The following is a 60948-nucleotide window of genomic DNA, read 5'->3' as shown; positions in this document are numbered from 1 at the left end:
TTCCCACTCTCAGCACACACAGAGCACCCACAGCACCCCCAGACAGGGTCCCCCTCCAGCCTCTCCCCATCCCGGCCACCCGAGGGGACAGCTCCGGGGGAGAGCCGGCTCCCTCCCGAGCCGCACCGGGCTGGGGTGCGAGGTTTTTAGGGGCGGTGGCTTGCATGGGAAGAGGCTCCCGGAGCTGTAAGCCTGCCCCGTGCCGGAGGAGGAGCCGGCTCGGGGTGCCCGGGGATGCCGAGAGCCCTGCGGAGGGCAGGACGGAGGAGATGGAGCGGCTGGGGGCGAACGGCAGCTGCAGCAACGGTGGGTGCACCCCGGGGCGCGGGGGGAGACCGGGGGCTGAGCCTGCTGCGGGCTCACCCCGGCTTCAGGGTTCGCATTTGGGGTTGGGTATTTTTATTTTTAAGGGGCAGGAAGAGTTCTGCGTAGGACGGGGGAAAGTCCCTTCATTTACAAGGAGCGCAGAGCCCAGGCTGCGAGCACCGCGCAGCAGCGTGCCAGCCGCCCAGCAGCTGCAGAGGAGCTGCGTTTGAGTCTTTTTCCCTTACAGGGTGTCTAATCCGGGAGGTAACGAACCCCATCCCATGGCCCTGTGCCCTTTAGCACACCAGAGATTTCCACCCAGCTGAGGCAGAATTGCCCCCGTGTTTCCCAAGGAAATTGTTCCACAACGAAGGTGGTTTTTCCATTAGAAAAGCAACTCTGTTAGGGAAACTAATTCTAAGTCTTTAGAAACTAATTTCTAACTTTCCTTTAGAAAAAAAAAAAAAAGTTTGGAGCCAAATCCTGAGCTCTGTGTGCAGGGGACAGGGCTGGGGGCTGCAAAAGATTTGAGGCACTTTGTTGGGTAAGGAAGAGGTGGGACCCCTACTCGGGGAGCACTGTCAGCAGTTCAGCCATGGCACAGCCCCATCTGCCGAGAGGGATCCTTGCTCTGCAATCCCAGCATGTGTGGAGGCAGAAGACGAGTCTTTTAGTAGAAAGAAACTTTTCCTGACACTACCTAGCTGCTTTACTCCAGAAGACCACAGCCACACCACCTTTACTACACTCAGTTAAGACTGCAGGAGGGAGATGTGCTGGGTGTGGTAGGAACATGAGGGTAGGAGGAAGCTCAGCAATTTTCCCACCCACACAGCCACACACCTCAGCTGGGGACAGGTTCAGTGCTTTTGGTGTGGACAGCAGAGAACTGTGCCTGCTTTCAGCCCTCCCAACTCCAGCAGGACTTGGTGTCCTTCACAAGCACGCAGCTACACTGTGAGTAAGTGGAATAAAGCCATGGCAAAATAAAGCAATGCAGAGAAGAAACTTCAGTCCAGGATGAGCCTGTTGTCCTCATATGAGCAATCACATGGCTCTGCTCAGTACACAGAGCCAGGACAAATTTGCAGTTGCAAAATGCTGGCAGTGCTCCATGTTAAACTCAAAGCACTAAGCTGCAGGCAAGCTGGCAGATGCAGGGTTAGGTGACCAGGAAGCACCAAAGCCTTTGGATCAACAAGGCTGGGTGCTGGTAAGCTGAATGCTGCCATTTCCTTGGGAGATTATAGAGGCATCCAAAGTTTGAGCTGGAGGTGTCAAGAAGCTGGGTATGTGCACTTACGGTGACAACATGGCAGTCCCAGGGCTAGCAGAGGCACACTTGAAGGTCACATCAGTAATTCTGTTTTATCTCCCATGGTCTCACAGGGTCTCTGCTCACCCTTTCGTGCCTTTCCCACCACGTTGTGTGCCAGGTGATCAGTGGTGCTGATCCTGCTGGCTCAGTCCATGACAATGGGACTTCAGATACGTCCTGGGTAGCTCGGCTGGAAAGCAATTATGGATTCTACATCGGCTTGGGTCTGGCTGTCTTCTCCAGCTTCCTCATCGGAAGCAGCGTCATCCTCAAGAAGAAGGGGCTGCTACGGCTGGTGGAGAAGGGAGGCACCAGGGCAGGTAAGGCTTTTGTGGGGGCCAGGAAGGGGAGGTCTGGCTGCTCCCAGAACTGCATGCATTGTCTAAAGCCCAGCACCCAGAAGGTGACACCTCTGGGTACACGCACTAGCTTTTTATGAGCAGTGTAAATATGACTTCTGTGAATGTATTTTTGTGCACGGGACCTGGAGACCAGTGCTGTGCTGCAGCTGAGGAGCTACTTCATAAAGCCTCATGTTAGAAGGGCTCGGCTACAAGCAGCATTACCTGCCTTGCACCACAGACAGCAAGATGCACACACTGTGTGTTCAGGTGTGCACCCCTCAGAAGAGCAATACATGCCCACTGCTGCTCTTACACAGAAAAATGTCGGACTAGGACAAAGCAGACAATTGGAAGCTCTTTGAAATGTTTTTTGCACAATGCTGCAAATCACCACCATACCACAGTCTGGAGCAAAACAGCACAGCTTCATGATCCCACTCTTGCTGTTATTGATGCACTAGGAGGCTTTGCCACCAAGTCACTGAGACAAGAATGCATCCCCACGTGCTTTAATTGTATTAGCAGGAGCCATTTATTCATGCAGGACTACACGCCTGCAATTTGTGTAAGCCTTGGTTGTGGTTTTCAGAAGCGATACATCTGAGGTATGTTGCTCAGCACGTTGGCTGATAACTTTCTTCTAGCACCAAGGTCTTGGGGTGAGGTGTGTGTTTGTATGCATATGCATGGATGGGGAATGGTGGAGGAGCACTGCCTACAGCTGAATTGCACCGTGGAGTTGGACACAACCCATAAGCATTGCAAACATTTGCTCTAGCAGCAGCTTAAGTCCTACCTGGCAGGTGACCTACTTACATAACTACAAAATGATGATTAAAATACTACCGCTTCCCAGTCCTGGTCCGGGAGCAGCTCTTAAGTCATTTTTACAAAGGAAGCCAATATCACTGTCTCCACATGGTGACACAAATGCATGAAAAGGTAAATGACCATACATTCAACCCACAGGCAAGCAAAGCCACCAGTAGCACCTAAGCCACAGTCCAGTCTCAAGTCCGCTCCCATCCCCATCCCACACATTAAGCCATCCACATGTAAATGCCAAAATCACATGGGTTTGATTTTCAGCATTGTATTCACACAATGAAATATCAGTGCTGTTTCAGTTCTGCCAAGTTTCCCTCTTCTCCCTCCCCACATCAACTTCTCATGCAACAGCGCCAAGCTAGTAAAATGGAGCAAACCTCTCCCCCTATTTTTCAGAATATTTTACCAGGAATTGATGACAAAAATCATAGCCAACAAAGAATTCTCCAGAAACAAAAAAAAACCAGCAGTTTCTAAGGAATACCAAAACAATGTTTGAACTCCAGCATCTGTGAACTTAAGAAACCAGAGGATGAATTCTAGCAAAAAAAAAAAAAAAAAAAAAAAAAAAAAAAACAACTGCATATCTCAAGCTTTTCTTATCCACGTCTTCATCCTCTTTTTCCCTTTCTTTTCCCTTATCTCAGTCCTAGTACTTCAGCCCTGAGTGCATCCCATTTCTCCAATGGGGGGGGTCAAACAGTGCTGTTACTGACACTCCTGTAAGGCTGGACTTAGCAAGCACATGGGCTCTCTGACCCACTAAAAAGAGTTCACAATGTTAACAGGCTCAGGCTCCTACCATATAACATAACTTGAAGCTTAAGACCACAGCTGAGTTAGTTCCAACACAATATGACCATTTTTTCCTCATTTATACGCACGTTTTCCGTCATTGAATTTCAATGCCAGGAATCATTTGTCATCAGAAATGGTCACAAAGCAACAACTCCACATAAGACAACCTTAGAATTTCTGACAGTTTGGGCTGAAGCCCTACGACACAACACAACGCGCCAAAAAAGCGGAGCTCTTGTAGGACAGGATGCCCGGAGCCTTTACCACAATAATGCAACAACATGAACTACCACAACCTCAGACAACGCAACCAGCCAGCTCTCTCCTTTTATCTTTCACATAGCCATAACCTTGACTTGAGCTTGATTTAGAAAAAACTCATTGCCTTACCTTAGTACCCATGTGCAGGACTCCACAGCGAGCCAGTGGGGTGCAAGGTACAGCACAGCAGCTTCCCTGGGGAACAGCCTTTGGGTGGGGGGCACCCAGTGTGGAGCAGCCCCCTCTGTCCTTCATCCCTCTGCTCCATGATCCCTTCTCTCAGGGAACAGGGTGGGCAGGTCAGTGGGACATCCAAGATGAAGCACAATGAACCCACAGAACTTGAGCTAGGGCCTTCGTTACTGGGTCAGGGCACAGGGTCACCACGATGAACCAGTGAAGATGACCACTGCTGCCAGGGCTGAAGGGCAGCTGCTGCACCCCAAGCTGATAACCTCTGTTACTTTGGAGCAATGGATACCACTCCCTTTGCCACACAGGATTAAACAGCTGCTTTTATTGTATTGGCATCATCCAACCCCAAGCATCACTTTCTGTTCGTCCCTTTACCCAGCATAACTTTCATGCAGGATGGCATGTCTGCAGCTTCTGTCCTTCCAGGACATTTTTTTAGTCACACTTCTTGTAACTTATCCTCTCCAGAGGACCATTTGTCACCTCTTGCTCTGAAGAATGTTATCGTTAATTTCTGCGTATCTGTGTGCTTTGCTTCCCCAGGAGATGGAGGCCACGGCTACCTGAAGGACTGGCTCTGGTGGGCTGGCCTGTTAACCAGTAAGTAGAAGCTGTTTTCCTGGGTTTGCAGCTTTTCCAGGGTGTGTCCCTGTGCACGATGTGTGGAAGGAGTCCAGCATCTGGCAGCACGAGGCCTTATTGCTGATATTCCCCTGGGCCTCTTAAGGCAAGCAGAGGCAGCAGGCCTCACACTGTCTCTGTCACCATCCACCAGCCTTGCAGGAGGGCTGCAGTAGGATTTGTTAGCTCAGCTTTACCTCATCAAAAGCATGAAAAGCCAGATTTTAATAATGCAGCTGATTGGTATGCCTGTGTACCATGCACAGGGCAAACATCTCCTGTGGGTGCCTCAGGTCACCAGGAAAGGTTGTTGCTGCAGTATAGGGGAGATAATGAGGTGTTGGTAGCAGTTCCCTTCTTAAGGAAAATTGGTTTTCCCTTAGAACAAACCTCAAAGCCTTCACACACTGTAGCAGTAGAGCGTTCCTCCAAACCTGAGTCAGAACTGAGCAGAGAGCAGTAGTCTCACAAGAAGGTTCTTCAGAGCAATCTTCCTTAGCTCTCACCCCAGCAGCAGCTCAAGAGGCCCCCCAGGCTACAGCTCTCAATCCAGAGGACAAGGACAGCTCCACCAAAGGGTACCCCTACCCCTTGAGGGGACATTTATAGGTGGAGCAGCCTGTGCCTTCCCAGCTCCCAGGGCTGCCCACCCACTCGCTACAGCCCCTGATGGGCTCTAGCTGTGTGGCTGGGTTTGGGGCCTTAATGAGCTGACTGGGATTAGCTGTGACATGACCCAGCCCTGGCACCATCACCCCAGCCCTTCTGCTTGCATCACTTGCACCAGGGATGTTTTCACCACCATCTGACCCTGTTCAGAAGCTGCAAGAAACACCCTCGTAAAATCCCCTCTCTAGTAGACCTCTTGCTAGTCTGCAAGTCCTCAAGAGAAAGCACAAAAAGTATATTGTAATTCACTGGTGTTTGTTTTTCTTGTGTTTGTTTAGTGGGTGGAGGGGAAGCTGCCAACTTTGCTGCCTATGCCTTTGCTCCTGCGACTATTGTCACGCCTCTGGGAGCCCTGAGCGTGCTCATAAGGTGATTTACGTGTCCATGGCCTGCAGTTGGACATCTTTTATTTGCCTGCTTGTCTTTTAAGACAGGATGACTTGAAATAGTGCTAATATGGTTTATTCTGCCCAAAGGAAAGAATGTCTTGGTGTTTTCAAAAAAATACAGTAACAGTTGCTGTCCTTTGGGGGGATCATTCAGAAAACAATGAATTAAGTAGCATGCCCTTGAGATATTGCATGTGGCTGTGATTAGCAGCTGCACACAATTCCATGCAAAATTGTTGTAACTATCAGTGTTACTTCTTTCATTATCCTAGTTCTTTAGCCAGTAAAAATATACATCTCTCCCTATCTATATATATTTTCTTGTCATGAAGAGAACTAAAAATCTGAAAGTGTCAAAAATATTAAGCTTGATTTTTACTGTTTTTCTATGTTTGCCTTCTATTTACTGGGCTTTTAAGGTGCTCTGATATTGTGTCTTTAAAATTTTGCCTGTTGCCAAAATGGCTCCAAGTACTGAAGGTCATATGGAAGGACTGTTACTGTAAAATGCATGAGCAAATTGAGACTTAGGACTGCTGTGGTATCTTGTCCTAGAGTGTTTCACTTTTATACAAAACAGATAGATATTTTTTTGCAGACATATTGAGAACTACATTATGTTCAAGTTTCTCTGGACTTAATATTTCTGATATCAAGTTAAAATTAACATAGCTCTTTTGTGGTTACTTTTTTTCTCTCTATTGCAATGCTCCTTGAATTCACTTCTTTGGGCTCTAAAGGCTTCACAATGCCCAAAAGTTCACAAGTCAATCTGGAACCCCCGAAAATCTCTCTGAGGATGTGCTAACACATTAAGTATTTTTTCACCTTGCTGATATGTGAGCCATGATCTGCAGAGCTGCATCTCTGCAAGTCCAGATGCAATGTGAATATGTGTTAATATATTACAATCTAACAAAATTGTTACAAATCAGTGTCCTTGTATCATGTCTTTTACATTATTTTAGCTGTAAGGACTTTAAAGCACCATCAGACCTTGTTTTTCTGTTCTGTGCAGTGCCATCCTGTCGTCATATTTGCTTGGAGAGCGGCTCAACCTGCTGGGAAAGCTGGGCTGCATGCTGAGCCTTGTGGGCAGCACCATGATGGTGATACATGCTCCAGAGGATGAGGAGGTCACCACTCTGGATGAAATGTTGTCTAAGCTGAAAGAGCCAGGTATGTAGGAGGTTATTTTCTTTCTCAGGGTTTGACAGTAGGTACTGCTCAGGCACCCATACCTACTACCCAGATTTGAGTTGTTGTTTCTATTCCCCATTCAGGTTTCCTTGCTTATGCTGCAATCCTCTTGGCTGTGTGCTTCCTCCTGATCTTCTACCTCGCACCCCGCTATGGCCAGAGCAACATCCTCATCTACCTCACCATCTGCTCCGTGATCGGTGCCTTCTCTGTGTCCTCAGTCAAGGGCCTGGGTATTGCCATCAAGGGCTTCTTTGCTGACCAGCCTGTGCTGCAGCACCCACTGACATGGATCTTGGTCATCACACTGGTAGCGTCTATCACTACCCAAATTAACTACCTCAATAAGTCTCTAGACATTTTTAACACCTCACTGGTGTTTCCCATCTACTATGTGCTATTCACCACCATCGTCATCACAACTTCCATCATCCTCTTTAAGGAATGGGTCGCTATGACCGTAGTGGACATCATTGGGACAGTTTGTGGCTTCCTCACCATCATTTTGGGAGTTTTCTTACTCCATGCCTTCAAAGACATGGATGTCAGTTTAGGGAATCTGCCACAGATCCTCCAGAATGAGCAGCAGGCACCAGTCACCCGAGATGACAAGAACATCCTGATAGAGGTGGACAACTCCAGCATCGCTCCAGAGGATAAACCTAAAGTATTCATGATTTATACCTAGCACTTTGTATTCAAGTGTTTGAAGGTTGGGTGAAAACTGCTCTGACTGGGTTGATGTCAGTATTCCAGACGCTGTTGAGCAATTTAAAAAAGGAACAGCAAAGGCTAAAACCAGCAGTGTCTTATCCATGGTTTGGCAGAGTCAAGCCAAGGCTTTCAGTGGGTTGTAGACTGGATCTTTGTCATGGGGCATGCTTAATTGTCACCAGCCATTGAAAATGAAAATCTTCTTGAAATCAGATGCTCTAGGGACAAAGCCCCTCTTCGATGCCCCTTCCCATCTCTTATTGTTGGCAGGGCTAATGCTTGCTCTGCACTCCTTCCCCTGGGTGGAGATACCATTGATATGTTTATTTCCAGACCCTGATTAATTCACTGATTAGTGTTTTTCTGTTTGTTTGCTTTTTCCTTTCTAGACACTCGCATGAACTCTAAAATACACACCAGTATCTCAAACAGAGGTGAAAGAAAAGGACTGAAGGATGTACTCCTGCTATTCAGATTCTGCTCATCCATGTTTAATTATTTACTCTGCAAATATAAATTCAGAATAGTGGTAAAATATGGTGAATTTTGGAATAAGTGTTCACTGGCAGGATCCAAGCCATAAAGTGTTTATACAGGCATATGGAAGAGAAATCTTTTTACACTTTTGTTTTTGGTGAGGTGCAGGAGTTTCCCTGCAGCACAGTGTTAATTAGTTTTATGTGTTGTTGTTTGTTCTGATTTTTTTTTCCCTTAGGAACCGTAGTGCCTAGATTGTGTTGATGCTGTTGGTGAAGCTACAGAGCCTGATCTAGACCTCACCTGAGTGAAGGGCAGCCCCTGCTCAGGCTGGAGAGCTTTGACAGGTAAACCCCATGGCAGGAGAACACCTTCTGCAGGATTTTTTTGGGGTCAATGAAAAATATTTTCAGCCTGAAAGATCAAACAGGTGTAAATTTTAAGATTGTTTTTCTTAACAAATGTCTTAACCTTGGAGAACCCACCCAGCTCTTTGAGAGGTGGTATTTACTGTTGCTTTTCAGCTTTCCTATTACCTGTCCTACTATCATTTAAGCTGAAAAGTTGTTTTTGTTTAGAGGGAAGTCTGAGCTGCACATTAAAAGCCAAACAAGCCTAGGTGGGCGATGCTCTGCAGAGCTGTCAAGCTGCAGTTTATCCTAGAGTGGTCCCATCCACCCCCTCCATCTCTATGGATCTGATTTAAATGTTATATGAACTCCTGCTCTCAGGTCATTTTTCGACCTCCCACCCCCTTGTATTTGCATTGGTGGTGGGGATGAAGGGATGGAAGAAATAACATTTTGAGCTTGGAGGAGGAAAAGGGGAAAAAAAACCCTGCATTTAAAAGTTTCTCCCATTTTGCTGCTAGGTCCCATAGAACAGGGAGACTGGAGCCCATTTTCTCACAGCAGATCCTAAATCGGGAGCAGAAAAGCCTAATCCAGGTGTGCGGGGTTTACAGTCTGGAGGATGCTGCTGACCTCGTTTTAGCCAATCTGGATGTTACTAAAGAAACGTGACTTGCGGTTAGAGGTGGGAGGATACAAGCTCTTATTTTAATAACATTTCAGTACTTTTTTTTTTTTTTTTTAAGGTGTAAAGGGAAATAAAGACTTTTTCAAAAACCCTTGAAGGTGGATCTGAGAGATTAATGATTTCGCTGGTTTTACTGGTACAGCCCCAAAGGATGAACAAACTGAAGGAAAGCCGAACAAAGCGTAGAGCAACTAGGGCAGAGTAAGCCAGCAGCGCCCTCCTTCGGTCACAGAAAATAAGCCAAGTAATTCTCTCCAGCCTTAATTTTGGCATCCTAACTGGCGCAATGCTTTATTTTAGAAATAGACTGCAAATAGGACTCATTGCTCTCAGTGCCTAGAAATACATTTTAGGAATATTATTCCTCCAGAAATCCTACCATCTGTGGACAAAAGCCACATTTTAAATGAAGGACTGAACCAATGTTAAAAAAAAAAAACACAGTAACAGAACATTTGTTAATGACAACTGATAAATTTATTAAAAACTAGGCAAAAGGCACAATGAATTGCATTCTTCAAGTATTTGCATAGATGCACAGAGAGCATTATTGTAAACCTTTACTGTGTGGACATAAGAGAAAGTGAGATGTATTTTTGTACATGTTCTTCCAAGTAACATTGCATTTAAAAAAAAATAATCATATTTTAGCATCTTTATTCCTCCTACAGTTCCCCTATTATTGTTCATTCAACTGGCACACACGTGAAAATTTGATAGGACTTAAAAAAAAAAAAAAAAAAAAAACCTTTTAGAGATTTTAGGATATTCCAGTAATAAGTTTTCCATCAGGGTTTGGGCATCTCTAGATGTTCTCCAAGCTTTGTATATATGAGGACGTTTCTTATAAGCTTGACCCCATGCTCACATGGAATGCAGTAAAAATATTCTTACTGATTTTTGGTGGTCATTTGATAAAGATCAGGGGCTGTAGCAGAAATACACTGTTGTCTGCAGTTAAAAAATCCAGTTCTGGTTGAATCTGTACTAACTACAGCAGACACTGTATGCACCCAGCTTACTGCAGACAAGACTGCTGGGTCTCCACCTGTGAGCAGTAAACAACAAATCTGGGGGTTTGAATATAGCTTGTTTACATGTAAAATAACCCAACTATAGAAAAAGACAATATAAAGATTAGAAAGGTAAAGCCTTTCACCTGACAGCCATTATTTCAGAGAGGAGTAATTTAGGCTGGTTTCTTTTTTGGGCATACAGAAAGCAAGAAAAAGTCCAAAATGATCAAGATAAGGAATAATCAACCGGAAATTCAAGATACACCCTGTATGCTGTTTCCTTGTGAAGAAAGAGGTAGTAAAGTTGTGAAAAATGGTGTGGTTTCAGTCATCCTACAGATACACTGCTAAAAATAACTTAATGAGTGCTCAAGGCTTTGTCTGTTGCTGTTGGTTCTTCTCCCTCCTCCCTCGACCCCATCAGCAGAGCTTTGGTAAACAGAACCATCAGAACAACATTTCTTTTTCTTTAAGCCAATAATACAATTTCTCACATGTGCAGCAGCAAGCACACTGTTTGAAGAGTTGTCCATAACAAAATCACACACAACACCATATTATTACAACCATAGCTCCAGAACTCATTGTGTTCTCCTAGAAAATAACTTAAAGGAAAAAGAGGAAAAAAAAAGAAAAAGTAAAAAAGAAAAAATGGCATAACCAAAGGTCTTAATTTAAAACCCTGAGGAAGAAAACTTACAAAACCCCAAACAATTAGGAGAAAAAAACAAATTCAGAAGGGAGGGTCCTCAGAGTTAGAACCATCAGCTGCTTAAAGTGCACATGGACAGCTCTCTCCATCTGAGTCCTTGAGAAAAATCCGTGGAGTAAATAAGCTATGCTAAAAAAGCACCATGTGTCATATTAATATTTCTGCTGTCTTACCACCTGGGCAACATTAAGGTAGATTTCTCACTGGTATGGGAGCAGACAGCCTGTGCTGAATTATTGCTCAGCACAGACCAAAATCCTGAAAAGACACATGCAAAAGTGTCTACTGATTATCTGTGGTACCGCATGGTGGAGAGGAGGTTTCAGCACTGCTTTTGCTGTGCTTCCTTCTGGCCATTTGCTCCATGTCTTGGCTGGAGAGTGTCCCTGTCGTACCTTGGTTGTGTCCCAATGACACGGATGAGAGTGCATGAGCCATGCTGCTGATGCTGTCAGGTCCTACAGCACCAAGACAAGATAAGCAAGTGCTGGAGGACAGACAGGCTGCAAAGCCCTTGCTGAAGATGGTTTTATGGTGAAATAATTAATACACTCTATTAAAGCTAACCAGATTCCACAGTGACTCACAAATGATTTTAACCAGTAATATTCCCATGGTTTGCTCTCTGTTGTGGCCCAGTTTGCCAGCCACTGTAAACTGAATAAATTGAAGAAAGTTATCAACAGCTGCCTCCTGGTCTCCCAAGAGGCAATGGTTTCTGTATAGCACCAACATATGCTTCTGCAGCTGCTTGGATGGGCTGAGAAAGCAAACAGGGCTTGCTCTTACATGAAAACCCATCAGGGCCATCACCTGCACTGCCTGAAAACACTTAAATAACTGTTAAAACCACCTGAAGCCCGCATCACCCCATCCCTGCATTGGATATTGCACAATAATATATAAATACCGTATAAACAAGTCATCCCTATATGGAAAAGGATATTAGCAGATAGGGGTTCAGCTTGGCGTGTACCAGCTCAGTTCCTGGGCACACTCCTGCCAAGCCTGACTGCAGCTTGTTGAGTCACATAGGAAACAGATGAAACCAAGGGAGAGGAACTGAGAAATCATCTGTGGCCCTTGATTGTGGTTTTTTTTGTTGTTGTTTGTTTGTTTTTTTGGGTGACGAAGGCCATTCAGTCCCTTGTGAAGGCTAGAGTCAGCTGGGAACAGACTGGTTCATGGGTGCACACGGAAGCCCGACTGTCCCGCTCTCAAGAAGTTTCCTGCTCCAGCTGTCCCGACACTGGTATTCTGGATGAGACAGAAAATAGGGAAAAGAGAGGGGTGAGCACTGATGAAAGAGAAAAGGCTTTCCTGAGCTTCTGCTACAGGAGGCTGGGGAAGGCTGTCCCCATTCAACACTGCACATTCACCCTAATGGGTCACATAGGAAACTATGCTGCTCTCTGCCCATAGCACGATGATGTTCATGCAGGATTTGTCACTTTAACAGCCAGCCTCAAGTATGGTTCAGGCTGGAGGCTAAACCTATGGTGTGTAGAGTGGAGGTGTTTTGTCTTAAGGGGTCCAGATTGCTAGAGCTGAACTCAGCAGCATAAAGTGCCTTATTAATTTTTCTTGTTAAGGACAATTTTGATAAACGTTCCTCAGAGAAAGCATATCAGAGTGGCTGGAGAGTGTTCCTGACCCTTAGAGGGTCCTCAAGCTTTGTCTGGGCCTTCCTGTGTTGCTGCTCTTCATTTTGCATCACACCTTGACTCCCTCTGCTCAGCCCTACTTGCATGAAAACTTTATCTGAGGAAGTGCCCAGGGATGTGGAGAACTGAATCAGTTGTTCCAGAATGTGGCATGGCTGCTTAAAGTGCCTGCACCGAGCAGTTCTTGGAGCCTGATCCCTTTTAGGATCAGTCACATTTGCTGCAGGATTTAGGATCAGGCATATTGTTTGACACAATAAATGCTTCATACATACTAAGTGAAAACAGAGGCCTCTGCAACAAAGCCATGCAACACAACAGCCTTTCCACTGCCACCCGCTGGGGCTGTGCAGAGGTGTTTGACAGCATGAGAGTGAGGTTACACCCCCAACAGTCAGACCACGTCCTGTCAGTGAGGGCTTGTGGCCTTGTCACCACGCTCAGTGCCCACCTGCCCCGCAGGCTGCAGCTGTCCTGGCGTCCTGGGGCGGGCAGGAGGCAGCGGGAGGGCAGGGCTGTCCCCGGGCCTTCCTCTGGTTCTGTTCGGGACTGGGTTGGCTGGCAAAGCTCTTTGGGGTGGCTGTGGCCTAGAAACGTCCTACACAAGAAAGAAACAGTTTTGAGTTGTCAGCCCAGAGAGACATCCGACCTGAAAGCAGAAAGAATTCTTGTATTCACTTCACAAGGCCTGAGCTTCTGAGCATGGCCACAGGTCCTTCAGACCTCTTGGGTTTTTAATTTTTGAGAAGTCAGAGACAGAAGGCTGGGTATGCTGCTGCCCAGCTTGAGGTCTCTGCTTTGGAGTTAGCACAGTGATAGTACAATCTAATGGCTGCGTGGTGCAAAGCAGGAGAAACCTTATAGACCAGGCAGGAGGCCCCACCACACCTCAGCCCACAGCATCTCTGCATGAGACAAAGGACTGATGGAAAAACCACGATTACCTCCTGGCATGCAAAGACCTCTCTCTCTCCGACACAGGGAGGGTGTACAGGAGCTGCTGCTATTGCTTATAATATTTGTGCAGGGGATTAGTGGTTTTCAATCTGTAGCTTTTCAACTATCAAGTTTCAATGAAGACCAGATGGTTTTAGGCTGCTGGGCAGCTGGCGTCTAACCAAGCACAACCAAACAGGATGACATGGTTACCTTGCTTTGCCTCCTAAATGAAGCTGTGGGCTGAAAGCACATTATGTTATAGCTGCTAAGGGATCCAAAAGTTTTGAGTCTTGAATTTTCCATGCAATTGGGAAAACTATATTCTAGAGCCTTTAAATTATACACATTATTGATGCATCTGAAGTTGGAAGTGAGTTTCACGTGCATACATTCACTACACGATAGTGAACTTCACATAGGATGTACGGGCATGGCCATACAATGACTGTCAACCCTGCGCACATATGTTTGCCCATACACAAACATACTCTCAGACCTCCTACATTCAGTTATTATTTTGTTTGTTCACACAGCTGTCCCTAATAGGATACTCTGAGCATTATATTTTCCATTTGTCTAATGAATTTCAGCATAAAGCATGCCCCTGGGGAGAAGTTAGCCACACGAGAGCTAACTGACTGTTGTTGCTTAGTTTCTGTGCTAAGTCACTAGCTTACAGGTGTTGATTTAATAAACACAGCTGCATTCAAACTTGGAGGGCACCCAAAAACCCTGCAATCTCCTTAGACTATGTATAAACACAATGTTTGGTGGCTGTATCGGCTGATGTCTGGGGATTAACTGCTCTCCAAGAACCTTGCCCTATGACTGCAGGAGGGAGAAAGCAGGCTAAACACCACCAAGAGCTGGGTCCAAAGAGCTCATATTGGGACTGCAAGTAAGCAAATCTGGCAAATGCTGCAAATGTCTAGGAAGGACACAGACACTAGCAAACAGTGAAATTGATGACTTCCTCTCTATATCTTCTAGATCTTGTGGCTCTTCTCCAACCCAGAAATGGCAAGGTTGCTTTTGGAAATCCTAGGACAAATGTCCTGTCTAGTAGGTCTGACATATAAAGAGACTGGATGTGTTGGAGAGGGAACACAATGGAGACTGTGGGGAACTTGTCAACAAGCAGCTGGGAAGGATACCTATTCCTTATTGATTAGAGTCAGCTTCCTGCTTTTGTTTTAGTTTTCTTTCCTGCCGAAGTGCCGGCTGTTCATAGGAACAATGGAGCTAGAAACAAATCCCATTCAATAAAATATTTTGGTTTTGTTTTCCTCTATATCCTTTGGAGAGACTGCCTGAGCCAGCCTCCTGCTTTCCCCTACAACTGAGGCCTTTTCTTCTCTTCTGAGCCTAACAAAATAAAGCTAGTTGGGGAATATTTTGGTAAAATGGATTTAAGTCAGTCTGAGTGATTTGCAATTTTTTCACAAGCATGTGGGATCTTTATTAAGCTTAGAAAAAAAACACCAGCAAGAGAAGTAAATAAGTACCCCATAGCCTTAAAACCCTCAAAGTAACTTGTGGTTAGGATGCTCCCATAAGGCAGGGTCAGTCTGGGTAAAGTCTTACATTTCCTACGCAACGTACTAATGGTCCCATTTTTGTTCCTCATCCAAATAAAAAATAATTTGCTCCATGTATTCTTTGTGAAACAAAATATGTTTCACAATGCTGATACTGACAAAAGGGCTTTCAAAGAATTGTAAACACTTTAAAAGCCAGAGTTTATGGTAACTTAAGACAAAGAAATATCTTTGAACAGCCCAAGGCTCCAAATATGCATTTGCTCTGCAGATTAAAAAATGTTTAGATGACCTTGGTAAAGGGAATACCACCTCGTGATCGAGGTTACCTGACTTCAGCTCCAGCTCAGAGGTATCTGGGGACCTGAACTAGTAATTGTGTGTGCTAACAGCCAGCACAGCCATTGTCAGCTACACAACAAAGCAAGAAGGACCCCGAATTACTGTATCCCACCCACAACATCAGGGTTAAAGGGGCTTCACTCAGAACAAACCTCCCCATCCAACCATATCTGTAGGATGGCAGAATGACCTCATACCTGAGAGCCTGGTGGCTTGGGGGCAGGAGGTGCTGGCCTGCTCGGGGGTGTCCGCCAGGTGACGTCCTTTGCTGGTGCCAGCTGTGCCACCCCAGCAGGTTTCCCCATGCTGTGGTTGTAGCCGTTGGAGAAGGCAGACGGCTGCTGCATATTTATTTGGAGGCAGGGAGGTGGCCGGGGAGGAGGTTTTGATGGGATTTCAGGGATATCAATCACCTGTGCAGAAGAGCCACAAATCCCAGGAGATGATATGTCCACCTCAAATGACCTCTTTACTCTCTACTATTCTTTTGAGGATCTACGTGAGGTCTTTCAGTCACATAGCAGGAAATATCAGCTGCAACACCTGGGTGTTATGTGTCTAGTAGGTGTTGATTAGACAGACTAGGACAATTTGGGATATTGTGAGGTAGAAACAGGAAATGAGAGAACAGACTATCTCAGGCATTAGCACTGTAAATAGCTCTTGCAAATCAATCCAGGTTTGCGATTGCTGCAGTTTTGAAAGGGGGGATGTGACAGGAGAGAATCCATCAGGACAGACAGGTGGCCACAGGCCTGGCCAGGTCCCATCTCTCTCCTTGTAAGAAACAGCTGGAAGTAGATGCTATGCTCAGCTCCCACTGACTTTCAGCCATGGGGCACATCTGTCTATTTTCCTCATTCTTTGAAAAATCCACCCCTTAACTACAGTTTGAAAGGGAACCAAATCCCACTTTGTAGGGCAGCTGCAGCTCCCCTGGGAAGTGGAAGGTGACGTTGCCTCTACCTTTCTCTGCATCTGAGGGGTTTTCAGCTTGAAGGCAGGGTTCGCATGGCCATTTCCAGAGGTGTCACTGACAGTCAGAGAAAGAAAAGAATAAGAGTTATTTCCTGGATTTTTCTCATTTTTCTTTGTTGTATTTTGTTATAATTTAACCAAAGTCAAAGAATGAGAAGCAAATACTGACTATACCAGCAAATCAATACAGTTATACTCCTCACAACCACTGCAATTTCTCTTCTGTGCTGACACTGAAAGGGAGCGGATGGAAGCAGACAAGGCACAGCACTGATCATTTACCTGAACTGCGGGGCCTTCTTTTGAGAACAGATGACAAATTTATTCCAGCATTTCAGATAATACAACAGAAGCATGATTCCAATGAGAAGGAGAATGGGAGCCAGGATTGCCAGAGTTATCACTGCTGCTGAAGAGCCTGGGGGAAAGAAAACACAGTTTGTTAAATGGGAAATCCTCTGCTTCTAATTTAACCCAAGTCTTTCTGAAGTGCCATCACAGTGAGTTGAACCCACTCACCTTCTGGCATGGGAGGGCCACTGTCCATGCTTCCTCCTCTCCCCTGCTTGTTGCAAAATGGGGGAGCCCATCCCGGGTTGCAGTGGCAGTTCTTGTTGTTGTTGCAGACCTGGGGAGGAAAGACTCAGAGACTCAGTGCAGTGTTTAATTTCATTCTGTGGAACAGCTGCCATTTGCTCCCTGTAACCTGAAGGGCCATATAAGAGGGAACAGACTGAGAATGAAAGAATGGGATGGGTCCTGCTCACTGTTGGGCACATCCCGGGGCCTCCCAAGTTTTCTGCTAGAAACGTTAGCAAAAGCTCTAAAGTATTCCCACCACCCTTTTCTTTCCATCCTCTGGGGGAACAGCAGAGCAGAGTTTCGGATAAACTGTTCTAAACATGAGTTTTTACTTTCTCTTAGTAAGCCTGATCTTTTTGGATTCAGCCTCAACTGGGCCCAGAAGATTAGAGCAGAAAATACATCAAACATGGCATGAAGTTGCAAACTAATAACTAGGAAGCAGAAATCCAGAGTGAACCTAAGTGTGGTATCAGAACTGAGCCAAACAACCATGCACAGATGAATGGCAGCCCGTCCTGCTTCAGCCTGAAATGGAGACAAAAAGGAAGACGCCTACCCCATTGCCATGGCACTTCTTGCTACAGCTTTCAGACTCGAAGATGGTGGATGTGTTCTGGCAGCGTCCCTCAAAGCAAACCTGCAGAGAAAGAATCCCAAAAGCTCAGTGTAAGCCCTTTGGGTTGCATACTATATGACTGCCTCATGTTTGTTTGTGATTTGCAGCCTCCCAGACACCCTGGAACACAACTAATACCACAGAGAGAACAAAACTTTCCCAGGCAAACTTTTAATCACTATTCTAAATCTCAGCAAACACACATTGGAGAGAGGAGTGGGAGCTCAAAAGTAAATATATTGGTCATATCCATGTGGCAAGTCTGTGGTGGAGCTCTTGGGTGTCTTGATTTCTAATCATGTATCTCATCTCTAAGACAGCCTCAACAAACTAGCAACCCCCTAATTTTGCATTGGCCCACTCTTCATCTGGCAAAGACTTAAGGAATGGCCTTTGGTTTGCCTTCTTCCACTGCTCAGAAACATCTAAGAAATTAATTTCTAACAAACATAATAATCCCCTAAAAAGACATTAGACATCAGAAATGAATGCCTTAAAACCACAAAGCCTTGAACCTCCCCACACCATTACAGGCAGGACTGTACCTACATGATGGCTCCCGCATTTTGTTCCTGTCAGCACCAAGCCAGGGTCCAGCATCTCCTTGTCTTCATTCTCAGATCTGTGCACATGGGTCCCTCGGCACTTCACCTGTATCCTCTGCTGTGAGATGGTTGTGTCTATGGCCACGGCATTGGGCTGCAGGGGTTTGGAAGCATAGCTCTGGCACTGGATCTTCCCACATTTAGCATCTCTGATTTCAAAGGAAGGGCTAAGTGATTATTTCTGGCTTTTTGAATGTTTTGCAGGCTTCAACTCTATGCATAAGTTCAAGCAGCAGTGTTGAGGAATGGCTGGCTCAATGACAAAAGAGCAAGCACCTCCCGGGGCTAGCCCAAGCATCAGTGTTTGAAGGGTACTGATAGTATCACTTCGCTGTCCCCATGGTAGGCCAGCCTCAGAAAAAAAATCACAGAGAAGACTGAGAAGCTTTTGTCTCGGTACTATGTTAGAAAACTACATTTCCGCTTACAGGATTGAAAATCCCCTGTTCCTGTGCTTCAAAAAAATACCAACTGAATGTTTTAAATACAAAGGACAGGGAAAATGGTAAACTTAGAGTCCTTATGACTGAAGCATTAAGTCCTACCAGGAAGCAACTGGTTTCCCAGGGGTATGAGAGGGACTGAAACCAAAGCATGGCTCAGTTTAGTCTACTGGCCCATAATTTTGTAATATGTGAAAAGATCTTCTCCAGCCAGCAACTGTTCTCTACCTTTTCTCGCACTTCCTGTAGTTGCCGTAGGTGTCCTTCCCACAGTTCCCGTAGGTGTCTCCGGCGGCATTAACGTTCTCAAAACAAATATCTGGTGCTGGCGTTGCTCCTGCATGGGAGAAACTCATGTGGCTGGTCTCTGTGGAGCCTGGCAGCCCACCTCACCCTATGCCAACTACCCAGCTGTCCTTTTTCTGTCATGGTTTGAGCATGGGAAATTTTTGCTGCCTCCTCCAAGCAAGAAAGGCTGGAGAGAAGGTTCCTTAGGCTTTGTCACTGATAACATATATGCAAGGTACTACTGCCTTACACAGAGTGAATAACAGCAGGATACTACATAATATTGCCAGTTCAAAGGAAAAGATGTTTCACTGCAAGTAGTGTCCTTACCAGGCCCCCACAGCTGCAAGCACTGGTCTTCATACGTGAGGCACATGCCACTGTAGCAATATGCCCTTCCTCCTTCGCAAGAAGCCCCATCAATTTGGTAAGAGTTGGGGGGACAAAATGGTGACTGGCCAGTGCAGTATTCTGGGAGGTCACACAGTCCTGACTGTTCCCTGCAGAGAGTTCCCGGAGACATCAGCTAAAGAGGTACAAAGGGAAAAAATGGAATTATGGTTTGACTCCTTGCTGATTTCGTGTTTGCATGATGTCTCTAATGTAGGTAAGAAAAGAAAAAACCTTCATCCTTTCATCCACCTCGTGCTAGGTTTTCTGAGGTCAGCAGTGATCCAAATGACTCTGTAACTTCATTAGCTGTGTGAGCTGTGTAGAATCAAATTGGTGACTGGATCTCTTCCCTAGGCGAGGATGAGATCACGCACAGAAAATAAGGCTGCCAGATCTCAAGGGAATGCTGCTCCATCTCTCTGTACCCAAGGGTGGGATCTGATACACCTAAATGGTTTCTGACAGATGCATGCTTGTGTAATCTGTTCTCCAACATCCCCCTCCCCCATCTGGGAAGTCTGATTCAGTATTTGCCTGTCATCTCTGCTGGTGACATTTTCCTAATGTGTAACTTAGATCTCCCTTGCTATGAGTTTACCATGGATGCAGAGGAAGGCCATACACAATTACATCTAGGAGGTTTATTTAAGTTTCTTTTGAAGGGAGTGAGAGTCTAGATGGATTCCTGCAAAATTATTTTTTCACATGTTCAGAATAGGTCACTACAAGCATGCAGTTCACATGCAAGCATAAAAATGAGCTGAAAAGAAATGTTTGTCTATGCTCATTTTGGAAAGGATTTGGAGACAGACTCTATTTGGCTGTGTTTGCTCACATTTCCCCTCTGTTTCACCTTCATGTACCTACCACTGTTATTCCCTCTCCTCTTTTAGAAAAACCCAGAAAGCTCACCTTGCACTGATGACAGCAGCTGCCATGGGCACATTCGGCACCCAGCTTTAGGGTGCAGTTGTTGGCATTGCAGCAAGGGTTATTGCATTCCTGGAAGACAGCAAGATGCAACAGTTTACAAGGCAGATGTTCAAGACAAGAATAGTGTCAGAGCATTGAAGCGCGAGGGTGAGAAGATGAATTATATTCAGTGTCAGCCTTTCTTCCACAACAGGCTCATGAAACAACATTTGCTGGTTTACACTATTGCATAATCATATCCTCTGTTGGATGGACTGGGTACGATAGGCTATGCTCATTACCTCTGGTGAGTCTGGGCTGCTGGCTTCAGCACCCTTTTGGCTTACTAGTCAAAGTTTGGGTTTGGAGAAGCAAGATCCAATTCTAAGAGAAGCCTCATCGTTATCAAAAATGGAGCAGTAGTTAAAGTGCACTTAAAGATGCATGAAAATGCAACGTGTAGAAAGATATATTTTTTTTAATGAAGCTTTCATCAGCTCTGTTTTATCATGGATTGCACCATCCCTGAGTTCTGGGATGCACTGTACTGTGCGCTGTAAATTTAGTTAGGTATTTTAATATCTATATGATATGATACTTTTCAACCTTGATTACATTGCATATACATTTACATATAGGACAGGTATGCATATCTCCTGCACAAAGAAAAGCTGCTACCATATCACATAACTGTATTTACCAAATACGTAATAAAATCATTGTGTCCCAGCTAAGCCCCAGATGGTTGGATCTGAACAACTGTTACCTCCACCTCTCCACAGTCACACTCCTCCCCCTCTTCCAAGTAGCCGTTTCCACATTTCTTCCCTCCATACAAATTCTTGGTGTCTGGCATGTTGGAGAGGCACATCCCTCCACCAGACTGCAGATACTTCTCCAGCTCTTTCCTGTTGCACTGGTTGAACACCTTGGGGAATGGGTGCCTGAATGCAGAAAAACATCATGACAGTTCGAGGCAAGGGTTCAGAGCACCAAAAATGAGCAGATGCCAATATGTACCTGCATGTGTTCACTGCTCATCTGAACATTTTCCATATTTGGAGGAAATGCATCACATAAAAGAAGGTATTCAGTGGAGACAATTTTGTTAAAAACTGCTGAACCTCAAAGGGGAAGGGCTTGAGGAAACAGGGAATATGGCTTAAAGTGAATGTGTTCAGCTGTCGTTTTTACGTGACTGAAATATGAAAGCTGTTGTCGTTCCTCATCCAAAATGAGCTTTAGAATCCTGGTGGTTTCCAGAGTCATTCTCACTTCCTTTTTCTCTAGAAGCCAGTTACTCTTTCCCTTTCAAATACTGGTTTTCGGTGTCTTACTGAAAGCCATATTCTGGAGACAGCAAGCAACAGATCTGTTTTCATATCTCCTTAGTTGGAAACATAGCTCAATCACTGTGCCTTTTAATAAAATCAGTGATCAGTTCTTTCCTGAAGTAACCCTTTTTCCTCTCTTCTCCACATTATAACATGTTATCTTTTCTGGGAGATTCTTTAGAAACCCTGTCAACTATTTATGCATTTCATGTGCAACACAGCAATGAAACCACCATAAACACCTATGTGCCAAGCTGACACACCATAACATGTTTTGGTCACCCTTCATTTCTTTGTGCTTGCTGGCAATAGCCAGACAGTTCAGGTTTTGGAGAAGGATGCATGTGTGTGCACTAAACTTGCTTTGGAGTGACAGATTGCTTGGTAGGACACAGGGGGAAGCACAAACTCAGAGATGAAGGCCTGAGACAGTCTTTCAGGAAAAAAGATAGGAAAACTTGACTTTATAACAGTGAAGAACATCAAGCAGACCCACCTCATCATTCTGCATTTCTAGTTCTTCCTCCCCTAAGCCCCCTGCATTTCCCAGTGAGACCCAGTAAGCCAGACTCACCCAATTGCAGAAGCCATGATGCAGCCTCCATCCTCCGCACGGGTAGCACAGCAGCCAGCAGAATCGTGATTCATGCCAAAGTTGTGTCCCATCTCATGGGCAATGGTAGCAGCAACACCAATGGCATTTTCAGAGTGGTCCTGTGCAAGGTCAAAGAGGCAAGTCAGCATTTCACCTGTGCCTGTCCCATGCACCTCGGGGTCATTTTTCAATGCTACTTGTAGCAAACATCTGCTGAAGGTATTTCTGCCTGTGAGCAGATGAGCTACAGGCCTTCAGAGGAAATATTTTATTCCTGGGATTTAGGAGGCACCTGTTGCATATATTCACTGCTGGCAAGAAACATCACATTAGGCATTAGCAATAACTTACCATGTTCACTCCTCCTGACTGGAAATAAGAGCACATGGACATCACGGGAGCCAAGCCTACTGTGGTACCTTGGAAGGACACACCCCTAAAATCAACCCAGAAAGAGCATGAAATGGCACTGAGGCAACCTGCAGTCCCAAGATTTGTACACATACTGTGTCTGAATACATTTTCTTTAGTAATATCTTCAGGTACAAAACATTAGACCAGAGGTATAAAGCCTTAGGCCTTAAATTTCTTGGACTGGTCCTTTATTTTATGGACCTGCCAGCCAATCTTATTTTTCGTAATGGTCTAGTGCCGAAAAGTGTCCTACGCTGAGCTTTGCAGCAGGTACAGAAAAGACTATTTCCGAATCCTTAATTGGGTACAAATTGTGAATATTTCATTTACCCTACACCTGCTATTTGCTGGATTGGGATTCAGGGACATGACAGAACTCGGTGACACCCCCGTGGTGCAGCCATGCTCAGCTCCTGCCTGGCAAGCTGCACTGGCTCTGCCAGTGTCTGATGCAAGAGCCCTGTTATTACTGTGCAGGACATCACTGCATCAAGAAGAAATATAGAAATGTTAAAGGGGGGAAAAAAAAAAATAAAAATGGAGGAGAGGTATTGTATCTCTGTGTTTTGCTCCCACAGGCTCCATCTTTGAATTTGCTCATCAATGAATTACTATGGGAGAGGCAAGAAGGTCTAAGACTTGCTGCAGATTTTTCTTCTAATGACTTCTGCATTGCTGGCCATAGCTACTGGCCCTAATGAGATCAGAGGGATGAGTCACAGACCATCAGCTCCCAGCACCATGGCTGCTGTGTCTCAGCACAGTGAGCTAGGAACAAATGCCTTCTGCAAAGGGCTTAGCGCCACTTCACAGGTCTCGCTTATGGCTCAGATTTTCTTGAAATAGCATGTGTAGCTGTGACAGACCATGTGCAGCTGCTTGTGATATGCATACATAAAACTGATGCACACTGATACACGTGCATTGAGATTGCCACATATCCAGAGACCCACACTTTTCCTAAAGTCATTGTGCTCTGGGTACCATCACTGGCGGAGCAGCCACTACATAAATCTGCCTCGCTGAAGCTTAGAACAATATAATCCAAGATATTGATTTCCCACCCACACAACCCACTTTCAGAACCGGGTTATTTCAGAAGAAATACACCTACGTGACTAGTTGGACATTATCGTATTTTCTGTACACCCGCTCCTTGTTACTCCAGGCCAGAAAGGAATTCAGGGTGGAGTAGGGATTCTCAGTTACATCGCATTTATCCCCATAATTCCAGATCTCCAGCCCCACCAAGGCAATCCGGATATTCAGGGACCTGTAAAACTGACAGATACAGGAGGGAAAACAGAGGACAAAATGAGCACCATTAATTTATTTTATTGCCTTTTAAACCTTGTGTATAAACACTGATAAATGCTAATACAGAAAGAAACACGTGATCAGAGATGTTCTCTCTGGAAATGCATTGTAACTTAGCACCATGTCTCTGCAGAATGAAAAGTGCACCACCCGCAAGACTAAATTGGGTTGGACTAGAGATGCTAAACATTCATTTTCTTAATGAATGACAGAGATATCATCTAGGAAAAAAAAAAAGAAAAAAAAAAGAAAAAAGAAAAGAAAAAAGAAACAAAGACTGGAGACTGACATCATGTTAATCTTTAGATATGTCAAAATTCCTCAGAAAGGAAGGAAATAATCTGCTGCCCACATCAAGTACAAACAGGACAAGTCTTCCTGGGCAGGGAGCAGTGGAAGGAGTTTAAGGAGAGATGGGGAGTACGAAGAGGGTAGATCTGAAAAGCAGTGATGTTTGCAGTGATGTTTACTTCAACAGCACTGTGTACCACTGCGAGGATGACCTCTGAAGGCTCCTACTTGGCAAGATTTCTACAATTTGAAGTGAATACCTTAGTCCTTTACCAAAAAGGAGTATTTAGGTGACACAGTTAATACAGAGATGCATTAAAATAAAGAGATGCTCCTGCTGGCTCCATGTTAAGGAAAGGAGACTCCCCCACCCCATCCCCAGTGTCCAACAACAGAACAATTGGGAAAACAGTCTCCACTCCCCAAGTCTCTGGGGAGAACTAGCAAAACATTACTCTCTCTCCCAAGAAGACAGCCTTCCTCTGCCACAATCAATTCTCATAATTGGCAATCTGAGCTTTGTCTTCCTTAGTTCTTGCACACCTGATCTCACCTTATCTACGTAATTAGCAGCCTCCACTAGTTTAAGCCTTGTTGCTTCAATGTTGAAGTGATGTTTCTGAAACTGAATAAAATGGACATGTCAGGCAGCACGAAGAGAACTAGGAAGAGATGAAATGTGTTAAAACATATCACATTATTTTGAGAATTAGAAGATGATGCCCAAATCCTTCCTTCACTGTACATCTCCCTATAAACCCACCTGTACACGCAAATTCAGAATTCATCCCTGGCATCCCACGGCAGGGATGTTTTTCCAGTGGTGGTAGGAACTGAGTGGAGCAACCCAAAGTCATCAAAAAAAATCAACATTTTTTAGGTAGAATATATGGTAACATCCAGGAAGAAGAAATTTGCCTATTTAAGCCACACAGTAATTAATGATTTAATTTTAGTGAAAAGTGTTTGATTCAAGGAATTAGTGTTGCAAAAGGTTGAGATTTTTATTAAGGAGACTGAAAAAGCTAGGACTTTTCTCCTAGCAAGGGAAGCAATAAAATAAGGGCAGTTCACAGCTACACTGCGAGGGTGCTTACCCCAGCTTGTCTAATGAAATGGTCAACAGCATATGGCAGTTCCTGGGTATAATGTGTTTTCTCATACTTTCTCTGGCATCCTGCTGCCTTATAGAGGAGACTGAAATGGCTTCTGCTCTCTGGTTTTGTTCAGAATAAATTATAGCCCAGAGCAGTACGTGGCTTTCACTGCTGGAGTTTCATGTTGTAAATTATAAATAGGATCAGCTCGACTCCTGTCTGTGCTGGAGATTAAATGATCAACGAAACACTGCGCAGTTTGCACTGTCAGTAAGTACATCTGGCATGCAGTCCAGGCTGGGTACGGGGGAGGGATTGCTGGCTTCAATGGGTCTCTTCTAGCCCTATTCTATCACCTGGAGCCTTTGAAACACCTATTTCTATCTCTGCCAAGAGCTCAAAGCAGAGGGTAATCTTGGTTATCTTCTCTAGAGATGAAATACAGACCCACATCATTGCTAGACACCCCCAGGTGACCCAAGGCTGAAGGCAGTCTCTCCCATCCTTAACCATGGGCAGCAAAGGGGCTCCCAAACGCTCATGAAGATATGGGAGCATTCAGCTCTGGATCACTGGTACCTTGGGAGGCAAAAACTGACCCCCAGCCCTTGTCCTTCATCCCAGTCATAACCTGCTAGGCAAGAGTGGCTGATGGTGGCAGCAGAGGGGACAGCAGTGACAGAGACTCAGTTCTCCCCAGCTGCAGGTGGGGGCAGGACATTTGGAATGGCAAAGGGAAGCCTGTCTGCCCCAGCTATGGCACCCGTCTGATGTCTATGGCACCAGCAATGCTGCAAGCAGGATGCTCGCCCTGTGCCCAGTGCTCATCTGGTATAAAACCCATCCCTTTTCTCACCTCCGCATAATCAGCCACAAGCAGCAGCTCCACATACTTCGTAGTCTGCAGAGTATCCCGCCTCACCTACAGCGGCAGCAACAAAGGTTATTTCCCCAATATCCCCCGAGAAACCCTTTGCAAAACATACATACAGGCTATTTTTCATTGTGTTTTTTTTTTTTTTTTTTTTTTCTTCTCCACTGGCCATTCACCCCACCCCACCAGGGACCTCAAGATGCGATTGATTTAGAGCAAACAGCATCACAAGTCAGTTATAGCACACGTTGATGTGCATGTTCTCAGCCCATCCCAGTTTGCTCATGTACCGGCTGCACAAATCCATGCAGGAACAGCCACAGCCTGGATTCGTCACCGTTCTCACAGCACTCATTGAGTTCCCTGCCAGAACCACTGTTTGGCAACCAGCTTGCTACAAAGCTCAGATATTCTCGCCCATTTCCCTTTCCAAGCTGTGCTCCTGCAGAGCAGCAGGATCCGCAGGCTGGGAGCCAGGGGGAAATCTGGAGCATCACATGGGGACCCGGTCAGAGCCCTCCTCACCCTGAGGTGGGGCGTTTTCACCCCGGCTGTGAAGTCCCTGAGCCAGCCCTCAGCTGTGACCGTGCCGTCCTGGTGGCCACAGGCTCCTCTCTGTAGCTTCAGGTCACCCAACCTGTAGATAAAGTGCTGGTCTGGGCTGCCGGGGACAGGCTCCACGATGTAGCTGGAGTTGCTGCTCAGCACGATGAGTCCTCTGTTGGAGCAGGAAGCAGAGAGACAGAAAACTAGTTACTACTGCAGCAAACTGAGCCAAATCCTTCCTCTGCTGCTGCGCTCCCAGCTGCCTTGGGGAGGCATTTATCTCTACCAGGCTGGGCAGCTCATTCAAAAGAAGGATGGGAATAGTTTGAGTTCAGAAGGGGGAATTCCTGAGCTTGCATATATTAAAAGCTGTTAAAATGGGCTCTGACAATCAGATGAAAGGCTGTAGGAGCACGTGCTGCTGCAACAAGGACTAATTTTATTTATTTATTTATTTATTTATTTATTTATTTAAAGTACAGCTTTTTCTTTAGTGGCAGTGGAAATTTTTCAGCTGATCAGAGAAATTTGTCTGCAGCAGAACTGCCTAAAAAAAAAAGTGAAGGTTTTGTTTTGTTTTTTGTCAATGGGAAAAAAAGTTTGTTTTTGCATCCTTTTTTTGCAGATTTTGTCTCCTTTCATTTCCCTGTCTCAAAGTCTCATTGTAGGGAATTAAAAAAAACACAACACCAATGTGGACAAATAACGGGTGCCACCATAACCCAGGTATTTTTCCACTTTCTTCCATCTCCTGAGAAGACCTATAACAATTTCTAATTAAGAATTTGCTTTTTACTTTTTTTTTTTCCCCTCACGTCAAGTGCCATTTTGGCCACAACCAGGGTCTGAACCCCAAAAGCCCCATGCCCCACCTCTTCATGGCCGCTCTCTCCAGCTGCCCGTCCCACCCCGTGCAGCCTCCCTTTGAAAAGAAAACCTGCTTCACACTGAAGAGAGCAAGCGCCTGACAAAAGGGGTCATAAAAGGGGCAATAAATAATGTATGTGACTGCAAAGTGCTTTCCTTGTGGTTCAGGATCATTTTCAAAGCACTTTCCCAGAGGCACATCTTATAAGCCTTTTTTTCCATCCCATGGCTACTTATGGGAGCAAGTGCAGCCACACAGCTTTAAGGAGAGCAGGGAGCTGTTGTTATGCTTTGTCCCACTTTTCCTCCAGTTCTTCCCCAAAAGCCTAAGCCACGAATCAGCTCAGAGCTTCCCCAAGTTGCCAATAATGCTCATAGAGCCCAGCAGCATCTTAAGCTGGGATGGTCACCTTCTCCTCCAGAGCCTCTGGTTACAGCTGCCTTCAGGTTTAGGGCTGTATCCTGCCTTCTCTCCTCTCCACAGGGCAGCCCCCAAGCAGAGGCTCTGTGTGCATATGCAAAAAGCCCTGCAATGGCCCAGTTGGCTTTCTGGTATGAAGCACTCAGGGCATCGAACACCCTCAGAAGATGACCTGAGGGGTGCAGGAGCTGTTACATGCACCCCAGACATCTGTCTCCTCTAGCTAGAAGGGGACAAGACAGGCTGGCAGAAGCAGAGCACACCTGTGACTACTTTTGGATGACTTACTGCAAACCACAGGTGGCCACACTGCCCTGTTTATTTCCCCGGGCTCTTTGGCGTGCTATACATCCACTTAAGATTTCTGGGGTTTGCTTTGGCAAGGGCTGCTTCCTGGCTGGGCCATGTCCCATCAGCACAGCTCCCAATTACTTCTTGAGAGCAGATGACCGCTAATATCAATAAAGCGCACATGGTATTTTGGAAACAAACTCAGAGCTGGTGTAAATGAACACATACGGACCGTCTTTTTCTGCCAGAGACTCCATTATGACCAAAGCCAAGGTATTAAAGGCGGAACACACAACCCCTGCACCACCCAGGGAGAAAAGTGGGGAGTGAGGTGAGGAAGCAGAGCTGACAATGCTGGGGGAAGTTTGGACCTGAACACTGTCCCCAAACACAAAAACTGGCCAGTTGGGAGAGGCTGGGAGAAGGAGCTGGGTTTGGTATTAGCACAGGAGCATTGGGTTGGGACAGGGCGAGTCCTGTCCCTGTCTCTGTGAGGGACACAGCCCTGGGTCACTACTGGGAGACGCCCCTTGCTCCAGACGATGCCTGAGCTGAAGATATTTCCCCTGACGTGCTCCCTTTAGTGCCCAGGACTCTTTGTTGGGTGGGATTTGAGGACAGGCCCACCTGCCCAGACAGACCCTGAGGTGCACGGCACAACACTGACCCCCATACTTACCGCAGGCCCCTGCACGCACTGAGCGCCACACTGGAGTGCTCTCTGCCCCGCACTGTCCCATGGTAAAAGCAGTGCTCCTGCAAGGCAGAGGGCAGCGGGGTTGGCAATTTACTTCAGGGATGGACACACGCTATGTTTAGGCATCACTGAGTCCCGTTTGAGTCCCAGTACTCCACTAATTGCTCTATTTCCGCTGCAAGTGGTGCCTGTCTCCATTACATCCCCAAGGATGCAACTCGGATGGCCTCAGCATGAAGCAGATGTGGAGCTGACTGTAAGGGAGCTGCCTGTCGATGGCAGCTGGCCCCGGGTCAGGCCCCAGAGGACGTGCCTGGGAGGGTGACGCCATGGGCAGTAGGGAAGTCCCCGCCTGGGGGCTCCGGGCAAGACAAAGGCAGCTTCTGGCAGGGACAAGGAGGCTTTGGGGTAGAAACGCCAACATACCCATCCCGGCCCTTCCCCTCGCCCGGGGGCAGCACCAGTAAAGATGATCTCATGGGGATTTTATCTCTTATTTTTACATCGCGACCAATGCGCATCTTTGTGCCGCTGCGGCAGTCAGCCAGCCAAGGGCAGTGTGAGAGCAGTAATTCATGGGGGGCTTAGCTGGAGAGCAGCCAGCTCACTCAGGCTGGTTTTCCCAAAGGCTGCAAACATCCCCAGCATGGGGTGGCAGAATTAAAAGCAAGAGGGTGAGCAGTGGGAGGAATGGACAATTCTCCAGCTCTCGGAGATTAGGGAGCAATGCTGCTGGCTGACCTCGGCAGATAACAGAGCTCAGGCAAAAACAGGAAGGTGTTTTTACCATTGTTTGGTGACGGAGATGCTTTCTCGCTGGAAAACCCCAGGCCAGTAAGCCAGACTGCCCTCCCCTTCAGCTTCCAGCTGTGGGAAGCCTGGCCTGGAAGAAAGGCTCTGGAGGACGATGCTCCCCTGCTGCTCCCTGCATGCCAGGGTCTGCACTCACCGTGTGGCTCAGGGGCACGGTCTGAGCTTGTCCCGTCTGGTTGTAATGAGTCTCGGTGTAGCCTGGTGCAAAGAGGTTTCTGCAGATATCAGGGAAAAAAAGGGGCAGGGGAGGAAGACAGTAAGAGATTTCTTTAGACCTGGATTTATTTTCCTACTTGTACTGGAAAATTTGCCTGACCTCACCACATCCAGCTATATACTGCCCTCCCAGGAGCTCTGCACTTCTCTTGTGGAGCACACCCACTTCCGAAGGGATGTGGCAAACCATCTTCCTAAGTGCTCTTGCAAGCCATTTGTTAAATTAAATTAAAACAATAAAGGAGAGGCTATCCCTCAGTTCAATCAGGTGCTGAACTGCATTTCTAATAGCCTCAAGTGAGCAAGTTTTTATGTGAAGATTTAAAAAAATGAATAAAATATCATCATCCTCCCTTAATGGGTGAAAGTCTCTGTGCAGAGTCTCCTTTCTGCTGCAAAGTTCTGCCCCAGATATACTGGAAGGAGGCTGAGCATACTGAAGGCCAGCTCAGGACACATCTTGGCACAGGAGCACGGGTGCGAGTTCATAGCTCAAATCCAGACTCTCCAGTGCTCAGATCTGAGCGCAATTATAAACTGATCTGCATCTGCATTTCAACCTCTGACCAGCAGCCGATTCACATCTTTGTTCTAGGAAACTGCTGATTCCCCAGTTTGAATTTGATCATGCCATCCTCATATAGACAATATTCTCCCTGTCTTTAGCCCAGGATTAGGCCAAAAGTCTATAAAAGGCGCTCCTGTGCACTGAATAGTAAGTGTTTTGACTTGGTTCCAGAGGAAACAGCCTTCCCCTTTTTTTAAACATCTGCATTTACTAAACAGTGATGTAAAAAAGTACAGTAAGTCAAAATCTGGGCCAAACCAAGAAGGTCACATCCTGTGTCCATCTCAGCCACAGTATAACACAGCTTTAAAACTTTTTTTTTTTTTTTTAAACAATGGTCTCATTTCCAAAAAATTGGATCCTAGAACGTGCCCGGTCAATCCAGCACTCTCGCACAGCAACCTCGTGCTGCTGTCCCCCCAGGAGGTACCACCCGTGCTGCAGCACGAGGATGCTGCGCGCCCCGGGCAGCGTGACACCTGCAGCGCCCAGCTGCAGCTCGGCCCCTCTGCGTCGCTGCTTCAGGCTCCACATGAAGGAAAGGAGCAAAAGGTTTTGGTTTTTTGTATGGTTTCTTCAGGCTGGGTAAACATGACCTGACTGATCAGTCTGTACAAGAAGCAAAATTGAAGATTTCCCCCCCCCCCCTTTTTTTTTTTTTTTTTTTTTTTTTTTAATACGTGGCAATCAGTTCTAATGTACCTTCAAATCCTCTTTTTCAATAATGGAGTGTGTGTTTGTGATATCAACTGATTAAATTAAGCCTGAGCCTCCGGAAAGAAGCACCACCTCTTATCAGAGTGTATGAAAGTGCTTCCCCATCCTGCATCCAAAGGGCAGGACACCTGAACAAGTAACGATGCCTTAGTGTCAACCAAAACCGTGTGCCACTGCTTTACTTTATAGCATTTGATGCCAGGAATACAAGAGCTTTTATCTCCACTTTCAGAGTTCACTGTAGCCCAGGAAAGCTCATTTCGTTTCTTTCTGATGTGCTAATTCCTATCACTAGATCTTGTCAGCGATCCGGAAGGCTCAATTGCTGTTTTCCAGCTATCTCCGATCTGCAAGACGAAGATAAACCCAGAAGTGCCATCCCACAAAAAATAACTCCCTTCAGCTCCCTGACTGCAGTAGCTTGCTCAGCAGGAGGCTGCAAGAAATAAATGTTTAATCAACAGATTGCATTAACTGGAAGGAAATTGCCTTGAGCAATGTGCTCTGGCAGGTATCTGGTCTCTGTAAGAGACTGTCATCTTGAGAGGAGACGTGAAACCGATGCGAATCTGCCTGGTGCTACTGCAGCCAGAATTAGACACCAGCCCATAGATTTCCAGTAGCAGAGGCTTGCACAGCCTACTTTTTCATTCCCAAACAAGCACGCCTGTGTTTTCCTCCTGCTCCCTTATTCTTGGAAAGCATGTGCTATGAATAGCTAGTTTTTTCTCTGCCCCAGCGCCACAAAACTGTCCAGTGCTTTGACTCTTGGTGCCCAGGGCTCATCTGCCCCTCCAGCTCCCACCCAGCCCCACAGCCGAGCCCAGCACACCAGGTTTTTTGGGCACAGGATGATGGCACAATGCACACACTGTGTGCACTTCTCTTCCTACCAGCAGACAGAGAGGTCTGGAAGGGGATGACGCTGCTGAGCGGTCTGCCTGTGCGGTTAGATATCTGTGCAGCTGCTGAGCAGTGCCATCTGATGACTTTCAATTCCCTCTCCACCAGCAGACTCCTGTGCTACATCGTAGGTTTCCCATGCAAGACCCAGCTTCTTATTCTGAGCCAAAACAGCCTTGTTTTGAAGGTCTTCCCTCGCTGTAGCACAGGGGAGCCCTTGGGCTCTTGCAACATTGCTGCGGTGTGAGGTGGTGAGGGTAGGAAAGAGGAAAAACAACAGGACATCTTGCAATACTCTCAAGGGGCTACCGCACTTCACAGCCTGTGAAAGTTCATTTCCAGCCCAGCTCACTTCCTCAGCTAGCATCAAGTTTACCACCAAAACGTAAACAAATAGAAGAGAAACCTTCACAGCTCCAAGTGCACCAGAGTCATCAGCCCATCAGTTCCTCTTCTCCATGTGTTGTTGGATAAACAGGAGAGACCAGCGAGACACCGGTACCCCAAAGCCTTTTATCTGCTTTTATCTGCTCAGTGACCTTCATCTGCCACCATTTCAGGACACTGCCAGGCTCCCAGAGAGCTCAGCCCTGCAAATGCTGTGGGACCTGACTCACGGCTTCCATAGGAGCACAAGGTTTATGTTCTTGATAGAGGAGGAGAGCACAGAAAAACATAGCATGATTTGATCCTTTCTTTCCTGTTATGTTATATAGCCCTGCAGCCATCTCTGAAACAGCTTTAGATGTAGGTGCAAATGCCTGTAAGGTTTGGATGTGAAAACAGCATCATGTAAAGGCTTCAGAGAGCCACACAGCTGACAGACTGCTAGCACACATCTTCAGTAAAAGGCAGCACAGAGTTGGCCATTAGAGGGGTTATCAGCAGAAGGAATTGATGAAATCAGAGTGAAAGTGGTTTGAGGATGGGAGGGTTCTCAGGGTTAAGCCCTGATCACAGCTGCAGCTATGTGGGGCTGTTTGAGTGCTCAGGGTGTCCTCGAGGATCCCACACACCTTCCCAGCAGCAACCAACCTTCGGCAAGATCAGTCGCTCCCCTAGATCCAGCTCAGGCTGCACGCACTGGGTGGAAAAGCCGGCTCTTGGCAGGCCCTGCCCTGCAGAAAGCCTCAGGACCCGGCTTCAATGCAAGCAAGGAAGCCAAATGAAGCACAAGTGGCTCGGTGCCATAACGTACAGATGGCTTGAGCCTGTTTCTGCTGATGGCCGGTGTGGAGCAGCCTTGGCCCTGCTCCAGGCTGTCAATGATATCATTGTTGGAGACAAAGCCCCGCTCTCCACACCGCCGTGTGGAGCTGGCAGGCCGGGGCAGTGCCTCTCCGCCTTGCCACATCGAGACACGGTCGTGCACTTCACACATGAGCCAATAGCATTCAGTGGCAGAAAATGTGGGGGCAAACCCAGGTTTGTGTGGGAGCAGCTGCCCCCAAAGGGAACATCCCAGAGCTCCCCAAAACAGCAGGAGGTTGTTGGGGCTGTTCTACTGCAGCCATGCTTGCTTGAGGGAGTGCACGTCGCCCAGCTGCTCTGGGGAGCCTCACCCATACTCTCCTGGTAAAAGGGGAGCAGTTGTGTCTGCCTGTGAAACATCACTTGCTAGCAGAAGCCTCAGAGGAGCTCAGAGGCCTCCATCACAGGGGGAGCCATGGGAGGTGTGTTTTCCCCAGTCAGAGATCATCATGGGCAATGGCAGCACCCCACCAACACGCTGCTGCACTCACCCATGGGAGCAAGCCCCTTTTTTTAAAATAATTCAGTCCCACCAGCTACTTTGTTTGGGTTCATTGTACAGAGGGAGTGGTCTGCATGGACAGCTGCCACTTTTAAAATAGGAGACAAACATATTTTTTGTTCCACCTCACCACCACCCTCCCCCCCCCCCAAAAAAAAAAAAAAAAAAAAAAAAAAAAAGAGAGACAGTCCACAAGCCTCTTGTGAGAAACATCTACTCCTCATTTTTAAGTCTTGGGACTAAGAAGAGTGAAGCCTGCAGTCTCTGACATTTCTTTCCTTGTCCCTTTCCTCAAATCACAATAAATCTGTCCAGCCTGGCTGCCAGCATCTGGGGGTGGAGGGAATTGGTTCTCCCAAGAAAGTTTTGACATCAGATTTCCATCTACAATTTGTGGTCCCTCTCCACTGCCTTCCAGTAGGATCCAAGTAGGGCAAGAAAGGGAATTTGACTCCTCACTTCCCAGACTGTTAAACGTTCCCTAATGTCAGAATTTATGATGAGAACCTGAGGTGACCCCATCTCAAACACCACCGAAATGGCACCCCTGACAATGCAAGCAGGCAGCCCTGCTCTCTGTATCCACCCCTAGTGGGAAATCAGGGATTTCACCTCTCTGCAAGTCTCCGGCCAAATCCCAGCACTTCATTAAATCACTGAAATCCAAACTTTTTTTTCTTGGTGCTGATGAATCTCATCCAGACAAAGCTTAAAGCTCTTAAGCTCCCTCCCTCAAGAGCCTTTGCTGATGTATCTGAGAACATGTTTATTGTGCAAACTGCAGCAGTTTGGAAGGAAGAAAGTTTCCCAGCTCTTTAGGTGGAACTACACTCCTATTTCTGTGACAGTTATCATGTAAATCACGTTACAGGACCCAAGCAAAATTTGTCACATTACCCTCCAGCTCACCAATGGGAACCATAAAACTTGCCTTGAGAGGAAAAAGGAAATAAAATAAATGGGAAATTAGCTGATAATGAGTCAGGGAGCAAAAGATTTAAAGGGTTCCATTTCCTTCTCTCTTCCTCCCTGCCCCACACAGAAATCACCGAATGTCTCAGGGGAACCAGGAGGCTGAAAGGCAGTTATGGCTTTCCAGGTCCCACCCCTGTTTTTCTGATGACTCCGAGAGACAACAGAGCAGGATAAACTCGATTTCCCTCCTTTATGTAACCCTTAACCCCCCGTGCAGGAAGTCTAATAGACACTGATAGTGTGCAGCTCATCAGTGGAATAATCTCAGATATCCTTCCTGCCTGGGGGTGGGCAGCAACCTCCCCTCTTCCTCATTCAGCTGGGAGAAGAGGCACTGGAAATGAAAAAGAAGGAAACTGTGACACACAAGTGACATGCAAATCTGTCATCGAGCTGCTGAGAGCATCAAATAGGGCAGGAGTGATTGTCAGCTACCTGGATGGGGCCAGAAGGGCTTGGACACGATACTGCTCCTTATCAGATCCAGCTGACACAAAATAGCCATCTGGATTGCTCCCAAGCTCAGGCCAGATAGGTTTTGGACTTTTTGTGCTGTCCTCAGGCCACTGCTGCACGTTTCTGCCAGCCTGTGATCACAGGTGCTGTAGGAATGCAGCAGGCAGAACACAACTGAAGCACCCACCTATGGGATTCACCGCAGGCAGGGACACCCCTGGAGAAGGTGACTTCTAGAGGAGCACCCACTGCCCTTCACAGCAAGCCATCCTTCCCCATGTCTGCTCTTCCCCACAGTAGACAAAAAAGAGGAGGACAGGGAGGAAAGTCTTGTAGATATTTCTCCTGCATTCCAGTGAGAAAAATTCCACACAGGTTTCTGCTGTGCAAATGTCAACTCCCCCTTTGCTAGAAAGGGCTCACACCAGGCAGCTCTGCCACATATTCAGACCATCCCAGCATCCCCTCCACGCTTGGCTCAAAGCTGCTTTTTATTAACAAATGTGAATGCCTTTAAAATAGTCTCTTCTGATCCAAGATTTTCAACTCAGATTCTTCCGTTCCTAAGCCCCAGCCAATTTTAAAACTGTTTTATAGGCATCTCTCCATATATTTGTTGTTTGTGCAGCTTTGAGCTTTCCAATCCTGCAGCTGCACGACATGGTTTTGGGTCACTTAAAACAAGCCTAAGTCATTTGGGGGATATACTTTTGTCGTTACTCAGAGATGTTACATGGTGTTGTGAACTCTACTTGGAACCGCGGTGTGGTTCCGCCTTTGTATTAAATGCCTGAACAGGAAATAATGCAATATTATGTTAACAACTAATGCAATAATTGTATTCTTAGATATATGAAGCCCAAACACAGATGATGTACCGAGTCTTTCAAAATACAGAATTGTGTGCAGTTCTGAAGAAATATATGCAATAATGTTTCACCTCTGGATGAACACCATGTCCTTTTCATATAGGATATGAAATTACAGTCTTCATGTGAACATTTCTTCCACATACTCAAGACAGCTTGTTTCATTCAAAGCTAGTTTATCCCTACAAAACCAATATAGATGATTGTATTTCCCCCTTCCTTTTCCAAAGCAAGCCCGTATTTTCATCACCTTCATCTCTCTTTATGGGCTGGTGAGCATGTGGACATGTAACAAGGTTGCCTAACCCACCAGATTTCCAGAGCTTCTCTAAACTGGATCGATGAAATGACCCAGACCTCTGGGGCTCATTTGAACTCAAAAAGCCATAAGTACCTTCCACTGCCAAGGAAACTCAAAGCAGAGCAGCTAGCCCTTCAGGTGGCTCCAAAGGGACACTTCGCAATGGGGACCCACACCTCCTCTCACATTGCCTGGGTGCCTGACAAACCCCCCCGGGGAAGATGCCCCAATCTGTCACCACTCAGCACCCCAAGCCTCAGCTGTGTTAAGCTGCTGGGCACTGGGAGCTACCCCAGGCTGGACTCCATGTGCAGCAGCAAGGAGCAGCAGTTCTCCTTCCCTTCTCGTACAAGTGTTCTGTGGATGCTGTTGTTATCAGGGCTCCCATGCACTTCATGCTTTTCTGGCTGCCTCATCATTGCTCTCTCAGTTTGAGAGTCTCTAAACTACTTTTGCACCTCTGCGAGTCTGAGAAGCGGTGGCTCTCCAGAGCCTCTCCTAATCACATTCACAGACTTGCACTTTGGGATGGTGCCATCACCTCTCCTGCACGAGGACTTGAGGCCTGGCAAGTCTCCCATGTGAAGTGCTGCTATCAATAAATCACTTGCATTTTCCACAAAAAAAATAAATAAATAAAACCAGAAACTCCAAGCCAGTCGCCCTATTTCAGCAGTCCTTGTAAGGGGAATTACCCTGCAGTGGAACCATGTGTGCAGACTTCAGCCTGCGTGTATACATCTCAATGAATGAAAATACATTTCAGGAAATAAGCACAATAGAAGCCCTCTATTATTATCATGGTGTTTACCAACACCAGCAACGTGTTTGCCTGCGCTGGAAATAGCACAGCTCCGCTCCCGCGAGGCACCTGGAGTTAGGTCACCATGCTGCATACAGACTGGTTCTGCAAGGCTCCTTGCTTCTGCCAGCAGTGAATTCACTTCTGCACAGTTGTTGCTGAATATTTTAGACCTGACAGCCCTTCCACTGGGAAGAAGACCCCCAGCAGGCACATCACCTCCAGGTCCAGCTCAGAGACCATCCCTGGTGAAATTGCTGTCAGCACCAGCTATAGTTCCTGCATTAGACAGGACCAAGTTGGCAGAGCTCATGCTGTCTGGTCTCTTCCATCCCTTCTCTATTTTCCCAGCTGAGACACACCAAGACACAGAATTTACAGCCGGTTCTGTTTAGCCCCACACAGGTGCAGACTGACTGGGAGATGTATCCAGGTTTTGCTGCTCCAAACCCCCCAGCAGTTTCTGTAGTCTATTACAGAAAGCACCTCGTACATGTAGGATGTACGCTCCTCTCATCAGCCATCAGGCTTCATGCTTTACTGCACACAACGCCAAGAAAAATCTGGTTTTCTTCCAAGCCACCCAAATATTATTTAGATTTATGCACTGCCATCAGAACTAATAAGATCTTCTGACACTTCGCCCTTTCAGGAGGAAAGCTGAGCCCTGAGCTCTGTGATTGGCATGTCCATACAATACCTTTAAAATACTGCCAGAGTTACTATTCCAAGGCTATTATTCCCTCTGCTGGTTCTAGCTGACATACAATTGGTAGTGTTTCCACAGATAAATCTTCAGATCAATTCAAAAATAAAACACCAACAGGGCAAGTGGACTGCTTGGCAAAAGCAGCTTATTGCAGCTACATTTCCAGCTGCTTTTTTACCACTGGAAGCTAATCCACACACTGGACAAAGCCAGTGGAGAAAGCCTCAAGGCAGGAATCTTTCTACCTCCCTTTGTCTCCTGCAGTTTCAGCTGAATTCAATACACATCATGCCCAATGCTATCACACAGCATTGCTGGATCATGCCCGAGAAGAGGCTGCATTTCAGTTAATGTAAAAGCATTTTTTCAGTCTATTTTAGCATGAAGGTCACTAATGGAATAGAAACTGTCAGATCATTTCTCCTAGGAACCAGGGAGCAGCATCACTTCTGATCACAGCAAATGAAATCCTCATTACAGTCACACTGACTCTAAAGCAGGGAGCCATTTGGTAAATAGAGAGTTTTGTAGCAGCAACATTTTCTGGTTAAATAAAGAATTATGATGCAAAAACAGCTTTGCAGGCTGCAGGCCAGGTCACTACCTGCTTTTTGCTGACAAAGCTCTGTTGCAGTCAGGGCTGCCTGGCTGATTAACATCAGTGGGTCTCGGACCTGGAATAACCTTGAAATCCCAAAAAGGACTTCCTCATCCTGTCTTTATCAGAACCCTGTTAAGTCAGTGGTGGTTTTCCTGTTGACTTCATTGTAATCCTTATACATTATTTCAGTGAGCACACAGGTCAGAATGCAATGCTCAAGCACACTTACCCATTTTTCTCTAACTCCAAGACAAGCTCCTGGCCTTCTGCCTCGATCTTAACTTCAGCTCGGAATGGATGCTGTGTGCAAAAGAGACAATGCCTGTTACTCAGAAATCATCATCACCGCAAATGTATCCACACACTGCATGTCCAGCTCCAGGGGTGCACTGAGCCCCTCTGCGTGCACACCATGGTCAGGACCACGTCATGGGACACTCCAACTTGCCCCATAGGTCTACACATCAAATAGAGGAGCTAGCTAACCAAAGCTTCATTTGTTGTCACAGCAGAGAGGAAAAAAAAAAAAAAAAAATTTTTTAGAAGCCTATTTCAGCACAAGAGCAATCACGCCTCTTTCAGAGATTTTCACAAAATTCTTTTACTCCCAGAAGATGTCAGTAAGATGCAGGCTACAGTCTCCCTTAGACGTCTTCAGGCCCTCACTGTTTTGGGGACGGTATTTCACAGCTGCTCCCATATTAGTCCCAGGCTGCGGAGGGACTGGAAACCATGACAGCAGCTTTCTGGTGTGTTCAAGCACGCCAGCCACAGCCCTGGTTTGCAATCTGCATATAGCTCGGCTCCAAGTGAGGATGCAGGACAGCTGGCTGTGTTAATGCAGCTATTAGTGTTAGCAGAAAGGGCCCCAATTTCTTAGCACAATGGCCGATGTATAACCAAAACCACCATTAAAAAAAAATAATAATAATTTAAGGCTAGAATACATTTCCAGGGGCCCAACTAGATGGCCTCTGCAGATCTCCGGGGTTTTACCTCCCTCTCAAAGCAGAACCACTGGCTGAAGGCAGGTTTCTGGATCTGAGTGATTACACATAAAGGAAATGGATGAATAACTCCTCAGAAAAGAAATAACCCATCAGATAAAAGACTTCTCTATTCAGCTGAAACCGCACCCCCAAAAATTCCTGAAAACTGGTGAGAGATGATCAACTCTATTTCCTTATTCAGTGTTAGTGGGGATTTTGCAGAAGAGACCAACTGAAAGCATGACAGATTTAACAGGATGCTCTGTTAAAAGGTTTGTCAGCCAGAGCCATGCTTTGGTGTCACTTCATTGATTCCAAGTTCAATTACAAGCTCCTCTTAAATCAGCTCCTGCTCATATTTTTTTGTTTATCTGTCCTTCATTTTTCAGGGCATTGTATCAGGCTCACACAGGTGATGCAGAAGTAAACACATTCAATCCATGCAGCAATGGCTAATTCCAAGGGGCTGAGCTTTGGTTTACTGACTTACAGGTGCTCGGTATGACCCAGGGTGGGTCTGTTGTTCTGCTAATGTGTAAGCAAGAGAGGCTGCCTTGCCCATAGCTAGGGGGTCTAAGGGTCTATTACTGTAATTACTCAAAGGTTGTGCAAACATTGTTATTACTAATAATGCCTTCCCTTCTCCTTCAATAAATACACTGCTTCAGAGTGCATTGATTGCTGTGTAACTGAAACATCCCAGCTGTACATAAGCTTTGCTAACACTCATTTGGGAGCCAACAGGAATTTGCCTGAAACAAACCAAGCGAGACCCCTGAGACACAGCAAATTTATGTCAGGGCAAATGCTGTCCAGATGTATTCATATTGCTATCAATATGAGAGAGAAACAAAGCTTCCAGGCTATGTTGCAAGAATAGTTTTAAGAGAATTAAGAGCATGAGAAAGTCATTGCAGCTTTTTCTTATTTAAAGTATTGGAAATTCCCATTACATAGGGTGGACAAAGCCTGGAATAACAATGCTTATTGAGAGCCACCATAATTTTTCTTCAGAATAATGCTGTAGCTTCCCTTTTCCTGGTTCACCATTTAAACATCACTTGGATTGTCCTTTCCCACTTCATTATGCAACTGATAACTTCTTGAAAGCAGCAACACAGATGCTGGGAAAAGGAACTGTGGTTTGTGGTTGATGTTCAAATCTGGCATCCCAGCAGTTCCCAAAACGGCTGCAGGCTACTGACACGCCGCTGAATTGCCATGTGTAAGAGGGGAGCGAGCTCTGCACCAACAAACGGTGTGCAAGGCACAGGCTGCCAGAGGAGCTGCAGATGCTCCAGCCCTGGAGGTGCTCGAGGCCAGGTGGGATGGGGACGAGGATGGGGCTGGGGGCAGCCTGGGCTGGCGGGATGTGTCCCTACTCATTTCAGGGGGCTGGAACTGGGTGGGCATTAAGGTCCCTTCTTACCCAAGCCGTTCAGTGATTCTCAGATCTGCACCTGAGCAGGGCGTGGGGCTTTGTGTTTGCAGTCAAGCACCCCCCAGCTGCGCTTCTGCTCCCCGCAGCCCCTCCAACAGCTCAGGCAGCAGGACCAAAGCGGGGGCCTTCCAGCCCTCGGCGTTAGTCCCCCTCCCTCCCGAAGCCCCCGGGGGTGCCGGCAAAGCAGACACAAGCCGGCTCTCACCACCCACCTTCTCGCCGCCGGGGCTCCCCAGCGCTTCCCAGCGCGGCACCACCACAACGGGCTGCGGCTCCGAGCCGGCGGCCACCTCTCCTCCTGGGGAAAAACGAGACGAGCAGCTCACCAGCCCGGCCCTCGAGTGAAAAAAACGAGGAACCGGGCCGGAGGAGACCCCCTTCATCCCACCCCATGCCATGCCATCCTCCCCATGCCATCCTCTCCATCTCACCCCACCCCACCCTATGGCATCCTCCCCATCCCACCCCACCCTCCCCAGGGCTCAGGCAGCAAGATGCACTTGTCCCCCCCGCACTCACGGCGCGGTGGCCGCAGCAGCAGCGAGAGGGCGATGCCGCAGAGCAGCCCCCGGCCCCGCATAGCTCCGGGCAGGAACGGCTCCACCGCCGCCCCGCGTATAAAAGCTGCCGGCGCAGCTTTCCCCTCCCACCCCCGGCCCTACAGCCGGCCCTACAGCCCCCTGCCTGGGGGTGGGGGTGCTGCCGGGTGTCTCCTCCTCCTCTTCTTCCTCCTGCCCGGCTCGGGGATGCGCCACGGGTACCGGTGGGGGGAGCCCTGGGGGTCCCCCTCCGCCAGGCGCTGTGCCAGCACAGCAAGCTGACGGCCAGCAAAGGAGGGGAGACCTGCTGGATTAAGCAGGCAAATACGTGCTAAGCTCCTGGAGGAGCTGTGCTCTGGCACTGTTGGTGTATTTATTGTATTTATAGGTAACCCAGCCAGCCTCTTCACGGCTGAACCCATGTCCCCAGAGGCATCCTAAATCCCGTCTCTCCAGGGCAATGCATTGCCACCGGGCGGCTGAAGGGATGCAGGCTGTGATTTATGCTGGCCAGATGCAAAACCAACTTCATTGCCTCCCTCCCCTTTAGGCAGATGGAGGGACTGGGGGTGAGGCAGGGTTTGGGAGCACCCACAGCTCCCAGGCCCTGTGCTGCCCTTCAGGGATGGCCACTCACTCTTGTGAGGCTCCCAAAGGGGTGTCCCTGTCTTCTCCTGCACCCTTCAGGGCTGTCCCACGGGCTGTGTCCTCCATGCACCATCTCTTTGGGATCTCAGCATTTCAGGGGGATGAGCCCATTTCCAGGTGGCATCAGCCCAGGCTGGGACCCAGGGACAGGGACACTGGTGCAAAAGGTGCTGGCAGCCCCCAGCCCTGCCCTGAGGCAGAGCACGAGCTGGTTGACATTGCTTCTGCTGAGGGCAGTCCTCCGAGGTCTCCCCAGACCCTGGGTGCCGAAGATGCTCCTTGCTCACACTGAGCCCATGAAAGACAACTCCCTGCCCTATATCAGGTTATTTCTGCTCTGACTGCCAGCCAGCTCAAACTGCAGGCATGCTAGCAAGGCTGCAAGGGTGAACTGAAGTCCCTTTTTTATTTATTTTTTTTTTTACTGGCCTGGGCTGGTGATACAATGAAAGGCATCACCTGCTAGTCATAGTCTTCAGCCATCGACCTGCATTATCCATATAACCCTTTCCATTCAGCTCTGTACTTCAAGTGCCTGTGTAGGTGAACCACCAGGAAAGCAGCATAAGACATGGGGAGAAATTTCACCTGGCTATATTTCTGAGTGAAATATTTAATTCAGAGAGGCCAATAGGAAATTAGCAATCCATTTAGAATAAAGGCTGGCCAGATAGCAATAATGCTTTTGTCTCTTGTCCAGGGGTTTTCATATGCTCTTGAAACCATTGAGCTCTGTTTTATTGAAGGTCTATGCTTTTTCCTGTAACAGTGCCCACAGGAAATGTGCCTGTTTCTGTCAGCGTCCTCCCAGTATCGCCCTGGCAGAAGAAAGGACATCTTGGAGAACCCTAGAGGGACTCACCAGGGTGCGTGGGCCATAAATGACCTTTTATCAGACCCACAGCCTGGCCCTTTCTCAGAACAAAAATTCAGGGACCAGATCAGCTCTTTCCTAAATATGTGGGGTATGTTGAAGGTAATATTATGAATAAGTAAATACATAATAAATACATAATCCAAATTTAGACAGCTATTCTGCTTTCACCCCTGAATTAAATTTCTCTCTACCTTAAGAGGAAAAAAGAAAAAAAAAAAAAAAAAACGGAAAAAAAATTTGAAGAGGAACATATATGCTTGCACTGAAAGATTGTCACAAATCTTACCAGTACAACAAATCTTCATAGGGGCTGCTCCACGTATTTCTCAAAAAGAAGATCAGCTCAAACAAACAAACAAACAAATAAAAAACAAACAAACAAACAAAAACACCATAGAATGAAATAAAAGGATCGTTATTTGCATTATTTTAAAATTTTATAATACTTGGACCATTAACTAGCTGTGGGTGATTTCCGTAATCATTCAGGTATCATGAAAATAAAATGCATGCAGTGTTTGCATTTGTTATATAGTGATATTTTTATCACTGGGTTTTAGTAATATGAGAATTGATATCTTAATTTATAATCACCAGAAACTCCCTCTATAAAAATATAACCACAGACTGTGCTGTTGTTATAAATAGTTTAATCTATATTTATATGATATATCACTTACATTGCTCAGACGTGGTTGCATGGAAAGATTTGGGGTATTCTAGCCCTATTAACAACGCTCAGAAGCTGTAACGCTACCTGCCTCTGGCACGAGATGAGTCAGATCCTGCCCTGGACCATTTCTTCAAAAAGCTCTTGCTGAACTTAATGGGACATTTGCCTGATTCACAGAGCAAGATCAAGCTTTCGGTTATCTGGGAATTACAAAGGCTCAAGCTCATTTCCTCCAGAAACCTGATTTCCTGATTAAAAGTATCAGCTGGGAATTTGGGAGTCTGTTCCTTATCTCTGACATCCCTGTGATCAAGGCAAGGATACAGCTACTGGCTGCACCCCCCAGACAGCACCCAGAGCAAGGGGCCGTGTGTGCAGTCGTTCAGGGCCTTTGGAAATCAGGTGTTTCAGTTTCCCCAGGTTAAAGCTGCTGAGCATGCTTTTGCAGTGGGGTTTCTGTACTTACTCCCCACTTTAACACTATTATTGTTGGCTGGAAAGCCAAAGATGCTGATTCTCCCCTTACGTCCATAGTAATTTAGGAGTAAATTAGGAGTTAACCACTTAGAAGGAAAGAGGGAGGTAGACCCACATTGGAGAGTGCTTGCTAAAGAAACAGATTTATGTAGAGAATAACTTGGACATCTATCAGACTAAATGTTCAGTAATATTTCACTGGAACTCTCAATTCAGAAATAGGAAAAGCTGCTGAATGAACTGCTCTTGAAAGCCTTCTGCTGACGCTGGAGGAAATGTTACCAAAAATCAAACTCTTAGAAAGAGAAGATGGAAGACGTTTTGTCTTCCATCACAACCTCTACATTTCAGACACTTGCACCAAAGAAAGAAATATTATGTCTTTGCCTGACTTGGGGGAAATTTGAAATCTTCTGTTTTTCAGAACATTTTTCCTCTTTCAGATAACTTGAAATGATCAAAGGAGGAAGACTGTGGGTCTGTGACGGGAACTGGTGATTTACCAGCAAACGTCATTATTTCAGGCCTTAGCACTTGAGAGAACGTCTTTGGCAGCCCCAGAATCTCCTGTTTAGCTTTGCTTTTCCACCATGCCCATAGGATAGCAGGAATACTTGGAAGAGCCTTAGAGCAGCTGCCCTGCCAAAGAGGGAGCAGTGCTGTAAGATGATCAGGTACCAGGCAAGGGCTTGTCCCGATGTGCTGCTAGTGAAATCCTACCAAAATGCTCCCTATGCTTTTTTTTTTTTTTTTTAAGGGTGGGCCACTGCTGCTACTTTTGCTTCATTCCTACAGCCAAGTGGACCTAATGGTAGGAGGCTGTATGTGCTGACACGCTGCATCTCTTTGACTGTATTTATATATTTAGAGCACTGTGGTCCTCTCCACACTGACTGCAAACTTCTCCAAGCTTGTGTTTTCTCTGAGAGTGAATATACCGAAGCAGTTTACTCTCTTAAGAAGAGGAATGGGTATAATAACATAAGGGTTTTAATAACATCCAGGCCATAAAAATGTTCCATAACTTTGGAGCAGAAAGTCATCTCTGCAAAAGAACAGCCACAGGCAGTGGGCACATCAGGAAGCACTACTAAATATCTTGAGACTTTTCTAGAAGAAGGAGGAAAACAAACTTTGGAATATCTGCATCTGATATATATATAAATATAAATATATATATATATATAAATTTGAGAGGCACACAACGTGATTTTTAGTTTAGATTAGGTTGAACAGCAGAGATGGCTGGGTCCAGTGCTGTAGTTCTACAGACACAGATCCCATATAACTGATCCAGGACTTCAGCTCTACCTGGAAGGACAGGAAAGATCAGCCCTACATTTTGTTTCAAACTGACATATCCAGGATGTGTTAAACCTCAGTCTTCTCTTCTTATGGCCTTTGAGATATTAAACAGAGCAGATTTTCACTGAGGGTATAATACTGTGTTTTCCTAAATGAGCAGCAAAGATCCCATTAGCAGATGGACCTGGCACAGCAAATGCTGAATCCCTTGGCCCACTGAAGCTCATGTACATCAACACCAGCATCACCATTAGCACTGGGTACAACTGAGCAGCTCGGAGGCATTTCCCTTTAAACAGTTCTGGACACCCCATATAGGACAAAGTAAATGTGAATCGTTTGTGGAAAGCCACCATTCTGGATTCTGCACTAGAATATGCACTGCAGTATGTCTTGTATCCTATTCCATTGTGTATAAAAAGGAAAAAAGGGGGAAAGAAGTTGGATTTAGAGAATAATCCCACCAACAGCTGTCTTATACCCTGAAACGTACTTGTTTAGGAATTAGTCTATTTGCCCACATGCATTCCTACAGGCCAGATCAGCTTTCAGTAAGAAGATAATTTAGTAACAGACACTTTCTACTATTTATAAGACTTTCTTCTTAACACTTCATCTGCATTACAGATGTTGTAGGAGCTGAGGGCTGTTTACAACACAATTGCAATGTAGTGTAGGCAGCATTTACCCATACTTTTACATGTGGTCTTTAACTACAAAATGCAGTGGTTCGCAAATGATCTTAAGCTTGGAAACGGAGCTAAGAGCCCAGAGAAGCATTAAAATGTTGATGTAAGACTAAAAAGTTAAAATGCAAAGAACCCCAAAGGATATCTACTCTGCCTTAATTTAGGCTTACCTTTTGAGGCATACGGAAACTTCATTGGTACCTGCCTTTATCAATAATGCTGTCCTAGTGGATGGATATAGGGGGCCTAAGTGTCAGGTTAGACAGGGCAGTCAAGGTGCAGCAGGTCTGGTGTGACAGCCTACACAAGACAGGATGTGCGGGATGACACATCCGTGTAGCTTCTTCTGAATCATTCCTTAGAACGCTGCCAGCCCAGCATGGATGTACTTCTCCTTCTGTGGTTTTTAGCTCTTCCCATATTTCTGTGGTAGCTGGATTTACATAATTACAAATATACGTACATACACATATATGGATACACTTCTGTTAGTTGCAGAAATTGTCTAGAAAAATTATTTGAGGTAGTCATTCTAGGCATGTGCAGTTTAGCTGCACTGTAAGTCTTTGAGTTAGATAAATCATGAATTACACATTCCCACTCAGTTCCATTGTTCATGGCTTAAAATGAAACACTATTGGTTCGTTGTTCAGGTGAGTTTATTCAAATAAACAACAGTAAAATAACAGGATTCCCAGAAAGAAACGACCATCCCTTTCATAAAACAGAAAAATAAATGTTAATAACATTAATTACATATTTGGGTCAAAAACTTTTGAATTTCTTTACTCTTTGAGCACAGTACAGATATTCTTTCTATTAAAAGCCTTTGATATTCTTCAGAGAATTTGGTATTCTATGGATAATTCTTTACAGTAATAACTACATTCAGGGATCAAGTCACAATCCATTCATGTAAGTCACAGGGTTAGATCCCATCCACTTTCCACTCTCTGGGTGCTATCGTACCTCCCCATACCTTCTGGACAATCCATTTTCATTAATGGAACTGGCTACAGACTAAGATATTACCGAAACCAATCTAAATTTTCAGTGCATTATATAACATTCATACCACAAATGCAGAGTAGAGTTAAAAATTAACCAAATTAAGCTTAAAACTGACTTATCAAAGCAAAAATATAAAGCATTGCAGAATCATTCTTGACTTCACTTTCCAGGCCTCATAGTATTTTACTGTACTAAGAATTACATTACAGTCATAAAACAGAATTATTTCTCTTGCTAAAACTCCTAAAAGTAATACCTACAAAATTACAGCAAATACCATTACAATGTCTGTGAACAATAAAAGGCAGTATCCTGATTCAGAGGAGCATTATAAGGATGTGCTTAAACATATCTCTCCTCGGAAAGTACATTATCACATGCTTGGAGCTAAGTTCCTGTGTAAGCTATTTCCTGAGCTAGAGTCCAAACAATGCCCTGATGAACCAGGTGAAATTCAGGGGCTTTTACACACCCCCAGTTCTTTATGTGACCTCTGAAAATACAAACAGATCATCAGAGTCCTCAAAATGACATGCACAGGTTGCTCAAGCTACATAGGTTTCCCATTGAACACACTCTGAAGATGATACTGACGAAAAGATTTATTTCCAATTCTGTATTTCCTTGGCTTATCGTTTGTTTTAAAAATTACAGCTCTCGCAACACCTTTTCTTCTTCTTCCTCCTCGTCAGTGTCAGTCACATTGACTAGCTGGATGCTGGAAGGAGTAGGCGGGGTGGCTGACAAAACATTCTCAATTGCTCCAATATCCAGTTGTGGTATGGGGCTTACACACTCCTCCTCACTGCGGCTGCTGTGACAGGTCACTTCCTCTAGGCTCTCACAGTTGTGTGAGTCCTCATGTACGATTTCCTCTGGGTATTCCCTGAAAGGATAGTCTCTGTCCAGAACCGAAAATTTCATCTCCTGTGTCTGGTACCTGTTTTCATAATAGCCAAGACATTCTGGCACTGAGCTGGAGAAATTTCCGCAACCAAATGGAGGCCGGCTGAATGGGCACGTGCTGCAATGAAAGAGATTGAAGGCGTTGTTCAGAAATGCAGATTGCCTAGATTTCCATTCAGCTAAGACAATCAGAATGGTGCTAATTTTTCTAAGCTAGTCATCTTTTTTATATATATATATTAATTAAATAATATACTGGATAAAATAGAATCAGGTAAGCCTGCGGTACAGTAATGTACATGCTCAGAATAGTAAGATGAAGTATCCAAAATCAGTTTGTTACTTCTATATACCAAAATTTGTGACAGAGCTGGGGTAAAACACTCTTCTTTATTCTTTGAATGACCTATTGTGTCTATTAAGTTCTTATTAAATGAGTGGATTGAGAGAAAATCTTTGTGCCCAGTATGTGGTTGTCAATATATTTAAGGAATTTACAGTGATTGCTACTAATAAATACACATATATATAGTAGATTGCAAGAAGTTACTAAGCCAAAATATAACTGTCTTTGTTGTGTCCTCTCGGAATTTTGATGACAAAATGACACACATATAATCTACATGGTGTTACAGAAATCGAGTGTGAGGACACTGGTACTTTCTGTGCATACTTAGCTTAGGAAATACCCACAGGATATTGCATGTGTTAGCTTGTAAGTTCTTTGATTAAGTGGTCTCTCATTTACTTCCCAGAGACTGCAAAGACAAACTAGCAAGGACTACTTACTTACGTAAGAATTCTGAAGACATTTCCCACTAGGCTGGATTTCAGAAATACTGGTAATTATGACAGCTGTAATCATAGTAGCTGGGAGACATCTCACACACCTACTTAAACTAAATCTGATCATTCTGAAAATATATTTACACTATCTCTACCTAATACTTTTCTGTCGAAATCAGATATAGTGCATCTGAGGTGCACAAAGTGGGGAGAGGATACTTCTATTTACCATGGGCTTGGGAGTGCCAATTATTAAATTAGTACCACGGAGTCTTCAGTAACTGGGCATGTGCTACAAACAGCCTCAGGCCAGTAGGTCCAACCACAGAGGAGCTATAGGAAGGTAAGAGCACCTCTTCTTCCTGGCACTGCATTCTTGCCTCAAGAACTGAAAGCTCCATCTACTTTCTGAAAGTTAAAGCCCTTTAGCATTTAATCTCACTGGTATTGAAATGAAGGACTGCATTACCTTGAAGGGAAATAGTAAGGTCCAGGTACAAAGTAAGGGTGATGAAATGAAAATCGAGGAGGTGCTCCAAACAGATTAACTGGCTGCCCAATGGGAGGACTCTCATAGAGACGTGAGTGAGGAAGAGGAGTAGCTTGGGAAAGAGGTACTCCTCTAGGACAAGCAGAAAGCCCTGAGTACTCCTTTGGGAGCTCAATGGTAGAAACGGAGAATCTGCCATGAGCAGTGACTGTGTTACTTGGGTTTCTACTGGAGCTCTCAACAAAAACTGGTGTAAGTCTCTTCAGAGGGCAGTTGGATCCAGAAGATACATCACAAGCTTCTGTCTGAACAGATTCAGCAAAGTGCTGTGATGCAATTACAGGGTGCATGGGCAGGGTTGGAGCTGGAACTGCCAATGATGTGGTGCTCGCAAAAGTAGACTGGAAAAGGGTAATTGGACCTGGACGTTGAACAGAAGAAGCTGGCAGACGGATGGCAGAAAGAGCTTCACCTTTCAAAAGGAAACAGAGCAGTTATTTATCAGACACGAGTAAAGGAAGAGATGTCACAAACAGTGGCATAACAAAACCAAAATCACTATGGCCAAAATCACTTTATCCAAATCTCTTCCTAGTATCACTTCCCTGCAACTCTCAGTCTCGCATCACTTGGCCTATGTGTGTTCTGACCGGTGGTTTTGGAGTCCACACACTCAAGCTTCCTTCAACAAGAAAAAAATGGTGAACAAATAATGGATTGGCTGGTGAGTGTTGAGGCTGTGAGACTAGTGGGGACTGTATCTTGTTCTGGGATAGCCACAGAATGGGGCTGGAGTGTGTACTTAGTGCCTGAAGCTCAGAACACCTCCCACATTTACCATCTGAGATGGAATAAGCCAAATTCCTAATAAATCTGCATGGTGCCAGAGCAGCAGTGAGGAGCAGAAGCAGTAATTACAACACACAACTCTCCAATATACATGTATTTTCTTACTTGTTTCACCAGTGAATGCACCCGCTAGCCAATCTCACTGAAACATTTTGCAGATGTACACCTGAGATCATGTTGTATGTTAAAGGCTGCCTTTATACAGTATGATTTCAAAATGTGTTGCATTAGTGTTTTCAAAAAACACCACCTAGTCCAGGAGTCTGAATGATGAGTCAACTGGACTTAAATCCTTCCAGATTTTACAGTTTGTATTTAAGAGTGATTTCAACCACAGTAGGATAGTAAACTCTAGAATGAAACATAGTAGCTTGTGAGGACACCATAATATCATAGAATCTTGGAATCATAGAATATCTGAGTCAGAAGGGACCCACAAGGATCATCAAGTCCAACTCCTGGTCCCTAAAGGACCTCTCAAAGGACCACACCTAGCATAAGAACACAAAAAATACCTTATTTAGTCAAATTTACAGAATTATTTGGGAAAGGATCACATCCTAAGCCAGAACTTCACCTGACCAACATAGGGTGCTCTTTTATGTCTCCAAATCAGCATTTGGCATAAACAGGCATTTAGTGTTCTCGTCTCATTAGACTCATTTGAGTCAGTATATGTAAAGAGGAAAGGTCCAGTGCTTGGACCAAAGCTACTTGTTGTGATCCACTGTCCTTGCACTCAGAGACAGAGTTCTTTCACCACAAAATGTGAGGGGCTGCAGGTTAGCTGCTATATTTGCCTGTGGGCTTTCATGGCACACCCTATTTCACTGCCCATATGGACTGATTATAAAAAGGATCTTTCCAGGTTAGATGCAACTTTACTAGGCAGATTCCTAATTTTAAAAATCATTTCATATTGAAAACTCACAGGCTGGATGTCCAATACTGTTCTGAACAGTGGGGATGACAACAGAGTATCCAGGTGACTGGAAGGGAAGAACAGCAGCTGGATTTGTAGTGACGATACTCTGAGTGGTGCCAGAAAGTAGACCAGAGACATTCAATGGAAAACGCTTCCTTTTGCCTGGCCGTGGCTGATAAACCCAACCTGTCAGAGATGAAAAAGATGCAGACACCCCGTTTATGGGATGGTCTCTTTTTTACATGAAACCACTGTAGCTGTAATTCTGAAATATGTAAAAAAAAAAAGTTTATTAAAAAAAGAAAAAAAGAAAGAAGAGTCCCCAAACTGCTCCAATAGTCAATGACAAAACTCCATTTGTGTCAGTGAGCTAGCAAATGGGGAATTTTAGCAGAGGAAGAAATAAAATGGACACATTTGAGCACTGTTTTTATGTTACTGAATCAAAATTGTTTTGTGACACACATAAATACAGAACAGTGGGATGTGACATGGCACAACTAAGGAAAGCGTGCAATGGAGAACACAGCACTGTGTGGTGGGCTTCCAGTCCAGAAGAAAACCATGGCTGTATTCAAAATGTGGATCTTTCCTGTTTTTTTTCCTTACCCCATAAAGTTAACATACACCTGCAAGTTACAAGAAATAATGGAAAATATGGCCCACTGGGAATCCTGTAGAGATTTTGGCAATAAGGAGTACATTGGCCTCTGACTTACAACACTGATAAAGCACTAGCAGACTTTTAAACATATTGTTTTTTACTGAGCAGCTGTTTCTTACACAGGCTAACAACTCAGGCTAACTCTTAATGCTACCTTAAAACCCCTCCCCAACCCCCCTTTTTTTTGGAAGGGTGCAAGGAGGGAGTGCTGCTCTTCATCTTTTGTGTATTTATGACATATTAATCGTCTCTTGTCTATCAGTATTACCCTAGCAGTGAACTTGCAGGATTATGACATCACAAAGGATTATGACACCTGATGTCTCAACAGCTCTCACAATGTGTTCACAATACAAACACTTGTGCTTTGTTTTGTTAGTGTCCTTTTAATTAACTGCAGTGCTATGAACAAATGAATTTGGTAAGGATTCAAATTTTTAATCCTTTTGGCAAAAGGTTGAGGAACAACACATCCCACACTCTTACTTGTGAATCCCCAGTCTGAAAGTTGAAGAATCACACAGAGTGCAATGCCATCTGTGCTTCCTGTGGCACTTTCCATTCATTGTTTTTAAGGAATGGATACATGTATCACCACAGACCACCTGGGCAGCTCTTTTTGCATCCATGTTCAGAATAAACTGTATCTGGCCATGAGGCTTTTAACTCATGCAGGAGGTGCTATAGCTGTGGTGGGCTAAGGAAGGATGTATGAAACCTTAGAGGCTATGAAGGATGCCACATCATTTATGGATACTTTAAGAAAGGAATATGCTTTCAGGTACTATAAAGCTGATAGAATGACTGCTTGAAATTTTTGTCATGTTTTCCAACTCTACTATTTACTCTAATAAAAGAAATCTTTCTTTTCTAGAAATCCTGCACTTCTAAACCACTAAGATAAATAAATAAATGTTTACCAGGAAATTCCTCTCTGTGCCTTTGTTTTATTTTCCGAGCTTCATCATAATAGGGCTGTTTCTGCTCTTCACTCAGTTTGCTCCACTCCAACCCGAGCTGAACACTGATCTCTGCATTATTGGCAGTCGGGTTAGCTTTGGCTAGAGCAGGCCGATGAATCCTAGCCCACACCATAAAGGCATTCATCGGACGCTTTACGTGGCCACTTTTGTCCTTGCTAAATGGAGTATCTGGCATTCCTATGCAACAAAATGAGGAAAGAGGATCATCTTCCAGGCAATATATGTGGTACAGGTTACACTCAGTAATATATCAAGAGGATGTTTGGCAACAGTCAAAAGAATTACTAGAGCTTTGGGACACATAAAACTCAGTGCATGTTTGGAGAGCACTTCCTAGAAAAGTGCAAGGGAGTAAGTATCTCTATAACCTCCACTGAAACACTGCATAAGGAATCATTTACATGGATTTTATTGTTTAATCTATTTTTAAAAATATGATATGTGACTGTTAAAGACTGCTTGGTTTCCACTTGGCTAGACTGTTTTCTGTAACTTATCAATTTATAAATTAAGCACTGTATAGCACAGACATATCACTACAAATTTGTCTTCACCACTAGAACTATGTATCCAAAAGCCCTAATGATGCTGGGATGGGATCTAATGATGTTATATCTCTGGTTTCTCAGCTGCTGCTGTTGCTGTTCAAGGTTTCTATTTATTTATTTACTTTTTCCTCTCTCTTTTCTCAGATATGGACACTCAATTTGCTGGGTGAATCAGTTTTACCAAATGCTTTACATGACACCCAGCTTTAGGTCTTTGTAAACAGACTGCCTTTGAAATGAGCTGCTGACATTACAAACATCCAGACCTCTCACCACTGATCCCTCAGCAATTTCCTCCCTGAAAAAGGCTTAGTAATAGACTGCTGTTCCACATTATCAATAAGGGGCTGAAGTATTTTTATCTTTAGGATTCCACTTTAAGTCATTCGTTTCAAAAGTGTCAAAAGTATAAATTTTAAAAGCCTTTTCTTTCCAAAAAGAGTAAGCTTCTAATCCAGATGGTATGAAGTTTGTCACTTAACATGTCCAAATTCTCTCAGAGAAGCATATGAATGCTTCATTTTAAGGATCAACAGATGTCTAAACTTAAACTTGCCATCGAAACTCGGTGTGATTCTGAAGTTATGAGGGGGTTTAATACAGTCAGGGAGCAAACAGACAAAGCTGAATTGATTTGAGCCAGCTACCAGAGCTCTGTGCTCCTGAATACGCACACCCTACCTTGAATTAGAGTCTTACAAGTGACAATATACTCAGAGAGGTGGCTCTGTATCTTTTTTTTTCCACTCTAGCGTTATTTTTTCCATTTTTTTTTCCACGTTTCCCCACGTGACAGCCTGCCAGCTGCTGGCCGCAGCCCTACAGCCCTGCTTTCCTCCATACCTGAGTCGGAGGGCAGCACAGTGAGGGGCACGTTTTTGGTCTCGATTTTCACCGCCGGCTCGAGCAGCGCCTGCATTTTCAGCGGCGCTTGCTTCGGGGCCACCTGGGGCCCGCGGAGCAGCTCGGCGGCCAGCGGGCCCTGCACCTGCACGGCGGCGGCGGCGGGCAGCGGCCGCAGCACCAACGGGACCCGCAGCGCCTGAGGCACCACCCCGGGGGGCTCCCCGCGGGGCTGCGAGGCCGTGAGGCCGCCACCGGCAGCGGGCCGCGGCGGGGAGCCGTGAGGGGAGCCCCCCTCGCCCGCCTTCGCCCTGAGGGCTCCCCGCGGCTCCCCCGCGCTACCCCAGCGCCCATCCCCGCCGCCCACTCCCCGCCCCGCAGCCGTTCGGGGGGCGCCCGGAGGCTCCCCCGCGCAGCTCCCCGGCTCCCTGCCGCCCTCCGCAGGGGCCGCGGCTCCCCACGGGGCCCGCTGGGCGCTGAGGGGAGGCTCCGCGAGGGGCCCCCCGCGCTCCCCGCCCGGCCCCTGAGGGCCGGGGCCGGACCCCGGCACGGAGCCGCCGCCGCCCCCGCCCCGCTCCATGACGCCACGGCCGTTGCCCGCCCGCGGTTGGCCGCCAACGCTCGCCGCGCCCTCGCGCCGCAGCCGCCGGCCAATGGGAGCGCGCCGCGGCCCGCTTCGCCCCGCCCACTCGCCTCGCAACGCGGTCGCTATGGAGACGGCGTTAGGGGCATAGAGAGGTCCTCCCGGCTGGCTAGAAGGGCCGCGGGGGGGGGTGATGGCGCTTCCGGTTCCGCCCCGGCCATGCGGGGGTGCTGGCGGGCGGCGGCGGCGGCCATCGGAGCGGGCTGCGGGCGGGCTGCGGGCCGCGGTCGCTTCCCCATGGCTAAAAGCAAGTTCGAGTACGTGCGGGACTTCGAGGCGGACGACACCTGCCTGCCCAACTGCTGGATAGTGGTGCGCCTGGACGGCCGCAACTTCCACAGGTGGGGGGCAGCCAATGGCCGGGGCGCTTGGTGCGGGGCCGTTGCCATGGCGACGGGATGGGGGTGGGGGGGGGTTAGGAAGGGACCCTGAGGTGCTGACACCCCCCCCCCAGGGTGCTGCCCCCCCCATATCTCATCAGGGTGAGATGCTGATGGGACAGAGCACGCGTTATCCCGAAAGCATGAAATTAGTCTTCATTATTTTTTTCGTATCTGCAGACAAGTCGTTATTGTTTCTACCTGGATACTACAAATCAGTGTACATAGAAAATAAACATGGTGAAAATGAGCGGATTAACATTTTCGACTAACGTTTTAAAAGGTTCTAATTGTCCCCTTTTTGCTTCGAAGGTTTGCTGAACAGCACGAGTTCAAAAAGCCAAACGATGACCGCGCTCTTCACCTGATGACCAGGTGTGCCCAGACGGTGATGCAGGAGCTGGAGGATATCGCTATTGCTTATGGGCAGAGCGATGAGTACAGTTTTGTTTTCAAAAGGAAGAGTAAATGGTTTAAAAGAAGAGCAAGGTAACAGCTGCTTTGATACCAAAGTGAAATTGCTTTTAACATCTCTCTGTAAATCTGTCATTTGTTTCCCATCTTTCGATCTGCCTCTATTTCTATGCAGAGACTAGGAGCTGGGCCGTGTTTAGGTGTATATTTGGGTGTATATGCCCCAAGTAGTTCAAGTTCATGCAAACTCTTTGCATGCATTATTTCTGTAGTTTTCAGTGATGTGGAGCTTTAAAAAGTTTTAATTAAAACAAGGCTTCTTCTAACAAAGTGTTTCCTTTTCTAAAGTCTTCTCCTTGGTTCCTAGTACTTCTCATTTTCCACAAGACTCTGCCATTGCTGCTCTGTTGTACTGTTATTTAAGAAATGATGCTGTCCATGGGAATTACTGCTGTTGATACCTCAGAAAGTCATGGATATATACAATCATATTGACAGATCTATTTCTTTTTCTTTTGCTTTATCTTTGCAAGTAAGTTCATGACACACGTGGTCTCGCAGTTTGCCTCCAGTTACGTTTTCTATTGGAAGGATTATTTCAAGGACCAACAGCTTCTGTACCCACCAGGATTTGATGGACGAATTGTGCTGTATCCCAGCACCCAGAACTTAAAGGACTACCTCAGCTGGAGACAAGCGGACTGTAAGCGTTTCTAGAGAACTGTGCAGTTGAATTGTCTTCCTGAACAGAAACATCCTTATGGGAAATGTGTCTGCATATGTGCTTAACAGTGAAAGCACAATTTGGTAGGGTAATAGTTATAAATAATACTGAGATCCCCATGTTGGGATGTTGCGGAAATACTGGCTAAAACTTTAAGTCTTTAGACTAGTACTGTATTGGTGCATGCTGGCAGTGAATTCATCATAGGAAATAGTGATAGAATTCATTTATTTTTTTTATAAGTTTTTAAAACCAAGATGGTCTTAAAGGAAGAGATGTGAATGTTACAATTCAAGTCGCATAGCAAAAGTATTGCATATTTCATGCTGAAACGGACTGTTGGGTTTCCTTTGTAGGCCTCTATGAATACGTAGTCCCTCTTGTTCAAGTTAAAATAAATTTTCTTATACAGAAGCACCCTTCTGCCTCTGCTCTACCTCTCCCTTTTCAGAATCATCATGAATCTGTCTTCTAGTCAGTCGTTGAATCATAGAACAGCTTGGGTTGGCAATACCGTGTAGTGCCATGGGCAGGGACACCTCCCACTAGATCAGGTTGCCCAGGGCCTCATCCAGCCTGGTCTTGAACAATACCCGGCACATGAAAAATGGATCAGAAAGATTCTGTCTATCTCTTTGGTTACAATTCTGGAAGTGAAGTTGCTTTTTTCTTTCTCTGCATATTTGGTCAGATTTAGTAAACACTGTATCTCTTTCTATTTTTCTATAGGCCATATTAATAACCTTTATAATACGGTGTTTTGGATGCTTGTACAACGAAGTGGTTTGACACCAGTGCAAGCACAGGATAGACTCCAGGTAAAAATCTCTTGTGGTCTTGTTCTTCTAGGTACCGAGAAAATCATCCTGTTTGCTGAGTTGTGTCTTGCCTACTCAGCTCTGCCTTTTCTTAGGGTAATCATTTTGTGGATGTACATTCAACAACTTTTTTAATTTGTAAAGATAATATGATTAGCAAATGCATTTTAACTGGAGTTCTAACAGGACTTTAATTTTTTAATTAGTGAGTTCAGAAATCTTAAAAACATCACGTGACCATCTAATATCTGTAAGCAAGAAGTAAAATGGGAGGATTCAGATACTATGGATTTCCAGACCCTCCTGTAGTACTGTCTTAGTGTGCAGATTTCAGCAGATCATTTCTGGTTTTCTGCTGAATTTTGTTGACTCTTTCCAATTCCTCTTGAAAATGTAAAACGGATTTGGGAAAAAAAAAAAAAGCAACAACCTTTTTTTAATATCCCTGTTTGGCTGTTGAAATAATTACTCTAGTTGGAAAGGAAACTGCACCTTGTAATTTAAAGATGAAAAACCTGTTTATTGGTTTGTTTATTTGTTTGTGTCTTTGACAGTTGTTGTTCTTTTTCAATTTTCTCTCAGGGAACGCTGGCTGGAGATAAGAATGAAATTTTATTTTCTGAATTCAACATCAACTACAACAACGAGCCTTTGATGTATAGAAAAGGAACTGTCCTAATATGGCAGAAGGTAAAAACTGCATTACCACATACTTCATGTTCATGTTTGGGGTAGCTAAACTGGTATGGTAATCACTGGGGCCTGTGCCAGGCTCTTCGGAGGATTGGTTCTCAAGTGTTTCCACTGCAGAGGTACTAGAAACTTTCAGTCAAAAAAAAAAAAAGTACCTCAGCTCATAGTATATTTAATACTCTTTTCCTCTAATGGAAAAGAACATAGTAAAGATTGCAGCTCTTATTATTTTTTCTTGGTAATCTTAGACACTTTTGAGGTTTCCCATTTGGTTTAAGTAGCTCCAAATTAAATATTTTATTTTATTCAGGAATAGTTGGAATGAGTTACGTGAACTTGTAGGTAGTAATTCAAGCCACATGATGATGACGTGCAGTTCCAGCTACTCATGTTAGTCATCAAACTGGTAATAGATTCTTCGAAAAAATTCATCATTCAAATTCTATAGCATGCTATAGGGTTGATGGTTATTTCTGCTGTATAGTTTTTTTCTCATCTGTTTGTGAATCCCCTCTGAAGTCTTACATGTTTGCTAATGTGTCAACTCTGTTTTCAGGTTAATGAAGTCACAACTAAGAAAATAAAACTGCCAAAGGAAACAGAAGAACAGGAAATTGAAGTGACACGGACTAGGACTAAAGTTGTTCCCCTGCACTGTGACATTATTGGGGACCAGTTCTGGGAGGAATATCCTGAGATTCTGGCTGAGGATAGTTGATATCTCTGCTGAGTGTAATTGGTAGTTAATGTTTTGCTCTGCGTGGGTTGTTGGCACCTGAGGAGCATGGACGGTGGCTGGCAGAGTTCGACTTACATTCCTCTTCAGCAACTTCAGCAGAAGCTTTACAGCAGCTTTTAGCACTGTGGTTGCATGAAAAAGAGGCATTGGAATGTTGTCTGACACACAAGAATATATCCATTTGGAAAATCCAAAATCATATTATATTTTAAATGTTAAGAACTCATCATAAACCAATTGTTCCTTGTAAATGCGTATTTGTAGAAAAAGCATATAAGAATGTCAGCTATTTCTATAGCATTTAAATCATTGGGTATTGTACTGAATTGCCAAATGATTAAAAACAAACAAAATTAAAAAATTGTACATCTGAGCAGCTAAAAGCAGAAGAAAAAATACTACTTTTTTTCTTTCAGATAAGAGACAGTTGGCATTTAGTATTAAATTTCAAGGCCACTGTGTTTGACTGACCTTAGCAACAAATTGTTCAACTGCACAATGTCTCATCCTTACAGAAGGGAAAGCCTAGCAGTTTCTTTGACTGATTTTAAAAGCTTTTGTCAAATGTACAGGATTTTTATACTTTTTTAAATATTAAAAACTAGTGATTTATCCTCTGCTGTGTTTATTATTTGACTTTCTCATTACTAATATTTTTAGTAGTAATTAGTGAAGGTTTCAAACAGTTAAGCTAATAATGAACCTTCCTTTTTCTGAGAATGGAGGATAAGTCTGTGCATTCGTGATAGCAGTTTCCTGTCCCCAATGTATACTAATGCTGAGCAATAAGAGAATGTATACTGGTTTTAGCTTGTCGAAGGGCCTGTTTAATTCCTCAGGAAGAGGATATGAGGGAATGTGTGGTGGTGATTCTGAATGAATCATTGCACCGCAGTCATTTAGCATTGGGAACTTCCCATCTGTTTTTCTTTTTTGTGTGTGTGTGCTTTGGTCTTGTAGCACAACTGTGACTTGCTTGACTTTGATGTGCCATGTTGCTATCTAGGGCTTGACTTGGGAGCAACCGCTCCAGAGGTGGTAGTGTCTGGATTTTGCATTCTGAGCAAAGATGAAAATAACTTTGGCAATGACAATCCTCCTTGAAGAAGCATCATGTAGGGATTTTTAATCATATGACTTCCTGATAGATATGGAGACATATTATGGTATGTCTGTATTAGGTTCTGTTGTCACGTGTTTTCCCATTTACCTCATGCTGACAATGATGTGTAGTAACTAAACGTTATTTATGTATGGATATAGAGTTTTGAACCAAAATATAGATTGATTTTAAATGCTGGGGGTGGGGTGGAGAGGGGTTGAAGAATGTTATGGACTCAATGAAGCACCTGGTGTCCTCCTGCATGAAGTTTCTTTGGGGCTGTGAAGACACAGATGCTTCCTGAGGGTGGGGAGCAAGCTCGGCCTGATGTTATACTGCTGTAACAACCATTAAATTTATGGGAACCAGTTATGAAAGGCTAACGGTAGGTGGGGGAATCTTACAGTAACCCCCCCGCAGCGTTAACGTGTCCTGTGACAAACGGGTCTGTGCTCTCAGAGGAGAATGACCCAGCTCGCTGCAACACCGGGACCGCCAGAGGCCTCTGGCGGCTGCAGAGGGCAGCAGCAGCGACGGGGGAAGCCGCAGCTCGCCGCCAGCACCGTTAATTTCTCATTAACTCACCGTTAATTCGCGCCTCCCCGCGCCCCGCCTCCGCGGGCGGTGCCTGGCGGTCTCCCCTCCCGGCGCTGCCCGGCCCGGGCCCTGCTTAGCTTGCGGGGCCGGCGCTGCAGCGCCCCTTAGCGGCGGGCCGGGCGCCGCCCGCCATGGAGGAAGCTGAGGCGGCCGCGGAGCAGCAGCAGCGGCGCCGCCGGGCGGGGGCCGAGCGCTCGCCGAGCCCCGGCCGCTTGGACGTGAGCTCCAACCGCTTCGACCCGCTGCTGGCGCTGTACTCGGCCCGCACGCCGCTGCCCTTCCCCGGCGCCCCGTGCTTCAACAACCTCGCCGAGTACGAGAGCTTCCAGCGCGGCCTGCTCCGCCCGCGGGGCCGCCGCCCCAACGCCGCCGCCTCCTCCTCCTCCTCCGCCGCCGCCCGCCGCGGTCCCTCCGCCCGCTCCGCCCGCCGCGGCCCCGCCGCCGCCGACCCCGAGCGCATCCAGCGGCTCCGCAGCCTCATGGTCAACGCCGGGCCCGAGCAGGAGGCGGCCGGCGGGGGAGCGGCGGCTCGGCGGAGGAGGGCACCGCGAAACGTCCTCACCAGGATGCCCCGTAAGG

At 45.8% G+C, this 60948-nt stretch overlaps 5 protein-coding genes across 6 annotated transcripts in view; 3 read left to right on the top strand and 2 right to left on the bottom strand.

Annotated features, from left to right (window-relative positions):
- Positions 1 to 260: 260 nt before the first annotated feature.
- NIPAL4 (NIPA like domain containing 4) lies at positions 261 to 7617 on the top strand. Its single transcript, XM_032197028.1, has 6 exons — positions 261 to 306; positions 1696 to 1944; positions 4594 to 4650; positions 5619 to 5709; positions 6748 to 6908; positions 7013 to 7617. The coding sequence occupies exons 1-6, from the start codon at positions 270 to 272 to the stop codon at positions 7615 to 7617; spliced, it is 1200 nt and encodes a 399-aa protein (XP_032052919.1). The 5' UTR covers positions 261 to 269.
- A 2149-nt stretch (positions 7618 to 9766) lies between these two features.
- On the bottom strand, positions 9767 to 41626 carry ADAM19 (ADAM metallopeptidase domain 19). The gene is made up of 23 exons (XM_032196864.1): positions 41566 to 41626; positions 41259 to 41344; positions 38846 to 38916; positions 29883 to 29961; positions 28916 to 28992; positions 26637 to 26829; positions 26094 to 26159; positions 24694 to 24765; positions 23647 to 23813; positions 22470 to 22554; positions 22098 to 22237; positions 20956 to 21133; positions 20190 to 20279; positions 19215 to 19410; positions 18825 to 18933; positions 18098 to 18302; positions 17489 to 17569; positions 16867 to 16975; positions 16630 to 16765; positions 16336 to 16402; positions 15567 to 15782; positions 13002 to 13148; positions 9767 to 12143 (listed from the first exon to the last, which is right to left on the bottom strand). The coding sequence occupies exons 1-23, from the start codon at positions 41624 to 41626 to the stop codon at positions 12069 to 12071; spliced, it is 2706 nt and encodes a 901-aa protein (XP_032052755.1). The 3' UTR covers positions 9767 to 12068.
- A 6196-nt stretch (positions 41627 to 47822) lies between these two features.
- On the bottom strand, positions 47823 to 54839 carry SOX30 (SRY-box transcription factor 30). Its single transcript, XM_032197156.1, has 5 exons — positions 54260 to 54839; positions 52806 to 53045; positions 51228 to 51407; positions 49427 to 49919; positions 47823 to 48289 (listed from the first exon to the last, which is right to left on the bottom strand). Exons 1-5 carry the CDS (start codon positions 54837 to 54839, stop codon positions 47914 to 47916), a joined length of 1869 nt encoding a protein of 622 aa, XP_032053047.1. The 3' UTR covers positions 47823 to 47913.
- Positions 54840 to 55104: 265 nt separating this feature from the next.
- THG1L (tRNA-histidine guanylyltransferase 1 like) lies at positions 55105 to 59261 on the top strand. Of its 2 annotated transcripts, XM_032196677.1 has the most exons (6): positions 55105 to 55243; positions 55595 to 55771; positions 56230 to 56399; positions 57150 to 57238; positions 57821 to 57928; positions 58488 to 59261. In XM_032196677.1, exons 1-6 carry the CDS (start codon positions 55140 to 55142, stop codon positions 58647 to 58649), a joined length of 810 nt encoding a protein of 269 aa, XP_032052568.1. In that variant the 5' UTR covers positions 55105 to 55139; the 3' UTR covers positions 58650 to 59261. The 2 variants fall into 2 exon arrangements, with proteins under 2 accessions (XP_032052568.1, XP_032052569.1); XM_032196678.1 differs by lacking the exon at positions 55105 to 55243 and having other exon boundaries at positions 55705 to 55771; positions 56325 to 56399.
- Positions 59262 to 60500: 1239 nt separating this feature from the next.
- The window catches only part of LSM11 (LSM11, U7 small nuclear RNA associated), a 7719-nt gene continuing 7271 nt past the window's right edge, over positions 60501 to 60948 (top strand). Inside the window, exon 1 of the mRNA XM_032197155.1 lies at positions 60501 to 60942. Within this exon, the coding sequence (XP_032053046.1) occupies positions 60501 to 60942 (442 nt within the window). The remainder of the gene's footprint in view (positions 60943 to 60948) is intronic.

This window comes from Aythya fuligula, chromosome 14 (assembly GCF_009819795.1).
Source record: "Aythya fuligula isolate bAytFul2 chromosome 14, bAytFul2.pri, whole genome shotgun sequence".
NCBI lineage: Eukaryota > Metazoa > Chordata > Aves > Anseriformes > Anatidae > Aythya > Aythya fuligula.
Note: the sequence above shows the minus strand (reverse complement) of the source record. Positions and strands in the feature narration are given on the sequence as shown.

Bases quoted from the DNA above. Each gene is read 5' to 3' on its own strand.
- ADAM19 (XM_032196864.1), bottom strand. From the start codon at position 41,626: ATGCGGGGCCGGGGGCTGCTCTGCGGCATCGCCCTCTCGCTGCTGCTG. The intron at 41,345-41,565 runs GTGAGTGCGGGG...GTTTTTCCCCAG, and splicing joins GCTGCTGCGGCCACCGCGCC to GAGGAGAGGTGGCCGCCGGC. The intron at 15,783-16,335 runs GTAGAGGCAACG...TCTTCTGCACAG, and splicing joins CCCCTCAGATGCAGAGAAAG to GTGATTGATATCCCTGAAAT.
- THG1L (XM_032196677.1), top strand. From the start codon at position 55,140: ATGGCTAAAAGCAAGTTCGAGTACGTGCGGGACTTCGAGGCGGACGAC. The intron at 55,244-55,594 runs GTGGGGGGCAGC...TTTGCTTCGAAG, and splicing joins GACGGCCGCAACTTCCACAG to GTTTGCTGAACAGCACGAGT. The intron at 57,929-58,487 runs GTAAAAACTGCA...CTCTGTTTTCAG, and splicing joins CTGTCCTAATATGGCAGAAG to GTTAATGAAGTCACAACTAA.
- SOX30 (XM_032197156.1), bottom strand. From the start codon at position 54,839: ATGGAGCGGGGCGGGGGCGGCGGCGGCTCCGTGCCGGGGTCCGGCCCC. The intron at 53,046-54,259 runs GTATGGAGGAAA...TTTGTTGCATAG, and splicing joins TGTGCTGCCCTCCGACTCAG to GAATGCCAGATACTCCATTT. The intron at 48,290-49,426 runs GTAATGCAGTCC...CTTTCATTGCAG, and splicing joins CCTTACTATTTCCCTTCAAG to CACGTGCCCATTCAGCCGGC.
- NIPAL4 (XM_032197028.1), top strand. From the start codon at position 270: ATGGAGCGGCTGGGGGCGAACGGCAGCTGCAGCAACG. The intron at 1,945-4,593 runs GTAAGGCTTTTG...TTGCTTCCCCAG, and splicing joins GAAGGGAGGCACCAGGGCAG to GAGATGGAGGCCACGGCTAC. The intron at 5,710-6,747 runs GTGATTTACGTG...TGTTCTGTGCAG, and splicing joins GCCCTGAGCGTGCTCATAAG to TGCCATCCTGTCGTCATATT.